Source organism: Physeter macrocephalus, unplaced genomic scaffold, assembly GCF_002837175.3.
Source record: "Physeter macrocephalus isolate SW-GA unplaced genomic scaffold, ASM283717v5 random_43, whole genome shotgun sequence".
In the NCBI taxonomy this organism is placed as follows: domain Eukaryota; kingdom Metazoa; phylum Chordata; class Mammalia; order Artiodactyla; family Physeteridae; genus Physeter; species Physeter macrocephalus.
In genome coordinates this window covers 83,898-155,097 of record NW_021145329.1, presented here as the reverse complement: position 1 = coordinate 155,097, position 71,200 = coordinate 83,898, and the positions used below count along the sequence as shown (strand labels likewise).

Here is a 71,200-nt window from a genome sequence, read left to right as displayed (position 1 = left end):
TCATTGTGTCCCATGACCTTCAAAGGTGGCAAAGTGAATGACCATCTGCTAATTTCTGTTTCATAAAAATGAAAAACTTGGCCTAAACCCTCTCTAAGGTGTTTCCCTTTCTAAGAATCAGTGATTTTCTTGCGTCAGGTTTTCGTAAACGCTGAATTCAACTCTACAGAGTATGGACAACTAGTGCTTTATGTAGGGGGAAATCAAGGAAAGGATGAAATATTTGAAAGTGTATTTAATGTTAGTTTTAACAGCAATAAAGAGAGAAGAGAGAAGTCATTTATAAGAAGGATACTTGATTTAAACCAAGAAAATGTCTCATGAAAAACACCGTGCAAAAACACAAGTGCTTTTTTCCATCAAGGCACCAGTGTTGGCTGAAGGAAACGTGCGTCTCAATGCTTCCCTTGTCCTATACGTTAACCGTGAGATTCCCAGCAGGAATCATTTATATAAGCAAAGCCTTCAGACATTTAATAACAGTGTTGTACATTTACACGCACATTTCCTTTTAAGATATTAAGATTCAGATAGGCAAGATAAAAAATTCTCCAATTTGGTAAGTGCCCCGCCGCCATTTCCAAAATTAACTCCAATAACAGTGTGTTATCCTCGGAAAGCTCAGTGATGCTGCCAGTTGAGAATTCAGAGGCACACAACCACACACCCCAAATTACATCCTTATAGGAAGCTGTTCTTGAGACATCACGTCTCTAAAATCAGGAGAGTCGTAGTAAAACCGGAGAGATATAATGAATAAATATTGCCAGCCTCAAGCTTACAGTTTTATACTTGAGGAGGAGTCTATTAAGGGTCCAAACCTAAGAACCACGCAGCCAGTGAAATTTTCACTTCCGAGGGTAACCTGGGGGCACCAAGCTTGCTCTCATTTGGGAAAGGGGATGGGGACGGTAAAGACTCCCTGCAAGGACTTTATTTTCTTTTATCTCAACTCCCCCGAGCTACTTCGTAAACCTGTAAATAAGATTCCCAGGAGGACTGGATAACTTCTGGCTCCGAGCGAGGCCGGTAGCTTTACTTGCATCTCCCCCAAAGCTGGCAGGGCCTATCTAAGAAAGAAAAAAGACAACTCCAAGGAAAAAAAGATTGTGTCGGAGCCTCTGGAAACACTTAAGTTAGGCAAGAAATGCCAGGTCAGCTCCTGCCCTGTGGAAATCCCTTTCACAGCTGAAGAAACAGTGCGCATGCTCTGGGAAGCCGCGTGTCTCAAAAGGTCCGTAAAAAGTCTGGGGGGCTGGGCGGGGCAGGAGGCAGGAGGACCTCTCCTCACGTTGACTAAGTAAGCAGCCAGCGACATGTTCAGAGAATAGGCGGGCTTTTCTAGAAACGGGCGATCCTCAAAAACGGGAGAGAAGGGTTTTGCCCCCTGGGCTGGTTTGATCTGTCTGTGCTTAGCCATGCGCTCTGCACGGTACCCCGGGCAGCGTCTGCAGTTGGTTGAAAGGGAGCTGGAGTCAAAGGGAAATAAGAGTTCAGTCCTAAAAATCCCATCACCTGAGTCCAGCAGGGTCCCTCATACAGAAGATTTGTGGACCTGCTTTGGATACAACCACACGTAAACATCAGCTATCAGCAAGAAGCTGGCAGCCCAAGAGGCTGGTCTGCTTTCCGCCCTGCCAATAGAATGTTAAACAAAGGAGTCAGAGTCCTGGGCCGGGGGGTGGGGGGGGGGGGGCGCTGACAACTCCCCAGATTTTCCATAGCTGTCACACAGATCCGGCGGCGCTGGGAGGAGGGGGGGGGGCGGGGGGGGCGGGGGGGGGGGGGGGGGGGGGGGGGGGGGGCGCTGACAACTCCCTCGATTTTCCATAGCTGTCACACAGATCCAGCCCCCAGCCGTCAGTGGCTCCATTTAGGATATGGGACTTTTTTGCCACACTCAGTCCTGCTCTTTTTCGAAGTGACCCCAGCCCCATCGCCTGTGAAAGGTAATAAAAGATACTCTGCGAATATTTCAAGGCTGTTCCCTTGCAAGGGCTCTGGCCCTTGCCAGCTGAGAGAGGAGCCCTGCCACTCCAATTGGTTCATAGAATTGCTACAGCTCTTCAGTCCAAACAGCCTTCCTGTCAGGCCTTTCCATGAGCTGCCAACCCTTGAAAAATATACTGATTTGAGTCTTGTCACCTCTTGGATTATTTTGTGATGAAAGTGCTAAAAACACAGAAGAGTCAATTTATTGAAAAGGCAGACAGAGAGCAGGCAAAGAAAAAAGGGGTAGATAATCCCCTATCGTGGCTGCCTGAGCATTCGGTGTCCGCACCATCCTGCCAAGCGATGACGTGGTACAAGGCAGACATTACTAATAGACTCAGCCGAGCAGGCCAGATAGCTGAGGCAATCACGACGGCAATAATTCGTTTTTCATCGGGGGGAAACTTCCAGGATGCAGCCGGTTGAGCCTGGGGTCAGCTCTGGGGGTGGAGTGCGGTTTTAGAACCAGCCACCCCAAAGGCAGGGGGTCTGGGCATTCGTGCTTTTCTGGAACCAGCCTCAAATCAGTGAGGCTTGTCTGACAAGGGTTGGGGGAGGGGAGGCAAAAGCAGGGTCTTAAACAGAGAAGGCTTTCATTTTATATCTCCCGGTCCACATATGGATTTGTTTTCCTACTTGGTTTTCATAGCCAGATTAACCCTTTTTGTTCACACGTGGTGCAAACCATGGGGCTCTCCAATCATTTCCTCCCCCGGAGGGGAACAAAACCAAATAAGTGATTACAACTATTAGAAATGTTCCGTAAACGGTCGTATATGGCGGTCAGGAACTTAAGGGGGGAGGTGGGAGGGGACCTAGTCTAGGAAAATCAAGGAAGCAAGAAGAGGAACTGGATGGTGGTTTCTAGAACTTTCCTGGAACATGCTCATCGAGGAGCCTGAGCAGATGATTGGGACCCACTTCAGGGACAGCTGGTGTGGGAGATACAGGAGCCAGCAGGCCGCTCACCCCACAAAGGGTCTGGGCCCACCATGCTTCCTGTTCACCTTTCACGTGCTCTAGAGCATCCGTGAATTCAATGCTCCTTCCCGGCCACCCTGATTTTAACTTAATTTTACCTGTTAAACATGATGTATTAAGAGAAAGGGGACAGTTCCTGGGGACATATCCAGAGAAAACTCTAATTCAAAAAATCAGTGCAGCCCAATGTTTATAGCAGCACTATATACGATAGCCGAGACACAGAAGCAACCTAGGTGTCCACTGACAGAAGAATGGATAAAGATGATGTGGTACATATATACAATGGAATACTACTCAGCCATAAAAAAGAATGAAATAATGCCATTTGCAGCAACATGAATGGACCTAGAGATTATCATATGAAGTGAAGCAAGTCCGAAAGAGAAAGACAAATCATATGCTATCACTTATATGTGGAATCTAAAAAAGAATGATGCAAACGAACTTATTTGCAAAACAAAAATAGAGTCACAGATATAGAAAACAAACTTGGCCTTACCAAAGGGGAAGGGGGTGGGGGGAATAAATTAGGAGTTTGGGATTAGCAGGTACAAACTACTGTATATAAAGTAGATAAACAACAAGGTCCTACTGTATAGCACAGGGAACTATATTCAACTTAAAAAAAAAAAAAAAAAAAAGGACAGCAAAGGAGAACATGGTATATTTCGCCCCAAACCCAAATTCTCCTAGAGCTGAACCTGTACAAACTATCTTGATGGACAAAACCAAAACAAAACCCAGACGAAACACCATTTCTCACAGGAGTGAAAAGTACTCTTGTTGGGCATTTGTTAACAACTTTCTTTGAGACACCAGACACTCCTAACATCCTGAGCTAAATCCATCAGACTAACTCTCCCAACCACAGCCAGTCCATGGGATAAATTTCAACACGCACATGTAATAGGAAAAATAATTGAGTCTTTACCCTAAAATACTAGCAACTCAGCCACTTCTGCAATCAGTTCGTCGCCCACCCAGTGTTTTCCTTTTCTGTCACTTTAAATAGGATTGGTCTTTAAAACCAGAAAGAAAAAAGAAAAAGTCTTCCACGCACAGAATTCTAAGCACTAGATCAGTAGGGCTCATCTCAACTTGTTTAGTCTATGCATTTTTATCGTCATTGCACAATTTAGGAAAAGAGAGTCTCTCCTAATTGGAGAGATTTCTTCACATCCGTGCTTGTCCAGACAGAGGAAGAGAAATTCCCAAGGAGCAAACGTGGGGGAGAAACAGTGGATTTGGACACACACACACACACACACACACTCACACACACACTCTGCCCCCAGATATGACCTCTAATGTAGACGAGGATGTTGCTCCTGCTTCTGGGACTTGCTGTGGTTTTAGGGGGCACTTTATCCAAAGCTGTCTCCGTGGTGACTTACACGTCATTACAGAGAGTGTGGGTCAGACGGCGCAGGATGGAAATTTGGAGAAGGGGAGCGACTGCCAGCATTCGGTTCTGCACACTCTTGTCTGTTGCTACCATGTTCTGAGCCAGTCCTCTTAAGGCGGAGGGAATAAAAGACAGAACCCGCCAGCGTCTGGGCTACACATCCCAGTCTTTCCTCTCCTATTTGGAGAAACAGGGTTCTCTTGGCCAAGACCTGAAGCCATAGCCAGGTTGGGCTCCTCCGTCTGGCACGACCCCTCAGGCCCTGCTTGGCCCCGGTTGAGCAGGGGAGGACCACCCCTGACCTCAGGCCTGGTAGAGGGTCTCAGGATCCGTGAGAGCCCCCGAGGGGCTTCGGGCAGCCAGTGAAATTTAAGGGAAGAGGAAGGGTGTGGTTTCCTTTCTGCCTGGCTGTTAAGAAAGTTACTGCATTTGGCAAGGAAGCCTGTGAGGCAGGCCTGTGCCAGGGCAGACGGGACCAAAATGAAAGGACAATAATAAAATTCAGGCGGCCTGTAAAAATTCACATTGGAGGGGGTGGTGGTCTGCGAGTGGAGTATGGGAGGGGGAGACATCAAGCCAAGGAGCTGAGAGCCTTCAAGCCCACGTTGGACAGCTGAGGGCCCAGTGGTGAGGCCTGGATGTTCCCAAACTAGTCTTCACATTAAAATCCCCTGGGGAGGTTCCCAAAATGCCTACAGCCCGTGGTCCATCCCCAGAGATCGGAGCTACACTGCTCTGGGATTCAGCCTAGGCTTTGGAAGTGCGAAAAGATCCCCAGGTGATTCTAACGGGGGGACGAGTCTGGGAGCCCCTGAGGGAGTCCCTGGCTACTCACAGTGTGGCCCCCAGACCAGCAGCATCGGCCTCCTCTGGGAGGTCGGGAGTACTATGGAATATCAGGCTCCCCCCAGAGCTGCTAGACTAGAATCTGCACACTAGCCAGATCCCAGGTGATCTGTATGCTAATCAGAGCATCTGATTAACTTGAGAAGCGCTGCTTCACACACACACACACACACACACACACACACACACACACACACACAGAGACTAGGTCAAATCGTCCTACTCAAGTACAATCTCATGGCACATGCCTTTTCTCCTTCCTGGCATGGATGGCATTTGTAATTGTATATTTCTGTGAGTTATTACAGAAGTCAGTGTATGGGCCCCAAAATATCTAGAAAAGGTTTCTTAACATTGCCTATAGTGCGTGGGTTACATTAAAATGTAAACTTCAGGGCTTCCCTGGTGGCGCAGTGGTTGAGAGTCCGCCTGCCGACGCGGGGGACGCGGGCTCGTGCCCCGGTCCGGGAGGATCCCACGTGCCGCGGAGCGGCTGGGCCCGTGAGCCGTGGCCGCTGGGCCTGCGTGTCCGGAGCCTGTGCTCCGCAACGGGAGAGGCCACGGCGGTGAGAGGCCCGCGTACCGCAAAAAAAAAAAAAAAAAAAAAATAACAATAATAATAATAATGTAAACTTCAGTCAGGGTTTCAGTGAGTGCCAGCTCCCTGGCCTGGTCCTATGCATTGGTGACCAGTAGTCATTTCAGGCTTCCAGGGCAGGGCAGATAAACTAGGTGGTGCCAGGGCCTGGCTTTCTCTCCCATAGGCACTGCCCTTGGTTCTGACTCTTTTTCTCCTCTGGCTGCCACCTCTCCCACTGAAGCCTGTCTGTTGCCTTGAACATCTACACTTTATTTAGCAGAACAGGGTTAAATGGTAGAAATCCTGGAACCAAGGTGATCATGACCTTGTCCTACTGCCCTTGCCTCTAACCCTTCCAGGACCTCCCATCCCTCCAGAAACGCTGCCCACCCCCTTGGACCCAAGTGGCCCGAGGCCCCGAGTCAAGGCTAGCTAGGCTCGTGGGAGGCTGTCTGGGGTCTGGAGACGCCCAGGGTGGTAAGAAGTCAGAGGATCTAGATTCCAAAGACATGAGTGTGAATCATGTCCTGAGCATCTATCCTGTCAGTTCTGTGAGCTTGTTTTTTCTCCTGCGCCAAATGCAGGATATTGACATCCTAGGGTTGCTGTGAAAACCAAGTGAGATAAGGGATGTGAATACACTTTGTAAACTCTGAAGTGCTGTACCTGTGGTGGAAAGTGCCACAGAACAGTAGATGAGAGCATAGCACAGAAGTAACACCTGCCTGGTTTCACTTCCTGGCTCCAGCCCTTACTGGCTATTGGATCTCGAAGTGGAGGCATAACCCCTCTGGGCCTGTTTCCTCACCTGAAAATGAGGTTACTAAAAGTGCCTCTCTGGTGGGTTCATCAAGAAGCTTAAATTAAATATTATGAAAATGCTTGGTGTACGCCCCGCACATAAGATGTACTCAATCAATGTTAGCTACAATCATAACCATTAGGGAAGACAAAACAGTTTTGCTTAAAGTTATAATACAGATAAGGACAGACTAAGGAGACCGCCCTTCCCCAGAGGGGCTCCGGTCCAGACCATTCTGAAGAGGCAAGGTGCTTCTCCTCTCTCAGACTCACGGGCCTACGTCACCCCCTGACTGGGAATAATGACTATACCTCACAGGGCTGTCATCACTGTTAAGGAAGAGAATGCTTTTGTAAAGTGAACTCACTTGGTGGACTGCCGAGCTGTTTTTATTTTGGCGTTGCTGAGGGTAGTCAGGTCGTTTCGGGGTCATTTTTCTGTGTATGATCTCAGTTCTCTTCTGGACCTTCTCATAACTTCACCCCTCCCCCACCCATCTCCATCGTCTCTACACCTTCTCTCCTGGGACCCCGGGGGAAAAGGGACGTTTTTAAGTAACAAAGCACACTGACCAGTAACACAGGTATGCTTATAGAGTTTACCTGCAAAAGACAAGTCAGAATACTTGGCTTGGAAGAGAATTTAGTGTCAGTTCAGAACACCCCAGCTCAGAAAGCAAACCCATGGATAGTCAGGAGGGCATGTGATGGTGTGAAGATATAGTTTTCAAAAGGTAAAAGCATGATTCTTGTGCAACTATAAAATGAACCTTAGCAAAGATTATATTCAACCCATTATATAATGAAGGAACCAGTAAGCGATTTAGAGTAGTTCAAAAAGCATTTGAAGAGTTAGGGGTTCCTAGGCAATTTCATGTTAGGACAAGATTGATAGGTTAGGTATATAACTAGTTAATGTCCAGACAAGATTGATAGGTATAAAACTAGTTAATGTCCTACAGGACAATCAACCGTAACCCTTGGGGTTATCTATTTCAAAAGGACAAAAACTATTTGTATTGGTATCTCTACTGGACAAAAATCTACACGTTAACATGGAACTTCACCGAGTCTAAGAATAGCAAGAAGTAAATGTCTCTAGATAATCCTTGCAGGGATGGGGTGGGGTGGAGAAAATGTCATATCGCCACCATCTGACACTGAAGGATGTGCCACCCACCTTTCTGCTTTCCATCCAAGTTTTGGACTATTTTTTTTTTTTAAACAATGGTTAATACTTACCTCACTTCACAAACAACCTTTCCACGTTACATGATGCTTACAACAGCCCTATTGAGGCAAAAAGGGCAGAGAAAACTCATTTCCAGAGGAGAAAACTGAGCTACAAGAGGATAGAGAGAGAGAAGCTGGGCTTGGAGGAGAATCTCGTTTCCTAATTCCGAGTCTCACGCTCGTCCTGAAACTCCATCTCACCCTTGGCCTTCTCTGCTCCCCTTCATTTCAGCCCCCCATTGCTCTCGGCGGCATTGTTCCCCTTTCAGACTTCCCCTGGGGTTCACTGAAGGTAAATGCTCCAGGAGGGAGGAGACCCTGCCGCTCCCCACCCTTTGTATCCCAGGGGCTTCTGGTCTCATCCAAGTCCTTTTAAGTCCCCGACACCATTCAGTTCCACAGCATCAGATGAACCACATCCTACTACCCCGAGCCAAAGAAAATTGTCCGAACGCTTTATCGTCCCCTCGGGAAAAAGGACAGAAGGGATGCTGTATTCCAAGAACCCATGTTTTTTAAGTGGTGGCTCCTTGCAAGCGCTCGTCTTCTCAGCTACTGTGAGCCACTTTGCCATCTTTCATCTGAGACGGCATCCACATCAGAGAAACCCACTGTTTACAAACCGGAATATCTCATTTGAAACACCTGTTCTGGTTGATGTTTTCCCCTCGTCGATAAACAGGATGGTCATTTTCTGTGTCGGGGAGAGCTGGGTCTGTCTGCCTCCTTGGTGAATGGTACGTAGTGGACAAATGGCTGTTTACTGTGTTAAACTGTCAGCCAGGAAACCGGCAGCAAGTGTGGCCTGATGGCCCAAATCGGTTTCTTCCTCGCAAGGCCATTTATTTTTCTCACCCGCGGACTTCTGTTGCCATGGAAACTGTCCCATTAGCAGGACAGAGACTCAGCCCGACCCTGCTTCCTGCATCCAGTGAGAGAGGCAACATTTATAATCATGAAACAAAGTAGACGATAAGAAAGTATATGGGGTGTGCAGTTAGAAATGTAGTTCCTCTGAAGTTGCCTAGAACTCTGAAGCTGGGAAAAAAATTTCTTTGAGAACATCTGATTCAGAGTATGTTTATATGAAGTATACTGACAACAGCAAACACTCAGTGCATAATAAGTGCATGCTAAGCCCTTTCCGTGCTGCAGCCCTTTGAACCCTCTCAGTGACTCCAGGGGGCAGGGTGGTTCTCATCGTCCCCATGACACAGATGAAGGAACAAGACTCCACGATGCACTCACTGGTCCAAGTCCAACAGAAGGAAGGGACAAAACTGGGGTGAAAATCCACACCTCTGACCCCGAAGCCCGGACCTCTTAACTTGAAACAGCTGCCTTCTCTCTGTCTCTCTTGCCTCTGCCATAAGCTAGCTCTTGAAAGGCGCTGGACGCCCCGTCCATCCGGCGTCCACCATTTTTATTTGAGCATATAATCCTTCCCACCTCCGCCATAAGCTACTTTGTAAGAGCCCACAGAACGAGGATTCCACGCAACAGGATATGGGCCACCCCGATCCAGGCCAGTTTTCTCATTTCCCAGAGGACCACCTCGGGCTGGGCAGGGAAAGGAGTCGCCTCTAGCTGCACAGCTCATAAATGTCAGAGCTGACACCACAGGGCCAGCCCCCCGAGCCACGGGCCCGAGCTCGGCTGTACTGGGCTGCCTTGCATCTAAACCAAACCCTGGGCCAGCAGTTCAGCTCTCCCGGCCAAGCATCAGGGCTAATCCCCTTGTAGGATGGCTGTGAAATCGACAGTCGTTAGAAGAACGGTGCTCCGGTGGGCGGGGTGATTGGCCGCTTAGGAAATTCTCCCGCGTAGCTCTTCTGTTTCAGGCTTTGCTGCCTCTGGGTAAACCTAAAACCATCCAGTGATGAAGCCCGATTCATAAATCATACACCTCCCCGCAAAACTTCAAATCACTTAAACATGAAGTGTTACGGGATCGCTGTATTTCAGCTAGTACTTCGCTGTATTTCAACGTGTCAACGTGTCAGGAGCAAGACGCAAGGTTTTCTATGCCAACGGCTTTAGGGAGCAAAGTTCCGCCCACGAATGAAAGTTCCCCAGCTCAGGCAACGGGATGGTGGTGAGCGTCGTGTTGGCTTTCCATTTTAACGTGAATCTAGCACTGAATAGGCACAAATATAAACATGCATCCCTTCAAATCCGTGCCACATGGCTCTTACTCCCAAGGCTGTGAAGGTGTATTAGACACGTCTGAGGACGTGGTATAAACAACAGTCACCAAGCAGGAGGTGTGGAGCTGGGTGTTATCGCGGGAAGACTTGGGCAGGAGAAGAGAAATATTGTGAAGGATCACTGTTTCTTCCTATGTCCTTGTTTGAATTCTGACACAAGCAATGAGGACAGCCTCACGACTTGTCTTCTCCCCACTTAACAAGCAGAGAGAGTAGAGGTGTCCTGCCCCACAGAGCATGCTCAGGTTGTGACACCCTACCCATCCAGCCCTTTTGTACCCTCCTGCCCTTGCATACCTCCTCCTTCTGCTAGGACCTCCTTCTCCTGCTTTTCTGCCTGCTCACCTTGCACGGCCCCAGTCCTGAGTCACCGCCTCTGAGAAGCCTCTCTGGAATTCCCATTCCGGTTCACACCTTCCTCTGCGCTCCTAAAGTGTGTGCAAGATAAATAGCAGCTACCATTTGTAGCGGCTAAGGTGGCTGGGCACATTACATGCATTATCTCTGTACCCATTTGACAGGTAAGGAAACTGAGGCTCAGTTTGTCCAAGGTCACAGGGCTGTTAAGTCACGAAGCTGGGTTTGGAATCCAGGTCCCTCAGGCTCCAAAGTCCATGTCTTTCTACTACACAACAGGCAGCTGTCCTTGCCTCAAACTAATCCCTTCCCAGGAAAGGGGACAAGTATGTGTTTCTCCATCTCCCCCTAGACTGTGCATTCCTCTAGGGCACCGCGAGTCTTACCACGTATCCCTGTGCCTGGCACATAGCAGATGCTAAATAAATGGTTAAATGAATCAATAGTTTGTTGAATGAGAAGCTTATCCCTTTATCCCACAAGTTGATGGAACACTGCTTCTGATAAAATCCTGGTACATGTGGCCCCCATCCCAAGTCAGCCCCCACCCCCAGGGGAGAGTCAGGTCAATTTCTCAGCTGGCAGATCCATATACTAACCCACTGCTTCTCCAAGTTTCACGGCATATGAATCTCCTGGGAACTGTGTTAAAGAGCAGATTCTAATTCAAAAGGGCTGAGACCCTCATGGGTGGGGCGTTTCCTGCAGGCTTCTGGTGATGCTGCTGGTTTCAAAAGACCCCATTTGAGAGCCAGCTGGGTCGAAATACATCAGCCAGCAACAGCCAATGCTCTTTGGTTACCTTTGGCTGGTAATGAACAATAAAACCTGTCTCATGCGTTGCTCTCCTTCCAAAAGACGACCAGATTTCAAATGCCCCTGATTTTCCATGATTTAGCAAAATATTTAAGTTATGCTTTGAGCTATAAACATCTGGCAGCATGAACCTTTGTTTGTGCCTGTAGCTTTGGTTTAATCACACCCTCTCAATAAATCACAAATAAATGAGAGACAGGAGGCACTCACTGGAAGATTCCATTCCAGTGACAAGCGGATCAGGGGAGCGGGTGAGGGTGGGGGAAGGCGCGGATGAGCCCCAGGGCATTTCTACCGGGAAAGTTCCACCCTTCCACACTTGCCTACCCCATGGCCACTTTCCCGACTGGTCTCCTCCATTCCTGGTAAACAGTCAAGTGATGGCTTATTCATCTCGAGACCTTTGAACCGCGCACACAATCGCTTTGCTGGCATGCCAAGTCTTTAGAGGTCAAGCATCCCCGGTCCAAGACGTTTGGAAGGAAAACACCCTCTTTTCTGTCTCCTTTTCCAGATGTCCCTGGGCCAGCAGCAGTCAGCAAGAGGTGTGCCTTGTCTGAGATGCAAGGGGATGTGTTCGGGCTTCGAGCCACATTCATGGAGGTAACGGAGTTTGTCAGGAGAGGCTCTGCCTGCCTTCATTTCTTGGCTGTCCTTTCTGGGAACCCTGGTCATTCTCTGCTGGGACTGCTTAGGATGCATGTGTTGCTGGTGGAATGGCTCCGGGGTGAATGCCTTCTTGCTTGGCTTAATTCAGAAATGACAGAAAAGCCCTTGAGGGGCCAAGATGAAGAAGGAGTTCAGGGCTTTATAAATCATTTCCAGGTGGAGGCTGCCAAGCTCAGCCCGGTGAGGATGCTCTGGGAAGCGGTGGACAGTTGTTAGCTGGTGCCTGGTCCACGCTGGGTAGACCTGTCTGTCCTGGGGTTTGGTGTATGGGCTTCAGCTCCCCCTCCTGCGCCATCATCCCCCTGGGGTTCTGACCAAAGAGTGCCCCTGGGACAGAAATAAAAGCCACTGTGTCCACAGTACTTAAAAACCAGGACCTGGTATTCACATCCAGGCAGGAGGGCTGTGAGATCCAGCTGGACTTGGACTCGCAGCGCCGTTCTTTTTTTTTTTCATTGAGGACTCTGAAAACGAGAGGTAGGGCTGCCACTCTGCACCGTCCCCGGGCACTTTTCACATCAGCCTCTGTGTGGATCGGATGCCCTGGAGGCGTGCAGGGCACAGCCTGGGGGACCGTCCCTGCAGCCCTGGGAGAGAGAGGCTAAGCCCTGTAGGGCACGAGAGCTAAAAAGGAGCTTTTGTCTCCACTGCCAGAGGGCTGCCTTGGGCACCCAGCGAAAGAACAAAATTGGGGAGATGTTTGTCTCAGAGAAGTTGATTTCCACTGTGAGAGAGCGGTTACAAAAAATACTTATTGAGCTGAGCTAAATCTTTTCTACTTAAATGCTAAAATAACCCTAAGCAGGAGGTATTAGTATGTCCACTTTACAGATCAGGAAACTGAGGGTGGGTAATGGGGGAACGGCTACCAGAGGGCAGAATTCGGACTCAGGTCTGTAAGAAGCCCCATCCCATGCTGTCAGCCATTCTGCATGCAGTGCAGTACTGTGGTCCGAGCACAAGATTGTTCCTTGACGCTATTCCCAGGCAGTCCCCACTTCGGGGGAGTTCATATGGTCTTGTGGACGCCAGGGACCGTCAAGGTCATCCAATCCTAACACCCGCCCCCTGCACAAATTCCTCCCACAGCTAGGATGTCCTTCCAGGACGAAGAGCTCCCCACGCATCGATGTTGGCCACTTGAGCTCTTTCTGGCCTTGAAAAGAGTCCGCCTCCCTATCATTTCACCCCGTTGGTCCTGAATCTGCCACCAGGGTGTCACAGAACAAGGCTGGCCCCTCATCAGCTCTCTGAAGACAAGCGAGAATGCCTCCCTCAAGGGTTCTTGGAGCCGAGGGATAACGTTCCCTAAATGCACACATGGCGTCAGTGCAGTCATGTTTCCATTCTCTCAAGGACCACGGTCCCGCGCTGTTACCTGGCATCTGAAAATGGGTGTTTGATATATTTTGTCTGGTTTCCTAGTTGTTTATGGCAGGAGGGCAATTCTGGACACTGTTCCTCTCGCCTAGGAACAGAAGCCTCTCAGCATTGTTTTCACCCTATTTCCTCATCATCCTACAAGCTCTTTGAACGTCAAGTGAACCTGTCCTTGAGAAACACAGACTGCAGCTTTTAGGTCCTGCCTATCCAGTGTCACCTTGGAACAACCTTCATAGGGACCTAAATTTGAGGCTTCGTGGAGCAGGGAGGTCACAGAACCTTAGCAGGGAAACCGTGTCAAACCGTTTTTATGCTTCAGTTCTCATGTTCTCAATCGCTTGGAAGATGCTTAAAGGATCAGAGTGGCAGCCAGTCTGGTTTCATGGGAAAGTTTCCTAACTAATCATCACAGGACAGAATTCATGTGCTGACTCTGCTTGAATAAGGCACTTGCCTTCTCTAAGCCTCAGATTTCCCATCTGAAAAATGGGAAGCTTGGAGCTGGTGGGCCCTAGGATCCCCTTCCAGCTTTACAATTCCATAGCTGCAGGCAAATTGTCTGGAATCCAGTTACGGATGCACGTGGTTAGTAGACTCAGAAGGGTCTTCATATTCGCAGCACAGAACAAGCAGAATTACTTAGAGAGGAGGGTACAGAGAGAAGACAAGAGCAGACTTTCAGAACAAACATATCACGGAAGTGTAAGGGGAGGCCCCCCCAGCAGCCTTCAGCAGCCCGCTTTCCAAACAGCCGTGCCGGACTCCCTGCCCGCAGGGGCCAACCTCACAGGATGCTGAGCAGCCATACAGGGCAGACGGAAGCGGGGCCTCCAGAAGGCCAAGCTTCTCAGAGAGAGCCCAGCGCAAGGCTTCTTCCTCGCCTGCAGAGATTTATCATCATTCTAATAGCTTTATTTTTTAAAGGCACACCAACTGCAGTGAGTAGAGGGAAAAAACCTGATCTGAGAGGGAAGCAGGGGACATACTATGAAAAATGGAAGGGAGACCACTGGCTCTGCAAATTACAAAATTTTACATCCTTCCGGGGTCTCTCTGGACAGAGTCCCCCAATCTCCTCAGCGCGGCACCCCTTTGATGTTAATTCTGCTCTTCTCACCAGGGTCAGGATCTTCACAGGTGGCTGAGCAGTAATACAACAGCTGGGCTTCCTGTGCTTTTGGAGTGACAACCTACAGAAAGTCAGCCTGAGGTGCCTAAGTTCCTGAAAGGGACATACTCGTGCCTCTCGCGCTTTGGGGTGCATGAGAATCCCCTCTGGAACAGGGTCGCTAGTGCCCGGGCCCAGATCCCACTCCAGACGCGTGAATCTAACTGGCGGGGGCCAAGCGGGGCATCCCCAAGTGAACACAGCCCCCCGGGTGATTTGGGTGTGCAGCAAAGCTGGAAAACTCAACAACTAGATCAGGGGTCAGCAAACTTTCTTTAAAGAGCCGGACAGTAATCGTTTTCGGCTTCACAAGCCACATGGCCTCTGTCACAACTATTCAACTTGGCCCTTGTAGCAGGAAATTATCCACAGACAATACGTAAATGAATGAATGTGACTGTGTTCTATTAAATCTTTAGGGACACTGAAATTCAAATTTCTCATCATTTTCATGTGTCCCCAAAGAGTAACCTTCTTCTGAATTTTCTTCAACCATGTAAAAGCTATCCTTAGTTCACAGGCCATACAAAAAGAGGTGATGGACTGGATTCTGCCAGCGGGCTGTAGTTTGCCAACCCCTGATATAGACCAACCCTCTCATTTTACAGATAAGAAACTTGCCAGGGGTCTGTGCTGGGCTAGTGTTCAGGCTGGGATTAGATCCCAAGGCCATGCCACTTCCATAATTCCAGGTTGCCTATGGCAGATTGCAGAAATGGCCGTTGTGACACCACTGAGGATCTTTCCAGATGTGTCTGTGTCCCCTGCAATCTGGGTGCCTGGAAAGAGCGGGGTGGGACCAACGGGGTGTCCTCCTCATCTGTAAAGTCTCCGAAACGTGTCCGGTGACACGAAGAGCACGAAGAAGGGAAAATAATGTGGACACAATCTCAGAGAACATCTATTTGTCAGCATTTTCCATTTCAAAGCGTTCTGCCTTCCCAACGCCTCGCACAGCATCCTGAGCGTCTACGTGAACCAACAGAGCGAAGGGCGGCTTCCTCCCCCACTTCCACGTACGGAAGGTTTGGGGACGTCAGAGGACCCGGTGGGACACTGGGCTTTCCTTCACTTCTTTCCTCGTCCTCCTCTCTCCGCTTCCTGCCCTGCTGCTGCCCCCCCCTCACCCCGCCCCATAAACCAAAAGTGCCCTCACCTGTCTTCTTAAAGAATCAGTTTCCTCCATGGCTGGCTCATAAAGAATATCATTGGGTCATGAATAAAATGCCCCAGTTCCATAAAACAAGCAACCTCTCCTCATGAGAATGAAAAGAAAAGCCTTCTTGCATTTGCCCTTTAGGGTCCTATTCATCTTTAGAGACAATTTCTCTAGAACGATCATTGAGATCTGCGATTTTAACATGTCTCAAATGGCAGCCCACTGAATGTCAGCTTGGACTGGAAGCTTCTCCTCAAATAACGCTGGAAATGCTGCCTTCTCTTCCCCTTAATGTCACACTGCACGCCCCTGCGTTAAAAACAAGAAGCAGCCTTGCACTGAAGAAATGTGTTTAACCTTCAGTAGCCTGCTGACCTCCATCACCGCTGAGCCCTTTCCCTGGGCCACATCCTGACCTCCTGGGGGAACTGGTCCAGGCAGCAGAACCCCCCCAAGAGCATATGCGACTCCCACGTGGCCCAACCTGATTCTACCTTATGTTATGGTTTCCACCCTATTTTCTCTCCCTCTCCCACCCCAACTGCAGTCTCCTTGAAGGTTGTGATGGGGCCTCCCTCTCTTCATATTAGACTAGGATTTCTCAGCCTCAGCACTACTGACATTTGGGACTGGATAATTCTTTGCTGTGGAGGGAGTTGTCCTGTGTATTGTAGGATGTTTACCAGCATCCTTGGCCTCTATGCTACAGACGTCCTAGCACCCCATTGGGACTATCAACAGGGTCTCCATACTAGCCTTTAAAAAGAACAAAATAATGCCATCTGCAGCAACGTGGATGGACCTAGAGATTGTCATACTGAGTGAAGTAAGTCAGACACAGAAAGGCAAATATTATATGATATCGCTTATATGTGGAATCTAAAAAAAAGGGTACAAATGAACTTACTTACAAAACAGAAGTAGAGTCATGGATGCAGAAAACAATCTTATGGTTACCAGGGTATGGGGGGTGGGGAGGGATAAACTGGGAGATTGGGATTGAGATATACACACTACTATATATAAAATACATAACTAATAAGAACCTGCTGTATAGCACAGGGAACTCTACTCAGTACTCTGTAATGGCCTATATGGACAAAGAACCTAAAAAAAAAAAAAAAAAAGAGTAGAATATGTATAACTGCTTCACTTTGCTGTACAGCAGAAACTAACACAACATTGTAAATCAACTATGCTCCAATAAAAATTTTTTTTTTAAAGTGTCTCCAGACGTTGTCAAATGCCCCCTGGGGACAGTTCTGACCTTGGCTGGGAACCACTGATGGAGACCATCAGGGCATGCGTCTGGTAGCCCCACAGTCAAAATTTGTGCTAAATGATTAAATGCATCAGTCTCCTGAGTTTAGAAGACAAAAGAAGGGTTCCTCCAGGCAGGCCTGGCTGTGCAGCGCTCAGGCAACTGCCCTGACATGTCTCTGGCTTAGGCCTGTCCCATCCCGCGGTAGGTCTTGATGTAGCTCACTTGACCTAACAAGCTCTAAATCGCGTGTGTCCCAGCATCTGAGACACAGCACGCCTAAGCGGACACGGCCAGGAAGGGAGGGGAGCGGTTTTCCTCTCACACTGGGGAAACCTCTGGATATCTAAACCTTAACAGCAGGACACAAAGCAGCCAACTGCTTTTGTTTTTAATTGTCAGAGGGAAGTGTCAGGCTTCAAGTCACTGTGAAGCTTCCCCAGGACGCTTTTTCTTTTCCCAGCCCCAGGACAAAGCCTTGGCAAGGGACATCAATCCCTCCAGCCCGAGGGGTTTCCTAAACTCAGTCCCTTCCCCCCAGGTCCTGCCCACCAGTTTCTTGAAGAAAATTTCCAGCTGTATTTTAACTGCAGCAGAGTGCTAAAGAGTTTACAAGCTGCTGAAGCTCTGAGGCTCATGAATCTTGGGAGACAATTTCAATAATTCTTTAGAGCGGGATCAGTAGACTTTTTTTTATAAAGGGCCAGATAGTAGATATTTTAGGCTCGCTGGGCCGTGTGATCTCTGGTGCAATTACTTATCTGCTGTTGCTGCCCAAAGACCATACGTAAAAGAATGGGCATGGCTGTGTTCCAATAAAACTTTATTTACAGAAGCAAGTTGCGGGCCGGGTTTAGCCCACAGGCTGTGAAGACTCCTGCTGTAGAACGTCTCCAGCGATGGACCAGCCTTGGCCACCCCAATGATCAAGAGGAAAAATGTGCTGCTCTTTTTACCCACGAAAGTCATACCCACATTCCCCACAGACAGACATACTGATAGGAAGACGTGAGTTTCTGATCTCAAAGGCCTTTTGGGCTCCGGTTACCATTTGTCTGCTGCTAACCTTTTCAAGTTACTAAAGTTAAACTTTGAGCTTGCTTTCCAAAGTGTAGGTGCTGCCAGCGGGAGATTCTGCCTCTCTTTTCTGGAGGTTGATCTCACTTGTCCCCATCCCACCCCCCAGGAAAATGTGCAAGTCATGCAAATGCAGTCAAGAGGACCACTGCCTGAGCTCGGACCTGGAAGACGATCGGAAAATTGGCCGCTTGCTGATGGACTCCAAGTATTCCACCCTCACGGCCCGAGTGAAAGGTGGGGACGGCATCCGGATTTACAAGAGGAACCGAATGATCATGACCAACCCCATTGCCACCGGGAAAGATCCCACCTTTGACACCATCACCTATGAGTGGGCTCCCCCTGGAGTCACCCAGAAACTGGTAAGAGAGCTTCCTGCAACCAAGTGGTTGTTTCCCTACCCTTGTAAATAGGAGCCGTGCCATAGGTTCCTGGATGTCAAAGACAAGGTAAGAAGAGGGCAAGTTTGCAAAAATGGTAGGAAAATGGCTATGGTTTCGAACCTGCTCCTGCCTCACTCTGTGATCTTGAAGTGAAAACTGTCTGGGCCTCAGTTTTCCTCGTCCATGAAATGGGTAGAGGTGTTCACGTGAATTCTAAGGGGCCCTTCCAGCTCTAGTACAGGGTTGCTCATGGTTCCCTTTAGGTTCCCCACTTCTGCACAGAGGATGGTTTATTGTTCAGTACTCTCAGAGTGCCCATGTTCATCCATAAGTTCTTCATTTTCCCTCAAAGTGGCCTGGGATGTGCCCTCTGCAAGTCTGGGGGAGGGCACCGGAACACTTCTCTCTTCTCCCTAACTCCCGGGCTTAGAAGAGAGAAGTAAATCGGCTTTACGCAACCCTAGGGAAGAGGCGCCCAGAGAAGGACAAGGCCCAGAGAGAGCAGGTAACTTGCACAAGGTCACCCCGTGGCTGCCCACTAAAGGGACCCAAGAAGAGTCCCCATGCACAGGCCTCACCCCAGACCACTAAATCGGAAGCTCCAGATTGCAGGATCAGAATTATCAGACACGGCTATTTAAACGAAGCCCCAGGTAATACCCCATGTGGGCCCCCTTCAAGACCCAGAGCAGCAGACCAGTGCCCCTCAAATTTCCACAAGCGTACAAACCATCTGGAGAGCTCGCAGAAGCACGTCGGGCAGGCTCAGGGCCGTTCTGAGAATCTGCAGTCCCGCCAAGCTCCCAGGTCATGCGGATGCCGCCGGCTCCCAGCGCACACCTGGAGTAGCACAAGGGCCCAGATGATTTCTACAGGTTAGTGAGACTAAAAACACCCTACAGCGTTAGAGATGCAAGCCTGACGTTGAATTCCATCTCTCCTGGGAGAAAAGGAGAGCCTTTCGAGACCCGTGTGTCCCTGTCCCTGCAGGCTGCCCCCACAGCTCCTGCTACGCCCCCTCACTGAGTACCTTGCGTGGCAATGACCTTCCACCTCCCTGCCCTGGACCACTCCACGGCAGGCCTGGGCTCTCTAGGCTCTTGCCCTCCTCGGGGACTTTGCACATGCTGTTCCCTCTCCTTGAAACATCCTTTCCCGGCTCTTTGCAGGGCTGGCCCCATGTGCCAGTCATATCTCAGACAGGCCGTCCCTCACTACCCAATCTGTGGAAGATGTCACCCATCCCCCTGCTACATTTCTCCTCTCTCCCAGTTCTCCACGGTTTCTTGAGAAGCTCTTATTCCGAGCTGTCGTTGTCTCACGCCTGTCTGCGCTCCGTCATCCCCTCTCCCCTACGCCGGAGTGAAGCGAGGCCCGCGAGGGCACGCACCTGCCTGTCCCGCGTACCGTCTCGTCCCTCGCCTTACACCGCACAGGGCACGCAGCAGGCTTGAGGCGTACTGGTGCCACGTCGCCACCCAGCCAGGCACACTCCACGGGTGGTCTGTGGACGGGCACTGCTCCCCCAAATCCTTGTGACTGGTCCACAGTCGGAAGCACAGAAATTGAGAATAAATGTTGGGAAAGTTTTGTGGCACTTGACATCCAAGTGCGTGATGGCTGAGCAGAGCTCCTGCGTGGTCAGCCTCACGTGGAAATCTCACGTGGCCTGAGCTACATTCTCATCACATGCACTGAGCCCGCAAATCATCCTGCAATCCGTGAAAAAAACACCAAACAAACCTTGATCCTTCACCATAGAAGGCTCGAGCAGCACAGTGCTAAGCTGGAGCTTAAGAGGGGGGAAAAAAATCCCTTCTAGATAAAGTGAAGCGAGGCAAAGTTTTTTTGTTGTTTTTTTTAAAGCTTTGCTGTTTGAGAAGCATATTTGAAAAGAACACTTCAGCCCGCATGAGCTCAGCCACCCTGTGAGGTGAGAGTTAGTTTACATGTGAGGAAACACAGAATGCTGGACTGGACTTTGACAGCTCCAGTGGGTAGGCAGGGGCAGGTCGGGGGCCACGAAGGGCGCCACGGCATAGCAGCAGTGCCGGGTGGTTCCGAACGCGGCTCCGCCCTCCAGCACCCGGGCCTGGGTGAGCCATCAGTGGGTCTCCAAGATGTCAGTGGAAACTAAAGCAAGCAGCTCATCAAAGAGCCAGCTCTGGGCGTCAGGAACTGACTGGTGAAAACCCCAAACGCTTCAGCCCCAGACTAATCAGAGGAAGGCATCGTCGGGCCGTGATTAATGCCGGCTCATAAAACCACATGGGATAAAGGCCCCTCTGTCTGCCCTGCATCTGGCCTGCCTGAGCAAATCGCATTTCTGAGATTGGACGACTTTCTTCCCATTCACCCTTCCGACTTTTTTTTTTTTTTATTACCAAGTGATCGGGACTGATTATATTTTGGAAATGGGACTGAATCTTGCTCTCTGTCACCCTTCCCAACCAGAATAAAAGCCAGAGAAATGCTTAAGCCTTCAAAGACTAAAGTCACAATAAACCTAATTGCTAGTATGTATTGAGTACTTACTATGAGCCAGGCACTACGCTAAGAGCTACACATGCACCATCTGATTTTCCAACACTGTTAGGGCTGTACTATGATTACCCTCATCTACAGAAGAAGAAACTGAGGCTCAGAGAGGTGAATGGGTCTTTGAAAGCTAGCCGGGAATTTGGGGGGAGGCAAGACGGAGAAGATGAAGGGAACCAGCATCCATGGAGTATTTGTATATGAAGGATATCAACACCTCACCACTCCCTGTGCGCTGGGTGCATTACTGCCCCACTCATACCCCATCCTCTGCTCCCTTACCCGTGGCAGTCAGAGCACTATCTCCCACTGAGCCCTCATTGGGCCTCAGAATCCTACTCAACACAGCACTCCAGGCTGCCATGATTGACCAGGATTAACGTGTAACGTGAAGCCCATCTGCTCTCTTTTTCTGACAGCTGGAAAAGAATCAGAAAGCGCAGAATCAGGACTGGGTTTTCTAGTTCCAGAGTCTGTGTGTGTCCCCGCTGCCCAACCCTGGGAAAAGAGCATCTTTCTCCTCCACTTTTCTCTCTGCTCTTTTGATTTCTCTCCTGAAAAAGCCTGGTTCCAGGAACCTCTTCACCCAGTATGGCCGTGCCAGACAGCAAAGCACCAAATGATTCAGAACGTTTCTCACGAAAAACTTAAAACCTAAACCAGCCTTTCCAACTGATCCTAGAAAAGGCATCTTGCTAAAGGTTTTGGGAACATGACCTTAGTCAGCTTCATGGAGGAATACCTGAGAGATTCTCTTACAGGCTCTGAGCAGCACCGGCAGCTGACTGTGACCCAGCCTCCCTCCCCATCTTCCCCTTCCCGAGTCCATGCCAACGGAGAGCGATTGTCTGAGGGCTGCCTTGAGGTGGGTTCTGAGACCCTCATCAGGGTTGACTAGCAATGTCTGCCATCAGTGTGTGGCTAGGGAGGGTGGGAGGGGTCTCAGGCCAGCCAGGCCAGGCCAGCCATCACGAAACACGTGCCCGTGGCAGCCGGATGCTGGGGCCTTGCCAATGCAAAGGCAGAGAGCCGGTACCCAGCTGGGGCTTTGAGGACACTGTGAGTGCAGGCGCAACCTCGACCACAGGGCTGACTTATAAAGTCGAGCAGGGAGGGGTGCAGGCCCTAGAAGACCAGAGCCACACACAGATCCAAGGACTACAGCATCCTGGCACCAGGCAATGCTTCCACAGCCCCCTCACCCTGAAATGATGACAAAAGGAAACTCCCCCAGAGATTGGGGGACATTTTTTTTTCTCTTTGCAAATCACCCAACTTGTAGACCGTCCGTATAGAAGAAGTTGAGACCCAAGCTGCTGCGTTCAAAGCTGTCTCTGCCGCATACCAGCTGTGTGACCTTCGGGAGGTTACTTAACTTCTCTGTGCCTCAGTTTCACAAGGGATAATATTAGTATCTTCCTCCTAGGGGTGTTGTGAGAATTAAATGGGTCACATAGGTCAGGCACTTAGAAGAAGTCCTGGCACGCAGTAAGCAGCACGTAGCTGTTAGCTGTCCCTACCATTCCTCATACCACTCCACTGGGGGAAGAAAGCAGCCTTCCTAGAAGAGGCTGCTTTCCCCTCAGCCGAATCCTCTGTGCGACTGGGGCTGCTTCAGCACTCGGAGTAAGTGAGATATTGGCCAGGACTGGATGCCCATTCTGGCAGCATGAGCAAAGCTCTTGTTTTCACTTCTGCAAAATCCTGCCTGAGATTCTAGGAGCCGGGCAGGCCCCAGGCAAGAGATAGGAAGGGCTGGCGGGGGTATTTCCCCTGCCCCGCCCCTGCTGCATCTCCCCAGGGCCCTGTGCCCTACCGTACCCTCATCCGTCTCCCCAGGGCCCTGTGCCCCACCCCAGCCTGCTGGCTGTTGGGCTGCTGCTTCCTGTCCTCTGTTGGTCACATCCCTTCCCCCACCCACTGCCCTCGGATGTCCTACTTCAGACTCTCCCCAGGAGGACCTATACAAGCACTCACTTCCAGGCCCCTGCGGGCTCCTAAATCAGAGCGGGCCTGGGAAGCTTTCCCACAAGGTCGCCAAGTGAGTCCTATACACCCCAAAGTTTGAGACCAGGGTGTTCAGATCTACCCGTCTGGCCTGTTCTCCTTGGAGGCCACCTGCAGTTTCACACTGACCAAGAGAAAAGCCACGGTCTTTCCAAGACACAGCAGGAATCAGTCCCTGCCAGACGTGTCGTCAGCTGGGGACTCCCCGGGGCTTCTGGTTCTTCTGAGTGCTGGGTGAAGGGCCTGGGACTCTTTGGCCAGCCAGCCTACCTTGGCCCCTTTTCGGGGCTGCGGACTCGGCTGAGTGACACTGCTCTCCTCTTACTTGTGAGGAGGATCAAGTGAGGTCGCCACTGACTTCTCACAATGGCCCAGACTCTAACGATCATGCTTTCTACCCTGAACTTTGCAGATGAGGAAACGGAGGCGCAGAGAGGCTGGGTGCTTCCCTGATCTTACACAGAGAGCGGCAGCGCCAGGGCTGGAGCTAGAAACCCAAATTTCCCGGCACCCCAGGATTCTGTGCACCACCCAGGCCATTTCCCGTGTCTAGAAAATGCCCTGAGAGTATGAGGGGCTGTGCAGAGGAACAGGGACGAAGAGGGTGTGCGTGAGCCCACAGGGCCGGGAGGTCTCAGCCGGGTCCCCCGGGATCTAGGGCTGAGCCGCCGAGGGTGGGGCGCTCACAGCCACCCCTCAACTGCGTTCCCACACCTGCCTCTTGCTGTTCTAAAAGGGCTGTTATAGGGGCTTCCCTGGTGGCGCAGTGGTTGGGAGTCCGCCTGCCGATGCAGGGGACGCGGGTTCGCGCCCCGGTCCGGGAGGATCCCACGTGCCGCGGAGCGGCTGGGCCCGTGAGCCGTGGCCGCCGAGCCTGCGCGTCCGGAGCCTGTGCTCCGCAACGGGAGGGGCCGCAGCAGTGAGAGGCCCGCGTACCGCAAAAAAAAAAAAAAAAAAAAGGCTCTTATCCGGAATTCATTTATTATGAAATTCAGCAAACCAGGCTCTGGACTAGCACAGCCCACCCCCAGGTCCTCACCCCCTGCTGCCTACAATGAGGCCGCAGCTGCGACTGCCCGTTATAAATCGCATTCTCCATGTTGGTTAACACAACTCCAGTGAGTCCAGCCCCAAGGACGAGACGTGGGGCGGGCAGATTCTAAGAGGGTAAGTACACCATGGGGGCATGGGAATCAGGCCGTCTGGTGGGCGAGTCAGCTACGGGTCAGGGTCAGGGTCGGGCACGGTGGTGGAGAACAGCAGTCGAGGACAGACAACTGGCCTTTCACACTTTCTCATGCTGCGTGGCCTTGACCTTTATCTTGCCCTCATCTCCCCGTGGGACCCACCCAAGTGTAAGATTTCTGCTCATTTAAAAAAAGCAAGCAAGCAAACCAACAAAAGGCCATTGGACAGTTATCCATGGACATATTAATATTCAGATGGTCTACCATCTATGCCAGCCCCGTTGGTGTGGAAATGTTATTGACCTGAGACCTTGTCGATTCTACTATTAGAAGGTGCCTTTGCATATTTTTTAATTAACAAACTAGGAGATACCTTCTGCCTATAGTGATTTAATTATACTTTGCCAAGAAAAGCAATTTTAAACTAGATCGACTTTTTTTTTTTTTTTTAATGAGAAGCATTGCCATGAGGTAAATGAGGTAAAAATATTCAGTTCTGAAGGAAACAAAATCCTTGTTGCAAAGCCAACAAATCTAAAAGGAACGTCTACTGAAATTACCCGATTGTCATCAAGAATGTGCATCTGTGAATGTGACTCGGGAGAGTGGAAGCTTATTTAGGCCTCTTTCCAGTGTTCCCCAAACCCACCCCATTTCTTCCTTGAGAATAATCCTTGGGTTCTGCAGAGACCTGAAGAAGCCCGGGTCTTGCCAGGGCTCAGATCTCTGCCTGGTGCTTGGGAATCACGGTGCTGGGTCTCCTCTTCCCCAGGGCCTGCAGTACATGGAGCTCATCCCCAAGGAGAAGCAGCCAGTGACGGGCACCGAGGGCGCCTACTACCGCCGGCGTCGGCTCTCGCGTCAGCTCCCCATTTACGACCAGGACCCCTCTCGCTGCCGCGGACTCTTGGAGAACGAGCTGAAAGCGATGGAGGAGTTTGTGAAGCAGTATAAGAGCGAGGCCCTGGGTGTGGGCGAAGTGGCCCTCCCCGGGCAGGGCGGCTTGCCCAAGGAGGAGGGGAAGCAGCAAGAGAAGCCCGAGGGCGCAGAGACGGCCGCCCCAACTACCAACGGCAGCATCAGCGGCCCGTCCAAGGAACACGTAAGTCTCTCCCATCCATCCATCCATCGGGTCTGGCTGAAACCGCCCAGGCCAGGGCTGCAGGGTCAGGGCCTCAGCTCCAGGCTCTGCTCCCTCATTCCTGCCTTCATTCGTGGTCACGGTCCGGGAGAGGTCACAGACAAGCAAACGGTCGCAGTGCAGAGAAAGGGCATCTATCCTTGCTTGGGGGTGAGGGCGGGCTTGGGGGAGGAGGTGAGGCCCACGCTGGCCTTGGAAGAATAATTGAGTGCCCCAGGCCTTCAGGCTCTTCGGGGAAGACCTGTGTTGCCTTAAAGAGGTGATCATGTGCAAAAAAAGGTGAAAGTCTCAGCACAGCACAGTCAGAGGACTGAATGAAGTCCCAGGTGGCCGAAAGTGTGGTACCAGGGTGCAGGGGGGCCCAAGGCTGGCGAGGTCAGCAGGGGCACGCTTCCTGAAGAGTCATGCCCTCCGTCCATCCGTCACTCAAGCATTGATTGGCCCGTACTGTCCGCCGAGCCCCAGGAAGGCAAACAAGCAGAGGACACTGTCCCCGTATTGGGATGCTATAGATTTAGGACTTTACTCCAAGGGCCGTAGGGAGAGGTGGCAGGCTTGAGGTTGGGGCCACGTGGGGCTGTTTGCTAACTTTCATGGGCCCCCAACCCCTATCAGCCAAGAGGCTTCGTGCTTCTATGTGGCGTTGGGAGATAAAAGTCCCAATATATAGGGTCCTCAAGCAAATCACCTGCCTTGCTGGGAACAGGCTAGCCGTCACCCGTGTGAGCCAGACACCCCAGGGAAATGCCAGCCCGAACGATGCTGTCAGTACATCCAGAAGGGGCCGGGTCTTTCTTCTCTGTAGTGACTCACACTCGTTATCCGAAACCTGCGTCCTGCATCTCCCACCCCCGCCCCGTGGGCACATTCATTTGGCATTGCCATCCAATCAAGAGAACAAAAAGACAAAAAGACAAAAGAATAGAATTGATTTTCACTAGCACAAATTGATGATGGTCTTGAAAAGACCCATTTCTCAGGAAGAATTCACATGTCAGGAACTTTCGAAAACATTAGATCCTGTTACCATGTTTCATAAACTAGCCTCCTCCCCAGTCCTGCCTTCTATCCACCCTCCAGCAGCCATCGGTCTTTAACACATTAGTACTGCGTAATTCCAAGCTGGAACGCAACATCTCTAAGTCTGTGACATTTCCCAGTTGCCATCCCCAAGAGAGGAATGCTGATCTGAGAACGTTATTTTATCCTGGACTCAGCCCACGGGTTTGGACAGCGTGGAAGTGGGGCAGAGGCGGCCTGAGATCCCAGGGCCTTGGCAACAGTCAGCTTTAGGAAATGGCTCTGACGCTGTGTAAGCATTTAAACAAGACCAGGCAGTAAACAGGGAATCCGAAGGAAGCCGATACTGGTGGGTTGGGCTGGCTGGGAAGACAGACTTTTCCTTCCTGACCCTAACCCCAATCTTAATTAGATGACGAATTATGTCATTAGTAGACTCACGTCCGTCACCCCCTCTAAATACTGAGGTCCTGTCTTGTCCATCTCTGTATCTGCAGCAGGAGCCATCAATATAATATAGAGAGTAGGTGCTTGATAAATATGTGATCCATGAATGACTGAACAAGGGAATGAATGAATGAATGTTCAAACTAAATTTAGCTTTTGTTTTTGTCTGCGTCCGGTCTCAGTTGCAGCACGCGGGATCCTTCGTTGTGGCGTGCGGGCTTCTCTCTAGTTGTGGCGCGTGGGCTCTGTAGTTGCGGCAAGCAGGCTTTCTAGTTGTGGCTCACAGGCTTACTTACCCCGCAGCATGTGGGATCTTAGTTCCCCAACCAGGGATCAAACCGGCGTCCCCTGCATTGCAAGACGGATTCTCAAACCACTGGACCACCAGGGAAGTCCCATGTTCGAACTAAATTGATCCTCGAGAGATGGGGACCACTTGGGTGGCCGTTTTGCCTGAAAGGACGATGAGATTTCAAGCTCACAGGCCTTAAGCACCTGCTGTGTGCCACGTGCTATGCTCACTACTTCCAGGTCTTGGATTAATTCGAACTGTTACGTGGTAGGTGGATTTCACCAGCCCCATTTTACAGGTGAGCAGTCAGAGATTCAGAGAAGAATGGTGGCTTGTCCGAGGCCCCATCGTTTCTAAGGGGCAGATGCTGGATCATCATACTCTTTCTGCTGCGTGATTCTGAGTTATAAAACCCTGCCTGTTATCTGTATTTAACTCCCTGTTTGTCTCCTTGAAGCTGGGGAGCAAATTCTACTAAGGTAGCTAAGTAGCCCGCCATAGATGGCTTGTCCCCGGCAGCCCTGCCATTGGGCCTGGCTGTGGGCTCGCTGCCTGAACTGCTCTGCTCTACCCCAGGGGGCGGCATATCAAGGGGACATGGGTGCTGGCTGTCCTGTGTGCTGGGCTCCTCTTGTTCTCATAAAAGGGCAGGTCGGGCAGTTACCACAGACAAGCGTCAGGCAGGAAGCCTGACTTTTGCTCCCCTGACGAGGGCCACGAACTTTGCTAGAAGCAGTCAGGGCATTCAACCTGAGAACCCAGGTACGGGGAGGAAGCATAGGACTGACACCCCAAATGAAACAGTGATTTATGAAAGAAAAGGCGGCAAAAAGAAGGACACGTGAAGTGTGTTACACTGGAGCTACGATGGTAACATATCACACTTTATCATCCTAATGGTGACGTTATTACTGTTGTTAGCGGCTACCATTTGGCGGGCTTTCTCTGGACCGGGGACAGCGCTAAGCAGGAGAGTATCTGATGTAAAGCTCCCAACCGCCCAAGGGAGGCTATGGGATTCGAACCAACTCTGTCGGCCCCCAAACCCCTCTCTCCTGTTTCCCAAAGCTTATTCCTAGAAAGCTCATGGCCATGAAGCTATAAACGGGCCATGTAAAGGGGACATCAGACTAAACAAAACGAAATGGGTTTCTTTAGGGCTGGACTTCTCAGAGCCTTTAGGAGGCTACGGCAGTGGTTCTCAAACTAAAGTCACCGGGAAGCTAGGCTAAAATCCAGAGGCCTGGGTCTCACCCCAGACTTGTTGGTGCAGGTGGAGGCTGAGAATCTGAACTTCTAACGAGTCTCCAGGTTGATGCCAACGCTGGGGGCCACACTTTGAGAACCACTGCTAAAGAGGGTTAAAAATGACCTTCCATTTAAGCTCAGCCAAAATGATACTGCCGATCTGGTATACAGGGAGGGTCCAAGAGATGCTAACAGGGGCATTTTCTAGATTTATGCGGCCCCCTGGCTTAGGGTGTCCAGCTTTGAGAACACTGCCCAGGGGCTCTTCACTTACTCGGATCTGAGTAAGGCCCTCCGCCAGGCCTTCCCACGGGCCCCGTGACAGGACGGGCAACCTGAAATCAGCCGTGGCACGTCTGGGAATGAAGCCCAAAGCTGCGGCCGCCCATGCCGACCTCAGGGCAGGTCCCTGAAAGTGTCATCCCGACCCTGAGCTCAGGGGAGGCAGTGGCGTGGCAAGTGCCCGGAGAGTCATCCCTCTTCATGAGGAAACGCCACGGCACAAAAATCCCAGATACTAACCAACCGCTGTCACTCCCAAAGCAGGCCCTTTAAATCAGTGAGGCCAAGTGAAAAAACCCCCAATATTTAGCCTTCTCTCTCCCCGACTTGCCCCTCTGCGTGTGCGTGGAGCGGCGAGGGTGGTTACTGCACGGCAGGCTCGTTCATCTCTTTGAATCCTCCGAACGACCGGCAAGACAGCTTGGGGTTGTTACACCCATTTCACAGACGTGGAGCCTGAGGCACAGAGAGGTTAACCGGTTTGCCGGTGAGGTTCCAGCCCGGGTCCTTCCGCGTCACCAGCCCTGTGGGGTCCCAGCAGGGTGGGGACAAAGCAAGGGCACGTGCAGTTATGTCTGCTGGGGTGCCAGTGTGCAGAGTTACTCCAAGCCCAGCCTGGTGAAGAACTTGAGGGCCTCTTGTCTGCGCGCCAAGAACGAGGGAAGGACGTGCCTGCCCCTCCCCAGTCCCACCCACCATGGGTTCTCGGGGGTCTTGGGGGCTTCGAAGCGTTCCGTGGCCGTGGAGCTGCCCACCCCAGCAGCCCAGACTGTTCCACAGCAGCACGGCGGGGCCCCATATCTGCTTTCCAGGGCCCCGCTCCCGACCTCTCCCACCTGGATGGGTCCCACGGACACCGGACCTCAATGCTCGGACGGTGAACAGCTCTACCAGAGCATTTCCCTGCGTTTAGGAAGTTTACTGGATATTTTCTCCAAAATTAAATACACCGATTTCCTGGGCATGGTCATGCTGCCCAGGAATTTCCGCCCTTCCCTACACCCCGAACTTGTAACCGAAGAAAGACGAAAGAAAGCCAGGACATAGCATTTACTGTCATCTCCGCCCTTTCGTACTTTTCATCCCCCCCCACCCCCGGGAGACCCCAGCTCCTGCCTCATGGGCCAAGGCATGGCCCCAGAGAAAGTGATTAAAAGGAGAACAGACTGAAAGAAGTGAAGACATTGCTGGAAGTCGTAAAGATGTGTCAATTTGGTCCCAAATTACAGTGTAACCCCCCTGCCCCCTTTCCCCACAAGAACGCACAAAGGAGGGACCGGAGGCGTGGGTCCCCTCCCTCCCACGAGGTGGGCCTCTCAGATGGGAACTTAACAGCCGCTGGCGGCTCAGCCCGACTCCAGCCCCCCGACGAGGGACATACTTGTGGGCAAGGGACTTCCAAAGCTTGGTCCGAGCAGATGTTTGGCTTGTGGGCTGGCAGGCTGGTTTTCCTGCCAGCCCCTCTCTGCGAATTTGAAACCACCGTGCACCCCCAGGCCTGCGAGCCCTGCCTGGGCTGGAGGACAGAGGATCAAAGGCAGCCCCCCCCCAAATCACCATGGTTACCAGGTTCCTCGGCATCTGCCTGCCACCTTGTTAACAGGAGAGATATTTTAATGACATTAAAGGAGATTTTATTTTCCACAGAAAATTCCTTTTATCCTGCTTTTCATACTATAAACACTTTGCCGTGTTGCCACATAAGGCTTCACAACTATCTTTCCCGCCCCGCAAAGTGGGCTGCGTAATAGGCCATTGACTAAAACAGGGGTTGGCAATCTTTTCCTCTAAAGGGCAGATTGTGACTATTTCAGGCGTTATGAGCCACGAGGTCTCAGTCATAACCACTGGCCTCTGTCCTTGTGGCACTGACGCAGCCAAAGACAATATCTCCAGAGATGACCAGGGCTGTGTCCCAATAAAACTTTATTTGCAAAACCAGGCAGCAGGCTGGATCTGGCCCCAGGGATGTACTCTGCTGACCCTGGAACTAGGAGAACCATAAAAAATGGTTTTCACTGTTTATGAATGACCTGGGCTTTGTTCAATTGTATTATGCTACTGGAGGTTACTTGGTGACGCTGATGATTCTGATGACAGCGTCATCTGCCATTCGTGGACGACCTACATCGTGCCAGGCAGCACGCCAGAGGCTTCACGCGGTTGTTTTATTCAATCCCAAGAACTACCCGGCAAGATATACCATCCCCCTCTCTAGTCGTCTAGCTGGTGAGCCGTGAAGCCAGAACTGGAACTCAGGCCTGCCTCACCTCAAACCCCGTACAGACTCCAAAGGACAGAAGCTCCTGCTTCCAGAGCCCCCGTGTGGCCCAGACACCTTGCGAGGCCCCTGCAACAGAGACGACCACACGTAAGCCTTGTCCCTACCCAGCAGCATCCCGTCGTAGGGATACGCTCGTCAAACCCGGATTCGAGAACACCCCAGGCTGACGTTCTCCCTTCCAAGGGTCGCATTTGGGAAGACTCCCTGGCCCCATCCTCCCCCTTCACCAGATAACCAGTGAGGGAGATGCGGTTAGAAACGCCTGACATGCTGCCTCGCTTGGGAGAGAGCCCCCTCCTCAAGGACCTGCCCCTAGAAGACGTGGGAGACAAAGCACTGGTGGGCCCACAGCACTGACCCCGCGTGCAAAGCACTTGCCACGATCAGGGCCCACCTTGGGTCACAGATGCGGAAGCTGAGGCTCGGAGGTCCCCCCGGGTGAAGCTACGGCGGGACCTCGCGCACAGGCCGGGACCCTAACCGCAGCGCCTGCGCCCACCCACCTATTCTGCACCATAAGGAACCCCGGGAAGGTGCCCGTGTGGGGCAAGAGAACGCCAGAGGCTAAAGATGCCAGCCGTGACACTGGGCCAGAAAAGAGGAAAAAAAAACCAAAAAACTGCCGATAGACGAGGCTGCAAAGCAAAGATGGTGAATAATCGCCATAAGAGGAAATGGAGAGATGCTGTTTATAAATAAATTGTTGAGTATTTGTGCTGGAAGGAAGCCAGCGCCTGAATTCAAGGCCCTTGAGTCAATATTTACTGTATTGTAATGGTGAGCTTTTCACAAGGCAATCTGGGTTTAGACTGGGGAGACCTTTGGATAAGGACCTTCCAGAAAAGAACCGCATGACTGGAAGAGAACTGCTGGCAACCGCGGCAGACGGATTACGGCTGGTTTACAGGGCTCTCAGGAACTGCAGATCCATCCCTGAAGGCCAGTGCGGCTCCTCCCTGGAGACAGCTCTTTGGCCGTGGAACCCGGGGCCGCTGTCCTGAACCTGCTGCTTCCTGAACCACTTTGTGTCTTGGTTACTTCCATTTCAGAAGCCTGAATAACTCTGCGTGTCCACGTGTGCTTCTCCTGTTACCTGGGGCCGCACAGCAAACCACCCTGAGATGCAGCGGCTTAGAACACCTGTCCCAAGACGTCTGGAACCTGCTGATCTCACAGATCAGCAATCTGGGCAGGGCTCAGCGGGAGAGCTTGTCTCTGTCCTTGACATCCGGCCTTGATGCTCGGAAGGCGGATACGGCTAGGGCTGGACCAGCAGGGGCCCCGGCCTCTCCCTCTATCTCTGTGTTTTCTCCGTGTGGCTGCCCGAGAATGCGGGCCTCAGGACTCCCAAGGAAGAGCCGGTGGAAGCCGTGTTGCCTTTATGACCTACCTCAGGGACCTACAGCATCCCTTCTACCACATTCTGTTCTACAGAAGCGAGTTACTAAGGCGGGACCATGTGCAAAGAAAGGGAATATGGGTATTGGTCGGAGGAGGGTCCAAGAAGTTGCCGGCATCATTTCCACACCTCACGGCAGAGGGGACCCCAGCCCTGCAGGGTCTGAGCTTTGCAGGCAGCTGAATCTAGAATGCTCCTCAGCTTTCTCAATGCAAGTGTTTACAAAGGCCCAAAGTACAGAATATACAAACTCTTTCATTTAGACGCTTGTGATGAAGAATCTCTCACCATTTGAACAGGGCAAGACAGAACTTCAGTGGCACCAGGAGAAACGTCACATGCGTTCTACCTATGAAAGGTCTGTGCTACAGCTCCTTCCCCCGGGGGCGCCACAGTCTGCAAACTAGGTTACGTGGCAAAGGCTAGACAGATTCCCATGAGAAGGCTCTAGTTTTAGACAGTTGGGAGTCTGAATGAGAACCCACTGACACTCTAATGATCAATGGTCTTCTCCGTGCCTTTTAGCCTAGTTCCAAAGGACTTCTACTCGACCAAAAGTGGCTCCTCCAGAGGGGAAGTTGCCTGGGAATCACCACATTGGGCTTTCTTCAAAATAGTCTAGAATTTAAGCATCCCAGGAATTCAAATTGGCTTTTGCTGTACTGGAACCTAATTGGTCATGTCATTCTTGCTGAGTTTTTCTATAAGGTCATGTTCAAACACTCTATGACAGTGGGTCTCGAAGTGCGGTCCCCTGACCGTACCAGCATCCCCTGGGAGTTTGAAAATTCCCCTGCCCCGTCCCAGACCTACTAATCAGACACTCGGGGTGGGGAGGTGCAGCACTCTGTTTGAGCAGCCCTCTAGGGATGCTGGGGCAGACTCGAGGCTGAGAACGCTGTCTTGGAGGGGGTGGGATGGGAGAGGGAGAAGAGCAGCCCCAGCAAGGCGGGCACTGATCGTAGCTGAGTCTGGGGTAGTGACAGAAGATGAAACTCACATGACTTGAGATTCTCTGGCCTTGCACAGAGGGAAAGACCAGAGATGGAAAGCACAGAGCTCACGGGTGGGAGGAATGACCTCCTGCCAATCTACGTGCTCATGGTGCTACTGAAAGGAACCCAGGCCTCCGAACCAGAAGCAGATCCTGCCTTCGACGTCTTTGTCATCTTGGGAAATGGATTTAGCTCCTCAACTTTCTATAAGGAGGGCTTCGTAGGGATAACAGGAGATTTTCGCTAATTATTACCGAACCCTTGTAAAGTTCATTAATTCTATTATCTCATTTAATCCGTGCAACAGACCTGTGATGTTCCGAGTATTATTTGACAGGTGAAAAAACTAAGGTGCAGAGAGGATGGGTAACTTGCCCAAGGTCACACAGCTAGCCCCCCTCTCAACCATCCGCTGCAATTTAGAAACTGTAAACCTCCCTTCCAAGGATGGTAGGAGAATAAGTTTGTGCAGAGAAAGGCAGGACCAGGATCACAGGACCCAGGCAGGCTGGGCAGTCTCACTCTTGGTTGTCAGGCTGCCCCTCGTGGCTGAGGGGCCACCAGCTGACAGAGCCAAGACACTGTCAGATCTCTTGTCCTTTGAGACCACAGGGAAGGGGGCATGGAAAAGAGCTCAGAGGCCAGAAGAAGAAATCGGTTCCTGATGCATGTTGACAGGACTCACTGCTCTGACAGCATGTTTTCATAAAATGTCAATGACACCCTTTGCCTAAAAAAGGACTGGCTACTGGTGGCAACAGGGTGCACAGCCAGGGATGCTGGGGGACAACGAGGGAAGAGACACTCCCCAGAGAGGCTCCTGACAAAGCCCATTCAGACAGTGCTCCCAGAGTTATCTCCCCACAGTGCAGACCACACCCCAGCACTCCAGACCCAGCGATGGCTTCCCATTACCTCCAAAGTGAAGTCCCAACCCACAGTTCAGAGACACCCATGATCACCCCCAAACTGCTTCCTGACCTCACATCCCTTTATGTCCTTCTATGGGTCGCGGGCGCCTGCTGGTACCCACCAGACACATCCAGGTGCATTTATATCCCTCCCTTTCCCCACGTCTGGGGCACATCTGGAAACTTGGAGTCAGGCACCCCACTGATGTACCCTGGTGGCACTCGACCAGGCGTGGTGGATGGACAGTAAGCCCCTTCTGTGTGGGAGGAAAGGGGCCGGAAATTTCATCCTGTGACATTTAGAAAGACCAACAGACAGAAAATTCACTTGCTTCTCAAACAGCCCTCACCAGACAGTTTACACTTCTGGAGATGCGACAGTCAATGAACGCGGATCCATCACCTATTTTGGCTTTGTTCTGTTTGCTTGTTTTTAATTTTTTGCCACACCGTGAGGCTTGCGGTATCCTAGTTCCCCCACCAGGGATCGAACCCGTGCCCCCTGGTATGGAAGCGTGGAGTCCTAACCACTGGACCACCAGGGAATTCGCCATCACCTATTTTTGGTTCAGACCCTCTGATGAGTTCCAGGTGAGCTGGGGCTCAGTCACATGCAGAAGGACAGGGTTTCACTGTGGTGAAGGACTCACACCCGTCAGTCCTGTGGGCATAACTGAAACCAAAACTCCAGCACGTTCTAAGGAACATCCTCATCAGGCAGCCAGGAGCAGTTAACCAAACACGCTCCTCACCGGAACACGAGTTCAACCACGACTGCGCTTAGGGACCACGCTCAGTACGTGGACATATTTTGTCATGTGGTTTTCTTTCCCCAATTTCCGCCATTTTAATTTTTATTTCCTCTTCATATACAAGAGTATATTAAGTATGCAGTTAAAGTATGTAAAGAATTCTAAGTGTTTAGGCTCTGCATATATGCCTGTTCATCTTTACCTAGCAAAACAATAAATATCTCTATTTGGGCTGACACATAATTTGTGCTTAGTAAGACAGAGTGTCCATCTCAAGCCAGGCATCAGCAAACATTTTCCGTAGAGAGCCAGGTAATCTATCTCTCAGGTGTTGTGGACCAAGAGCTGGAGCTGACGATATCACGTAGGTACTTTAGGTAACAAGAGAGAAAATAAATATCCACAATTTTTTTTTGAAATTCAAAATACAGTAGTATAATTAAGACAGGTTTTTGTAATACAGGCCATATTAGCTAGCTCAGGCTGCCATAACAGAATATCACAGGCCAGGTGGCTTAAACAACAGAAATGTATTTTTTTTCCCAGTTCTGGAGACTAGGAGTCCAAGATCGAGGTGCTGACAGGGTTGGGTTCTGGTGAGACCCCTCTTTCTAGCTTGCAGAGGGCCACCTTCTCACTGCATCCTCACATGGCCTCCCCTCTGTGTACAGCCAGAAAGAGAAAGAGACGGCCATCCATCTCTGGTCTCTCTTCTTATAAGGACACCAGTCCTATTTGATGAGGGCCCCGCCCTAATGACCTCATTTAAACTCAGTTAACTCCTTAAAGGCCCCATCTCCACACACAGTCACATTGGGGGTCAGGGCTTCAACATGTTGACTGGGGGAGGGGCACCATCCAGTCCAAAACCCCGGTCTACTATGAGAAAAATGGAATTCGTTTTTGGGAGAAAACATTTCACTAAATTAAGAGTTCAAACGTAAAACCCATTCGACCCAGACGGTTCCTACAAGAACAGGCAGAGGCCGGGTTTGGCCGTAGTTTGCTGACTCTGATGGAAAGGCCGCACGGTGGGGCACAAAGAGCCCTGGCTTTGGGGTCAGGCTCGGCCTGTGTTCAAACCCCAGCTGTGCCTCTTGTCAGCTGTTGCCACTCAGCAATCACTGAATCTCTGTGAACCTGGGTTTGGCCATGTGGGGGGGGGGGGGGGGGGGGGGAACACAGGTCTGCTTAAAAGGGAGATAAGTCTAGAAGGGAAAGTAGCTCTCTCGGGTTTCCGTAAGGGTGTCAGTCAGGAGGGAAAACACCTGAGTTGGACACACAACTGCCCCAGCATCATCCTCATCATCAGAGTTCTGAGGAGCAGGTGAGAACTCCAAAATGACTGGAAAGATTTTACAGGTCGAGGATGTCGTCTGGATGGGACGTGATGAGAACGGCCGTTCAGCTCTGTGGTCTTCCTCTCAGGGCAGTCATGGTAATAACATCAGGCAAATCCCAACTGAGGGACAGTCTACCAAATACCTGACTGGTACCCGCCCCCCCAAGGTTATTAAAAACAAGGAAAGTCTGAGAAACGGTCACAGCCCAGAGGAGCCTAAGGAGACATGATCGCTAAACTGTAATGTGGGATCCTGGATCCAATCCTACAAGAGGAGAAGGACACAAGGTAGAATCTAAGCACATCTGGATAGAGTTTGGACTTTAGTTAATAATAACGTATCAATACTGGTTAATTGATTGTGACACCATATTAATGTAAGGTGCTAAGAACAGAGGAAAGTGGGTGCGGGGTATACAAGAATTCTCTGTACTATCTCCACAATTTTTCTGTAAGTCGAAACTGTTCTAACAGTTTAAGTTTATTCAAAATTAATTCTACATAGGTAAAAGATCCATTCAACGTGCAAGGTGGACCAGTGGGTTTTAATGTAAACGGGATGAAAGGTTGGTTGATATGGTTTCAGACTGCACATTAACTAACTTTTGAGAAACTAACATTGTCTAATTTTGATTTAATAGCAAAGAAAAATATTCCACAGTTATCTAGAAAGGCTATTTAAAATGCCTGCCTCCCTTTTTCAATTTCTAATCAGTGTAAGGTCAGATTTTTTTCATCTATTTCAAAGAAAACCACATAGTGCAAAAGATGAAAAGCTAAAACAGTTATAAGAATCGAGAAATCCTCTACTGAGCCAGTCATTAGAGATTTGCAAAAATGTAAACAATGCCACACTCTGACTCAATTTTTCTGTTTTGGAAAATATAGTTATTTTTAATTACAAATATTTATGTTAACATGCTGTTGGTTTACTATTTTTTAATGAATTAAGAGTTATTTAATTTTTTTCCTCAGTTCTAATTTCTTGTATGGTAAATATCAATAGCTCTTACCCACATGAACAAAAACTCTTTAGGGTTCTCAAAACTTTTTAAGAGTCCAAAGGGTCTTGAGAACAAAAAGTGTGAGAATGACTGTGCTAAACAAATATCGGGTGGGCCAAAAAGTTCATTCAGGTTTTTCCACAAGATCTTACAGAAAAAGCCAAATGAGCTTTATGGCCAAACCGATACTTTATTAGAGTCCTGACAACTACCTACTAGGTAGGCAGTATTATTATTATCCCACTTTGCAGGTGAGAAAACTGAGGAACAGAGAGGTATAGTAACTTGCTCAAGGTCACCCAGGAAGTAAAGAGACTGGAGTTGAAACTCGAATCCAGGTCACGATGCACTCCTGACTACTTTGTGTCCTGGGGGTCCTCCCCCACCCTTCCAGGTCTGTGAGCTCTGCAAGGGGGTGGCCCCCGCCGACAGCCCCGTGGTCTACTCGGACAGGGCAGGCTACAGCAAGCAGTGGCATCCTGCCTGCTTCGTGTGCACCAAGTGCTCCGAGCCGCTGGTGGACCTCATCTACTTCTGGAAGGACGGGGCGCCCTGGTGTGGCCGTCATTACTGCGAGAGCCTGCGGCCCCGGTGCTCCGGCTGCGACGAGGTGAGGACCAGTGGGGTGGACGCCCCCAGACTGCAGGAGGGGACCCAGAGGCCCAGGGGGTGTGGCTTCGTGACGATGTGATCCACAGATAGGAAGACTGGGGCTCAGATCCCCCTTCACACTCTCAGCCTCTGTCTTCCCATCTGCAAAGTGGGGCAGAAATTAGTTCCCACCCCCGGGCCCGTTGGGATGGGTCAGACACAGAGGACCTGTCAAGTCTCATCCTTGGCACCAGGCTTGGCGCTGAGTAAGGGCTCAGAAGAACATTATGGGGTGCCGCCAGGAGGTAGACGGCCCACATTCAAACCTGGCTCTGCCTCTGTGAGGCATGTGGGTCCCTAACTCCTGTGCCTCAGTTTTAAAACTTACCAAATGGGAGGGTAACGGTGCCCATCCCATGGAAGTGCTGGGAGGATAAATGAGATCACGCCTGAAAATGCTTGGCACGGGGCCCGAGTAACTAAGAAGCGGAAGCTGCTGTGAGTCTTAGGATAATGTAACACAAGACGATACAACAAAATCATGTAGCATTAACGTAACACAATCCGACAGTCAGAGATGCTGTGAAAGGGGTTCAGCTCTCCAACAAGGATATAGACTAGAGAAACTCTAAGGTGTATGAATAGTGACAATAATGGCTATGCCAATAATAACTACTGCCTGCATGCCCCTGGTGACGAGAAACTCACTACCTTCATCTTTGGCACATACGAGGGTTAGAAACGTCTTCCTCACGTTAAGCCAATGTCTGCCTCCTCCCACCTCTCACGTGTTGGTCACCCTCTGAAGTTAAGACCCTGTAATCCTCCTACCTCATAACCGTGTGAACAAGAATGTTACAGAAGGAAAAGGGCTGTCAGCAGGCCTGGTCCCACCCACCTCATTTCTGTGAGGACAACAGTATGCTCGCGGTAACAACACCCCATCCTAACGTGCTACAGACGTTGCACGTGACGTACCATTTACATCTCACAACAGTCTTTCGGGGAGGGAGAGAGAATCATTATCTCCATTTGACATTTGAGACGAGTGCAGCTCAGAGAGGTCAGTGATAATCACAAAGCACTGACTTTGTCTCTGTTACCATTCTGAGTACTCCATCTGTAGCAACACATGCAGCACTCATAAAACCCCAAGGGATGGGTAGTATTTATATCCCCATCCTACAGATGTGGAAACTGAGGCACAGGGAGGTTGAGTAATTTGCCCAAAGTCATGCAGCTGGTATTTAAGTGAAAACACATACCTGGTCCCTGTCTGACCCCAAAATCAGAAAGCACGTTTAAGCAGTATGCTGTTCTGCTCTCTGGTTCCTCACCAGATTGTACAGATGTTCCAAAGTGTTACTTTATTCCAGCCCCAAGTGACTCTGGGTGTTCTTGCTCTTGAGGACTGGCCATTGGTCGCTCAGCTACTGTTAGGCCATCGTCACCGGGGTAGGTAATTCCGCCTCAGAGCACAAGTGGGCTTTGGATTTGGCCCAGACAGCATCATCGATGCCAGATACGTAAAACCTGTCAATAGCGCAGGATTTTTTTTTTTTTTTTGATCCCAGAAGCTAAGATGCAACCATGACCTTCGCCAAATACTGTACTTGCTGTCTTAGAGTTACGTCAGATTTCTCCACTGAAAGGCACTGGAAGGTCAAAACGAGAATGGGGGACGAGGGACCACCACCTTACGGCCTGTCTCCCGTGCCCCGTCTACTAGGGACAGAACCTGAGCTGTACGACTCTCTGCTCCCCTCCCCAGATAATATTCTCAGAGGATTACCAGCGCGTGGAGGACCTGGCCTGGCACCGAAAGCACTTTGTCTGCGAGGTTTGTGAGCAGCAGCTGGGTGGCCGGGCGTACATCATCACCAAGGGTCAGCCTCTGTGCCCAACGTGCAGCAAGTCCAAACGCTCCTGAAGGGCTGTCCACCCACGGCTGGAGTCCACAGGATCCCACCGAGAAGTAGAGCCAGGTGTGCCAAGGTCATCCTAAGGGTCTGGCGAGACAGCCAACAGCAACAAGAACAGTGATCTTTTTTCAGTGGATATATATACATATATACACACACACACACACACACACACACATATTCTAGATCAGGTGGGGAGGGATGCTTGAGGGTCAATAGTTTCAAAGCCGGAGACGTTCTGAGAAGTCTTAGGATGCGGTTGTTTTGTTTTTGCTGCTGTTGCTGTTTCCCAGCTACCAACGAAACACATCCTGCCCGGGCTCTCTAGGGGGAGTTTCCCAGAATGCAACCCTTGAGTGATCAAATCACATAGCTGGAGGATGTGCGTGCTTTCTCGTGAACCTGGGGGCTCCTCCAGGAGCAGCCTGGGATCCCAACCCTCGTTTGTTGCCTCCCTTTCAAATGGAATTTGCATTTTAAATAGACCAATGTTGGCATGATAAATATATCAATAAAAGTTTTACGAAGTCCGCACGTGCCCTGGTCTCATTATTTGCACCTGGCAGTCATCTCACGGCATCTGTTTTGCCCCAAGATCCTGAGTGCTGGTGCTAGCGGAAGGCACTGGAAATGCAGGGGTGCCTCTTCATCAATTGTGTCTCATCAGACTCCTTTGGGGACTGAAGGTCCTCGGGGCAGAACTCCCATCCCCCCAGTTCTGGGCACCCCGAGGGCACCGATGGAAACCAGCGTGTCGTGTTTCATGGGACACCTAAAAGCAGCCTCTTGAAAACTGGGGAGCCGCAACCCAGGTGTTCTCCAAGCCCCCGCAGGGGATGAGTGAGCCCCTCTGGGTGTAAGACCAGGCAGGGGACTCAGAGCAGCCGAACAGGGCCACCTAAGCTCAACCAATGGGTGCCACAGGGGACACGGTGACCAGTGCAGGCCAACCTGAAGAAATATGGATTTTATGAGAAATCTCTCCCTTTTTTAAACGTTGCCAACGGAACACTGAATGAGCCGAACGGAACAGCTCTTTGGGTGAGACTGTCTCTCTTTTATGGCCTCTCTGTGCATTTACAGTCTCCAAATTCGTTTCCTCCCCATAATTTCAGAGAAAGACCTTTCTTTTTCTACTGCGGATATAAAGGTGAAAAAGACCTGAGGCTTAGAAGCTCACAGTCTGATCACCAGGGCCTCTCTTTCCTTTTTGTTTTTTTTTTTAGTCACACCACGAGTTCCCCGACCAGGGATCAAACTCAAACCCGCGCCCTCTGCATTGGAAGCGCGGAGTCCTAACCACTGGACTGCCAGGGAAGTCCTGGCCTCTCTTTCTTAAACTGCCCATCTATTGACCAGTTTCTTTAATCTGACCACCCAAATTTTGCTCGCATTACCTCGTCTACAATACCTCCATTCATGTGCTTTGCAAGTTGGGCGAAAGCTACTGCCCTATCCTTCGCAGGTGGTTTTCTGCTTCCAGCTCATCTCTCCGGCCCCCGTGTTTCTCTGCCATGTCCACCTTCTCAAAAAGGAGCTTTCGGACCCATCCTTCCAGGATCCCTGTTGCCCCCTCTACTTAACAGCCAAGTCCTCACCCTGACATGCGAGTCCTTCCAACACTTGGCTTAACCGTCCTTCTGGTCTTAAAACCCTTTCTTTCTCTAGATTTCGATTTCCCTGTTTCACTTAAACACTCAGAACCTCCTTTTGATCAAGACCCTCTCCCCTGCCACCACCGCCCTGGTCTGTGCCGGGTCCTTGAAGATCAAGTCCTTCTACAGAAATTCTATCTGTCCTAGAAGGAGCTTCTGAAACATAACCTGCTTCTCAGCAGCCCTCCCTGAAGCGCCAATGGAATATGCACTTGTTCATTCCCTCATTCATTCATTCATTCCACAAATATTCACTGAGCACTAGAGAATTCCAATTCACATGCTGAGTACAGGGGGTACAGTGCTCACAGAAAGAACAGTGCCCCTGGACGTTACAGTCCGTGCAGGAGATGGGCCTCGGGCAAATATTCCCACAAGTTGATGTAAAATTACTGCTTCTATGGATGGTATAAAGGTGGGGGTGGGGGTGGGGAATCGGATCTCTACAAAGCAAATGAAAGAGATTGGACCTAATCAGGGATGTCCGGAAAGGTGCTCCCGGGAGAGTGACACTTGAACTGAGATCTAAAGGGCAGTAGACGCCTAGTAGCCAAAGAGGGAAAGGAAGATGGTTAAAGATGGCTGCATGGATGGCATGTACAAAGGCCCTGTGGCTGAAGTAGCACCAGTTGATTCAATATCTACTTACTGCTGTTGGAGATACAGTGGTGATCATGAATGGGACTGAAAGAAGATGGTGTGGCAGGTCCACATGGGGAGGATGGATGCTGAGGCACAAGAGGGTCACCAGCTTTGTGGGCAACAGAAAAGACCGGTTTCTGTCCAATGAGCAACCGGGAGCCTTCCGAGAGTTTTCAGCAGGGGTTGGTAATGGCGGGGACAGGGAGATTACGGGATACATGATCTCTCCTCTGCTGAAACCCCAGCGTGATGCCTGATCGATTTTGTCCTGGTGCCTCTGTCCACACCACTGTGGACAGGAGTAATGTCCCCCACAGACCCCCGTGGATGCCATCCAGAACGTGCTCCTGCCTTCCTGGTGTCTACTAATGACACCAACCTTGCACTTGGAACACCGAATCCTCTCTGACACCCCCCTTCCCCTCTGATGGTCACTCAGCACTGTCCTCTCTCCCATCACCTCTTCCTTCCATCCCCAACGTTGTATTTCACCTTGAACATTTTCTGCCTGGACTGACAACGATCTCCTGGGGTTCCCCACACGGTGCCCTATTACTGCCTCTTCCATGCGGCTGCCGTAACTGAGCAGGAGGCTGCACCCAAATTGGAAAGACATATGCTGTACAATGTGAGAGCGTTAATCCTTGCATGGTTTATCCCCCATGTCAGCAGGAAGCACAGCTGCCATTCTCATCACTCCCATTCTCCAGCCTCACCCTCCCTACAAGGGTATTATAGATGCCCTTACCCTTCATCTGTGCTCTCAAAATATCCCAGGCTTACGGCGATAATTGCACTGATTCTATTGTGCTATAAATATTAGCTGGAGAAAGGCTCCCCCATGCACTTCTTGAGAAAATACTCTCCTCATCTTTAGTCTCCAATCCTTAGAATAATGCCTAGCAACAAAATCAAAGAATAAACAGCCGAGGGCCCTTCGATGATTCACTGTTGCGAACGGCACTGGGTTCCAAAAGGGCCTAAATCAACTAGGAAGACTTCAGAATGAGGCAGACACCGTTGGCTGCCTATGGGCGGCCATTCTCCGCCCCATTTCCTTCTTCTTTGTGGGGAGAGCCCACTTCCCGTGATACAAACTCACTTTCCCAGCTTCTTCTGCAGCTGGAGGAACAGCATGTGACTCAAGTCTGGCCAATGGGGCTTCACCTTTGGGGAGCTGCTGAGAAATATTCTCTTCATGGATGAAAAGAGCTGCTCTGGAGGGAACAGCCCTACTTTCTGTTTCTTTTGATATTATTTCAAACTTAGAAAAAAAGCCACAAGACGAGAACAAAGAACTTGTCTTCTTGAACCATTTGAGGGTGTTGTTGACACTATGCCCCACCACCCCATCAAGGTTTCGGTGTGTAATTCCTACAAACAAGGGCATTCTCCCACCTAACCAGGAAACAACCATCAGAATTAGGGATTAACATTCTACCAGTCGAATCCTCAGATCCCCGTCACCGGTTGTCCCAATAAGGTCTTTTATAACAATTTCACCAGCTGTCCCAATAATGTCTTTTATAAAAAAAAAAAGAAAAAAAGATCCAGTCCAGGATCATGCACTGCGTTTAGTTGACCCGTCTCTTTAGTTTTCTTCAGTTGGGAAGTGTTCCTAGTTCTCTCCTTGACAGTTATGATCTCAACATCTTAAAAGATTAAAAGCCACATAATGGGTAGAATGTCCATCAAATTAGCTTTGTTTGATATCCTCTTACAATTAGATTCATGTTATGCTTTTTCGGCAGGAAGGCCATGGAAGTGATGCTGTTTTCTTTTCATTGCATCCTACCAGATAAGACAAGATTTTTATTTGTTCCATTACTGTTGCTATTAATTTTCAACACTTGATCATACTAAATTTTTCCACTGTCAAGTCACTCCTTTTCCCTTTGTGTTTAATGAGCATTTTGTGGGAAGGTACTTTGAGACTATGTTAATATCCTGTTCCTCATCAAAATTCCACCCATAGGTTGTCAGTATCCACTGAGGTTTCTTGACTGAATTATTACTATGACAGTTGCCAAATGCTGATTTTTTTTCTAATTCAATCATTCCTTCCATGTTTACTAGTTAGCATTCTACTATAAGGAAAAGCTCTGTTTTCTCCCTATTTATGTATTTATTCATATTTTATATCAGTTTGGAGTCATGGATTTCTATTTTATTAAATTGTTTATAATCTATTATTATCATTATTTATTTTGATGTTCAAACTGTCCCAAATTTGGCCAACGAGAGCTTTTACAAGCTGGCTGTTACGTCCTTTTAACAGGTCCCCATCATCCTTTGAACATAATTTTACATTCTGGCACCAAGAGGAGCTCTCAGCTCATCTTGGACTTCTCCTGCCCCAGTTTTGGATTCAGCCATTTCTCAAGGAGTCTCGTCTTCTTAAGCTGGGTGCTGTCAGGTTGGAACATCTTAGAACCTTGAAGACACAAGTGAACCACGCTAATAAGCTGAGAGTGATGGAGCTGAGACTTAAACAGAGTCTAGATCCTTGGTTATATCATCAAGCCAGTGAACTTAGTTCTGGCTTTCTTGTTACATGAGACAATTTCCTTCTGCTTTATGCTGGATTATACATTTATTACTTGTGTAATACATCTCTTCACCATATAGTTTCTCTTTAGTGAGGTTTTATTCATTGTAGCCAGAAACAATGGGACTAATACCCAAGATGTTTCACATTTGAGCTTGAGTGAATTAAACATTTCTGAAGCCATTACACCCCCTGGTTCATTTGGGTGTTTAAACAAGTCTGTCTGGGGAAGACACAGGCGATAGTGACATGAGTGCTTGACTCACTGGGTTATCAGACTTTGGCTCCAAAAGTTTGGCTTCAAATATGAGACAGTTCCATGGAAGCTGAGAGGGTGCCATGGCATGTGTGCAGACCACCCATGCCTTTGACGAGCTGAGCCTGGAGATGATGCTGTTGAAGGAAGAAGTGTGTTTGCCCCTTCTTCTCAACCATGATCTGTGTTCATTCAGACGCTACTAGTTTGAAGCAAAATGATCTCCTGGACCGATTCCCTCGGTTCTATGATAATAGAATCTGCATGCATCAGCATATAGTGTTTCTTTGGTCTGAGTTTGGGACAACTTTGGTGCTTTGTTTTTTTTTTAAGATATTTTTGATGTGAACCATTTTTAAAGTCGTTATTGAATTTGTTACAATGTTGCTTCTGTTTTATGTTTTGGTTTTTCGGCCATGAGGCATGTGAGTTCTTAGCTCCCCGAACCCACACCCCCTGCATTGGAAGGTGAAGTCTCAACCACTGGACCACCAGGGAAGTCCCACAACTTTGGTTCTTAAACAGCAGAAAGGATTTGGACTTGCAGACAGAAGAAATATTATCCAGGCCTCTCTTGTTGCAAAGGAAGGAAGCCCACGCAAACCGTTTAAACAACAACAATGAAAAGAAATACCTGGAGGGAATCCACATTCTAGAATCTACATTCTCGTTGAGAATCTGCTTCCTTTCTCCATCTCTCGCCTCTGTTTTCCTCCATGTCAGCTTCGTCCTCAGGCAGACCAGCCCAGATAGCAGCCCCCAGAACCCAGTAAAGGTCACATTCACCCTCGGAGCCAGTGAGCCCAATGAAAGGGGAGTGTCTCTTGCTGGGGCTTTCCGGGAATGACTTTGATTGGCCCAACATGGGTCATGTGCCTATCCCTCGACCAATGATTGTGCCCAGACAGCCGAGGTACCCTGATTGGCAGTGCCTTGATCACGTGCCAACCAGCCAACCCCTAAGGGGAGGAAAAGGGATTTGAAAAGACCGCCGCCCCTCGGGGCTTCCCTTCTGGTGCAGTGGTTAAGAATCCACCTGCCATTGCAGAGCACAGGGGCTCGAGCCCTGGTCCGGGAGGATCCCACATGCCACGGAGCAGCAGCTAAGCCCGTGCACCACAACTACTGAGCCTGCAATCTAGAGCCCACGAGCCACAACTACTGAGCCCATGTGCCACAACTACTGAAGCCCGCGCACCTAGAGCCCGTGCTCCGCAACAGGAGAAGCCACCGCAAGGAAAAGCCCGCGCGCCGCCACTAGAGAAAAGCCCTCGCGCAGCAATCAAGACCCAACACAGCCAAAAATTAATTAATTAATTCAAAAAAGAAAAGAAGAGGCAGCCACCCCCAAATCACGTAAATCAGGCCCCTTGTAGAAAAAGAGAGTCCCTGTTAGAACTGCAGGTGGCAAAGGAAATCCTTCTGGGCAAAGAGAGGCAGGATGGATAAAACTACAGGAGCAAAGCACAGAGAAGGAGCAATTCGAGAAGTTGGAAGAGAGCCAAGCCGAGGAATCTAAGGATAAGACCATCCCGGGACTGGGGAATGCAGGCTCCCGCGGGGAGCGCCGCAAAGAGTAAGGGTAGAAGCCAAGTCACAACACTCATCTTGAACTAATTATCACGCTACTAAAACTCTCATTTGTCTTGATTTTTTTTAAATTACTGGCAAGAAAAGACGACAAATGTTTTTAAAGGTCTGCATAAAATGGTATTCCCTAAAGGATTTTATTGGGACCTTTTTTTTTTTAATTATGTGAAAGATGATGCAGACTTACTAAACGGTCTTTCTGGGAAAAGTTTAATAAATGTGAAGGATGTACTTCCATGAGTTCAACTATGGAAAGTTTTAAAATAGAAGAGTGACACAAGCAGCTAATGATCCCAATATGCTAGATTATGCAGGCTGCTGGCACAGGTTCTGGGGTTTAATCAAATATATAAATTATGAAATATGGTTGCAAGGAATTGCAAGCCTTTGCCCTACAAGGGAATGGTCTGTGCATCGTTTGACAGGAGAGCTCTGTGGCGTTCATCTTCAGCTGATAAGGGGACAGAGGGCAGGAGCCAACGGGTGGGTGGGCATCTTTGGCCAATGCAAAGAGACCATCTGTGCCAAAGCTGGACAGAAGAATATGCGCCAGCCAGAGCCCCCGGCCAAGGAGGAAGGTGTTTGTTCAATATGTGGCCTGTGTGGTCCCCTCTGCAGGGGAGGTGTCTGTGACATCTGGGGCCACAGCTTGTAAACACTGAGCTTTCAGCGCTTCTTCCCACCCAAAAAGCCACCCTTCAGCCGCCTCCACTTCACGCCTCAGCAGGAACACTCCCTCTTCCAGGAAGCCCTTGCTGATTCCTCCAGACGTTCAGAGTCTCAACCAACTGTGTGCCCGATGTGGCCCCTTGACCAGACTGTACTTACGTCAGACTCCACGTTTGTCTTCTGAACAACAGGCAACTCATTCACTGGTTCGTTCTTTGATTCACTCATTCACCATGCTTTTACCCAGGGCCTATTATGCCCCGGGCACTGTGCTAGGCCTGCGAAATACAATAGTGAACAAAGGAGACATGGTTTCTGCACTAATGGCATCAACACCTGTCAGAGGAGAGCAACCAATGACAGACCATCATCTACTCAGACACGCCTGCGGCCCAGCAGAATCCCAGCTTCCGTTCCTTCCCAAAGTCTCCCCAGCCTCCTCGCAAATAGGTCAGTAGGAGGCCTGGGCTTTCTCCCTTGCTCACCAAATAGATCCTACATGTCTGGTAGTGCAAGCACAGCCACTGACGGCACGGGCTTGGGAGCTAGGTACCTCAAGTCTAAACCCAACTCCATTGTGTCACTTAGATAAGTCATTTCACTTTGTTCCCAAGTTTCTCCTTTATAAAATGGGGATAGTAATATCATTTCCTTTACAGGGCTGTTCTGAGGATTAAGTGGGCATATGCATGTTACAAGACCTAGAACAGCCCCTGGCACACAGTAAGTGCTCAGTAAGCACTGGCTTCCATCATCGCTGTAGCTTGTATTACCCAAGAGCGGACCCTGGAAGAAGATGGCTTAACTGGAATCTCCTCTACTCTTGGAAACAGTGGTTTTCTTTTTCTGCTGTTGTTTTTAATTTTGTATTTTTATTTTAAGTTCATCAGCAAACTTCCTTTTCTTATTTCTAATCTCTGAGACCTTCTGGCGAATGCCCAAACGTGACCAACCTACCCGCTGAGGGAGACATTTCAGCATCCCGCTCTACATACACGCACACAGAGTTGTGAATGTAAAGGGCTGTCCTCTGTGAGTCTGTGGAGGCTAACCATCTTGCTTCCTTGGTTCCAAGGTACGCATGAAATGAAAACACGGCACTCCTAGAATGGGGACTCATCTCGGAGTGACCATGCACTTTACCGTGGTTGAGTTTCGCCCTCCAGCCCCCTACACAGCTGTCACTTAACAAAAAAAAAAAAAAAAAGTTGTCACTGAAGTGAATGGTACGTGCAGTGAGCTAAAATCCACGGATGAGGTGACAGCACATCAACTGGAAACAACTCACAACTTTGGCTTCTGTCACAGCGCGACAGAGTATGACAAGCCGGAGTTCTAGGTCAGGGCAACCAGCGCTTTTCCATCTAGGAGAAACCGCATGGCTGGCTTTGGCAACCGGACGGGATTCACGTGGAACCAGAGATTGAAAATTGTCGTCGACTTTCAGGAGTCGCACGTCTCCCCGCCACCACCCACCACAAAGCCCTACTCCCGCCAAAGTGCTTTTCCCACCATATATGACTGGTGTCACTTCCCTAAAAGAAAGCAGCTCAGTACAGGCTGAACTAGCACGAGTTCCAAATGAGTGTGTGGGCCTGAGGGAATGGGCCACGACTGCACCTACATATTCACATTTTTTTTAAAGAAAGCATTTTGTAAAATCAAAAGATTGCTAAAATAAGGACCTGGGAGAAAATGCCAAATGTTCTAGATGAAACACCCACATCCTAAAATGAAAACCCCTCACGTTGGAAGGACAAACAGCAGTTTACGTGGCTCCAGACACGCGTCCACTGAACTGGTGTGACGTCAGAAAATACCTGGCAGCCCGCCATGGCCTTGGAGGCCGGCTTTTCTTCCAACTCTTATCGCTTCTTCCATATTCAGAGTGTCAAGTGCCTTCTGATGGGTACACGTGTCTGTTTCGGTTCGGTGGCTGAGACGCTGTCCATCTGCCAGGGAGGGGGAGATCTTCCGGATTTTGCCCAAATTGTGACTGCCTTCTAACGCCTGGCGAGGGAATCCTGCAGGAGAATGCACACGTGGCCCTAAAAATCGGCCATCGGCTTCATACGGAGAGTGACTTGTGGATCAAGCTCACGCGGCTGTCGGGGCACTGCTCGCTCTAGGAAACTTCTTTCTGTCCCAAAGGCAAACCCAGTTCCAAAGGTTTTATGACGCCATGTGGCATCCTCCACGCTAGGAAACTTTCCAAGAGGAAAGGAATAGTATCTAGAAAGAGAGCAAAGGTGAACCTTATCTGCTCCATTTATAATGAAGAACTGGAGATATTTTCTCTAATCCTTTAAAATTAGATGGCTTTTATTCAAAAGGCTAAGTCATCTGCGGGCAACCGCGCAGTGACCTGAATGATTATTCCAGGGACCGTATTAGAAATGCATGCAGCGCTGGGCTTCCTGTCGGCGGGGAAGAAGAGGGGCTGTCATCCCCCCTCCCAGGTAACTTTGTAATAGGGAAGAACAAATCTGACTCCCTCTTAGATCAGTTTCTTTTATTTTAACCTTTGTGCTCTATTGCTTTTGCTTCAGTTAAGAATGTTGCCTATGGCCTGAAATATATAGGATAACCCATTCTCAAGGCTCTGACCTTTAAGGTTATAACACTTTCCCATTCATATAGAGGTAAAAAGTTGCAGAACAGAGGATAACATTTGTCTTATTGGAAATTTACAGGAACATCACGCCCTGACCTCTGACCTAGGTAGACAGCTGCACGAACAAAGGATTGCAACACCAAGAAGTCTGCAAGAACCAACCGCGCCCCTCCCTTACCTTGCCTTTACGAGTGCTTTGCCGAAACCCTTCAGGGATTTGGGCTTTTCTGGGCACGAGCCACCCCCTGCCCCTTGCGTGGCCCTGCAATAAACCTTTCTCTGCTCCAAACTCCGACATTTCAGTTTGTTTGCTCTCGACATGTGTCAGGCACACGTAACATCTGGAGGCCAGACATCTGGGTTCTCCTTCCCTTCTGCAAACACTCTAGGCTGCAGTGTTGCAGGAAAAGGTTTAGGAAGAGGAAACACAACTCACACTATTACCCCAGCCCCAAATGACCCATCGGAGGAGTCAATCCCAGCTGCTACATACAGAGAGGAACTTTCTGAGGTTCCTAATGACGAGGACACCACTCTGCACCCATCTCTCTGCTGGCCTGGTATCTGGGCCCTGCTGGCAGACTAGGGTAGGGCAGAGAAGAATTCTTTTCCCCTCTACCCATCATAGGTTCATTGGCTGGGGCCCACCAATCAAACTGATGAAAGAAAGATTAACAGGAGGACAACATCTTTTCATTTCAGACCTGTGCCCAGGAGTTCACAAAGAAAACTGTGGCTCAAGAAGGCAGCCAGACGAATGAGGCTTATGAAGCATCTTAGACAAAACAAAGGGGTTTGGGCTTTGGGGGATGGGGGCAGAGCAGTTACAAGAAGGTAACCGGGACAAGTCCAATAAACTAGAGCTGTTTAGGAGGGTTTGTTAGGCAGGTTTAAGGCCACGCTTTCTCCATTAATAACAGTTATTAAGAGTCCTCCTCTTCGGGCTTCTCTGGTGGCGCAGTGGTTAAGAATCCGCCTGCCAATGCAGGGGACACGGGTTCGAGCCCCGGTCCGGGAAGATCCCACATGCCGTGCAGCAACTAAGCCCGTGCGCCACAACTACTGAGCCTGCGCTCTAGAGCCCGCGAGCCACAACCACAGAGCCCACGTGCCACAACTACTGAAGGCCCACGTGCCTAGAGCCCGTGCTCCGCAACAAGAGAAGCCACTGCAATGAGAAGCCCGCGCACCGCAACGAAGAGCAGCCCCCGCTCGCTGCAGCTAGAGAAAACCCGTGCGCAGCAATGAAGACCCAACTCAGCCAAAAATAAAATAAATAAATTTAAAAAAAAAAAAAAAAAAAAAAAAGAAGACTCCTCCTCTTCAAATTATGAGACAGGGAGCTATCTTTACAAATAGAAATTTCCTTTGTGAGTCTAAATGTCCTTCTGTGCCCTGTTTTCACAGCTTCTCTTGCATCTCTGCTTCTCCATGGCCTTCAGCTCATTTGGGGGTGGCGCATTCCCACAAGCATCATTAACCTAGACTTGTTCTAGCCAGGGTCCTCTTTCTTGGGGGTTCTTAGATAGGGGACAACAGGGAACTGGCCCAGAAGGCAGAAAGCCTGAGCTCAGCCCTGGGCTTTCCTGCTCCCTGGCAAGTCACGGGAGCTCTCTCACCTCAGTATCACCTGCACGATGGGGCTGGGCATCCATCATGCCCCCGCCTCAGCATTGCTGTGGGCCAAATGGGAGATCGGATAGGAAGGATTAGTGTAAATCGTAAAGAGCCCTATTCATGCACAGCCTGCTTATCTGATATTCTCAGAAGAAATACTGGCTTTCTCCTGATCCGGTTTGAGATGAACATTCTTTCAGCAGCCCCTAATGGGCGAACTCAGGCGTGTGCAAACATTTTTCGAACTCTTCATGTCAATGATATTTATGCAGCTTCCTTGTATATGAAATAAATTAAAGCAGGGCTGTAAGCATGACCAGGAGGCAGGCAGCCAGAGATCCACCCAATCCACTTATGCATCAAACTGATGGCAACAGCTGGGGCCTCCCCTCAGACCCCAGGGCTCCCAGGAACCAGGGGGGAAAGCTCCAGACCAGATCGTGCCCTAAGGCTCATCCTTGAGAGGCAAGAGCAGTAGCCAGACCCATCTCCTTCTGGAAGTTCCTTAAGGAAGGACGTTGGGAGGTAAGAGAAGGCAAAACAGACCATTTATTTGACCACATGGTTCAAATCAGAGGGCCGGAAAGGGGTGTCACTGGGGGAGAGGACTCTGAAACGTGCAATGGCCTGAAACGAGGCTGGCAATTTGGGCCCAGGTTGTAAAGGTCACGCTCATGACTCCCCTTCAAGTCCTGTCAAGCTCAGCCTTTCATCACACGCTGCAAGTGAAAACTACCACCCAAGCTCTGTCCAGACAACCCACGTGGTGATAGAGGACAGGGGAACTGAGGGAACTTTCCACATGTTCCATTTCCTTAACCAGCCAACCAGGTGGAGAAGCATTTGGGCCTTGGAGCAGCCGGTTCCCAGGCCAGTTTCAGGGTCTTGCAGGTAGAGGACTGGGGCCCCATCCCACCCAAGATGCTGATGTCAGGAGGGGAGCTAGCCTTGAAAAGGACCTGGAGCTACCCTGGGGGTCGCCCCTTCTGTCTGACCGACCTCGCACTCGATCAGGAGACAAGGGATCCTAAATGTGAAACACGATCACAGCTCCTGGCCTCACATAACCAGCAAGGGCTAGCTCAGTCCTGTTTTTCCCAGAAACTGACAAACCCTGTGGCTCTTGCAAGAGCAAGCTCAAAAGAACTGTGTTTATTTCCTTGACTGTGGCACTGAAGATTTCCAGATAACCGGCGTGGAGCCAAAGAAGATTACACCGGGGAAAATGTAAGGACAGTTCAACTAGGCAGGCCTTACTGTACTGTAACGCAGCCTAGAAACAGTGTTTCTGGGGACCCTCACACATGTTCTACATACACCGCAGTAGGGGTGACTCATCTCCTTTTTGCAAATGATAAAACTCTGGCTCAGACAGGTTATGGAACAAGCCGAGGGTCACTTGGTGGAGAGCTGGCAAACCAGGAGAGGTGATAACTTGTGTGGTAGGGGTTTTATACATGAGGAAACTGAAGCCCCAAGAGAACTGTGACTTGCTCAGGACCACACGACTGGGACGTAGCAGAGCTGGGACTGGACGCCCGTTTTCCTGGTTCCTGGTCCTGAGATTTTTCACCTCCTCTGTAAAAGCAGTGCTAATAACCGGTGAAGCAAGCAGCAATTATTAAGGATGTTTTTGGCACTATTTTTGCTGTCTTCCTTGTAATTTTTTGACCAAAGATCAGAGAATTTAATTGAGGTTGGCAAACAAAGGAGGAATGGATCCTAAACACACACTCATTTTTCTTGTTTTATTGTAATTCTGCCTGCAGTTCAATTTGGCCCTCTGCTCTCAAGTTAAAAGTAAACAAAATCCCACCACCCCAATTAGTTTCCTCCACATTGGCCCGGTCCCCAGGGGCTCATAGAAACCCTGTGTTAGCCAGCTTGACTGCAGTTCAATGAACCGAGAGGCAAAAATGACCTCCATTCTCACAGAATCCGCATTAAAATATTGGCCGGCCCGGCAAACACTTCTGAGCCTCATACTCCAACGAGGACGTGTTAACAGGAGGCAAGGAAAACGGCTCACGAGCCCGGCTGAGCCGCCCAGATCAAGGCACGAGCCCAGGGTCCTGGACTCTGTTCCCAGTTCACTCCAAGGGCAGTGGAGAGGGAAGCTCGGGGCCCAGAACCTTCCATCATGGGCTCTTCCCTGGCACTCAGGGAAAAGCCCAGCTTTGCCAGGCCTCAAGAAGGCTCTGCAAGGGGCCACTTCATAAGAAGCTTTGCTGGTTTCCCGGCGGGGGAGCGATGGTGAAGAGAAAGTGGAGCACTTCGGGAACCCCACGGCCCAGTGAGAAAGACGAGCTCATGAAGCCAGCATGGGGTGCGGGGATGTCTCTGTCCCAGGTTTGTACGGGTCTGCTCCCTGGTGCTCTGTTCTCTGCTCAGTCCGGAGGACCTGTCCTGGGCCACCCTCATCGTCCGGCGGAGCGCCTGGCACTCGTCGCCTCTCACCTGGCGACTTCAGTTGCCTCCCAACTGGTCTGTACCCTTGTCCCCCCATGACCCATTCTCCACAGCTGGTGATTGACACGCCTAAGTCCCTCCCTACTCACAGCCCTGTGGTGTCTCCCATAGAATCAAGTCCAGTCCCCGTGTCATGGCCTGGAGGATCTGGTGCCCACCAACCTCCCCAATCTCATCTCCCACCACTCCCGCCCTTACTCACTATGCTCCAGCCACACAGGCCTCTCCATGGCACTGAGATGTAACAGCCCCAGGACCTTTGCACTTGCTGTGTAAGGGGATGCTCCTTCTTCCCCAGATCGTCACACGCGTCTTGCCATTGGGTATCGACTCAGATGCCAGCTCTTCAGAGAGGCCGTCCCCAGTCATTCTTTTTTTTTTTTTTCCTTAATTTATTTTGGCTGCTCCGTGTCTTAGTTGTGGCACACAGGATCTTCGTTGCAGCACGCGGGATCTTTTAGTTGCAACATGCAGACTTCTTAGTTGCGGTATGCAGACTCTTAGTTGCGGCATGTGAACTCTTAGTTGCAGCATGCATGCAGGGTCTAGTTCCCTGACCAGGGATCGAACCCAGGCCCCGGGAGCACAGAGTCTTACCCACTGGACCACCAGGGAAGTCCCGTCCCTGGTCATTCTGCATCATATCCCTCCATGGGACGGAAAAAGTCCTCTACACCAACTAAAGGAAAACCTGTTTGTCCAACTCAGTATGCTGGCTATTGACAAAACCCTTCTGTGACCAGTAGGGACCCTCCTGTAGTCCAGAGCCCTCCCAAATTATTCAAACTACCCAGCAGCTGAGCTTACTCACCCTGCCTCCCGGGCCTTCCCATGAAAACCACAGTAAAGGCCCCTGCCCACACTTTCTCCTCTCTCCTTTCGCCTCCTCATGAATGTGGTGCTTCCCTGCCTAGCCCCCCATGGCATGGTGTGACCCCTCCTGTTGGGAATGAGTAACAAACTCTATTTTCTTTTTTTTTTAAGATTTATTATCTGTTTACTTATTTATTTATTTATTTTATTTATTTTTGGCTGCGTCGGGTCTTAGCCGTGGCACATGGGATCTTCGTTGAGGCATGTGGGATCTTTCATCGCAGCGCGCGGGCTTCTCTCTAGTTGTGGCGCGCGAGTTCCAGGGCGCGTGGGCTCTGTAGTTTGTGGCGCGCAGGCTCTACAGTTGAGGTGTGCAAGCTCAGTAGTTGTGGCGTGCGGGCTTAGTTGCCCCGCGGGGTGTGGGATCTTAGTTCCCCGACCAGGGATTGAACCCGCGTCCCCTGCATTGGAAGGCGCATTCTTTGTCACTGGACCACCAGGGAAGTCCCCCAACTCTCTTTTCAATGGCCGTCCTCTCCTGATCTGTTGGCCTCATCCTACGTAAATAGTAATGAAACCTACATTTTCATGCAGTCTCCTACCCCCAAACACAGAGCCTGGCACTCAGCAAACACGCCACAAAGATCACACGAGGGCAGAAGCCATGCCCACCCAGCCCACCGCTCTACCTCCAGAGCCTAGCGCACTGCCCACCCCACAGCGGGGGCATAAGAAATACCAATTGAAAAAATGAATAACAAAGGTGGACTAAGTGCCAGGAACATTGACATCTGGGAGGACAGCACAGTGGATGGGAGCACGGATCTCGAAGCCTGGGTTGAATCCTGTTCTGCCACGTTCTAACTGTGTAGACTTGGACAAGTTACTTAACTTCTCTGTGCGTCCTCAGAGGGAAAAGGGATAGGTAATAACGCCCTCAGAGAGTCACTGTGACTGTTAAGTGAATTCGTTTAGGCAGGGGGTACAGAGCTGCGTGTAGCACGTGGGCACCACCACATATGTAATTGCATATCCTTGTTTTCTCCACCAACCAGCTCTGAGGACAGATTACTATTCCCATTTTGCAGAGGAAGACACTGAAGCGAAGAAGTGGCACAGCTGTACCTTGACTATTCATCGTGTATTAGAATCCAAGGTTCCTCCGAGTCAGGGTCAAGAGCCGGGCCTCCACCCCCCTCAGGGCCCCCAGCCCCCTCTGGCTCCTCGCCCGCCCCCCTCCTGACCTGCTCTCCTGAGTGCCGTATCTTGGGCTGCACACACAAGCCGTTCGGAGCAATAACCTGGATTCCGGGTGTTCAAGTGAAACTACAATTACGCCTGTGAAATCATGACTATATTATGCTTGGCAGAGAGGCTGTCCAATGGGACTCAGGCCGTAGTCCAGCCCCAACTCCCCAACAGAGTTTAAGCATTTTTTAGCTGCCAACAATGAAAAATTATGAGATTCCACAGAAAACATCTAAATGTCCACATTCTGCTGAAAAACCAGAAGGTCTGGTCTTATCAGAGTTCAGAGACCCGCCTCCCCATTCCCAATGACCCACTCTCACTCAGACTGCCACAACCTCAGATGCCCCTGTTTTCACCCCCTCTAATCCTCCCTTCAGACACCTCCCAAAGAATTTTACTCCATTGCCCTTGTCACAAGAATCTTTTAGAAAATATCAATTTTATCAGGTCATGCCCTTGCTGTGAACTTCTGATTCTCTGTTTCTCTACAACTTCAAATCCAAACTCTTTACTGGGGCATTCTAACCCGCTATGGCCCAGCCTCTGGCTACTTTTCCAGCCTCAATTCTTCTGACTTTCTTCAAAGCCATCTTAAACTATAATCATATCCTAATGTGGAAGACAGACAATAAACAAACAAAGAAACAAATGAACAAGATTACAGAAGAGATATGAAAGAGCTGAACAGGGCAGTGTGATAAATGGTAACTGTGGGTCACCCTGAGGTAGAGCCATCTGGGAAGGCTTCTCAGAGGAGGTGGCCTTTGAGCTGAAACTCGCTGCTGAGTGCTCCCAATGAACCTTAAAGATGGATCTTCATCCATCCTTCATCCTGAAGGATTCCAGTCCTTTGTATCCCCCTGTCTCCACACTCCTTGCAATGCAAATGTGCTGCCCTCCCACCAAGAGATATAGTCTATTTCCCTATTCCTTGAATCTAGACTAGCCTTGGGACCTGCTTTGGCCAATAGAATGCAAAGACCATTCTTTCCCAATCCAAATGCTTAGGCACCTTTGCTGAAAATCAGTTATCATATGTATGTAGGTCTATTTTGGACTCTCTTCTGTTCCACTGATCTATGTGTCTACCCCTTACAAATACTACACCACTGTCTTGATTGTTCTGATATAGTTAAGTCTTCAGACGAAGAAAAGGAAGTTTCCCAGCTTTGTTCTTTTCCAAAATTGTTTTGGTTGATTCTAGGTCATTTGCATTTCCACATAAACTTTAGAATCAGCTCATCAATTCCTACAAAAGTACCTGCTGCGATTTTGATTGGGACTATGCTGCTCAGTTTGGGAAAAATTGTTATCTCAACAACACTGAGTATCCCAATCCATGAATATGGTATACCACTCCATGTATTCAGGTCTTCCTTCATTCTCTTATTGCAGATGTCTTCCATTATAAAAGTCTTGGCTACCTTTGGTTAAATTTATTCCTAAATTGTTGGTGATACTGTAATTTCTAAAAATTTCATTTTCTAATTGTTTACTGCCAATACATAAAAACACAAATGATCTTGTTTAGCCTTAGCTGGAAGCTGCTTACATCTGCCCTGCACATGTATTTTCAGTGTTCAGCCAGAGACATTTTGGAGAATATGGAGAATTTAGGGGTTCTCCCCTCCAGCTCTCTCCTGCCCAGGACTCCACTGTCACTCTCCAGTGGCCACAGTAGCCCCACAGAACCAAGCTCTGATTTCCAGGCCAGAGATATGGCAGGATTTCTACTGGAGTTTTAGCTACTGTTTATTTCACCATGACTGCACCCTACCTTCAAGCTAAAGCCATAAAAACTGGAAACTACTCAATGTTGGGTCCCTTCTTTCAAGTTTTGACCCTCTCCAAAATCTACTTACTTTGTGCACTTTCCAGAGCCTTGAGATCCTGGTTATGTTGTTGTCGTTGTGGTTTTTTTTAAACAGTCAGCTTTCCTCTGGCTGACCTTTCTTCCTTTTTTTTTTTTTAATAAATTTATTTTATTTATTTTATTTTTGGCTGCGTTGGGTCTTCGTTGCTGCATGCGGGCCTTCTCTAGCTGTGGCGAGCGGGGGCCACTCCTCGTTGCAGCCCGCGGGCCTCTCATTGCGGTGGCTTCTCTTGTTGCGGAGCACGGGCTCTAGGCACGTGGGCCTCAGTAGTTGTGTCTCGCGGGCTCTAAAGGGCAGGCTCAGTAGTTGTGGCCCAGGGGCTTAGTTGCTCCGTGGCATGTGGGATCTTCCCGGACCAGGGCTGGAACCCGTGTCCCCTGCGTTGGCAGGTGGATTCTTAACCACTGCGCCACCGGGTAAGCCCATGGTTATATATTTTATTCAGAGTTTATAGTTGTTCTCTGAGGGAGGATCAGCCTGTTAGGAGCCTACTCTGCCATTCCACAAGTGGAAGTCCTTGTTGATTTTAACACCTCTGATGGAACAAAGAATTTTAAAAGAAACATATCTTTTTTAAAAAAAAAAGGAAAATAACAGGTGTTGGCAAGGATGTGGAGAAATTAGAAAACTTGTGCTTTGCTGGCAGGAATGTATAACAGCACAGCCACTGCAGAAAAGAGTTTGGCAGTTTCTCAAAAAGCTAAGCATAGAATTACCATACAATCCAGCTATTCTCCTCCTGGGCATATACCCAAGAGAATCAAAAGCTGAGACTCAAGGAGGCACCTGTACACCAATATTCAAAGTGGCATTATTCACAACAGCCAATGGATGGAAATAACACAGCGTCCATCAACAGATAAATGGATAAACAAAACGTGGTCTAGGGCTTCCCTGGTGGCGCAGTGGTTGAGAGTCCGCCTGCCGATGCAGGGGACACGGGTTCGTGCCCCGGTCCGGGAGGATCCCACGTGCCGCGGGGCGGCTGGGCCCGTGAGCCATGGCCGCTGAGCCTGCGCGTCCGGAGCCTGTGCTCCGCAGCGGGAGAGGCCACAGCAGTGAGAGGCCCGCGTACCGCAAAAATAAATAAATAAATAAATAAATAAAAATCTTTAAATAAAATGTACTTAATTAAATTGAGAAAAACTTGTGTGAAGTCAAATTTCTGGAGAGCTGCTCTCTGGAGAGCTAGAAGCTACCTGAAAATTAGGAAATAAAATTTATAAAAAAAAAAAATTAAAAAAAAAGTGGTCTATATACAAATGGAGTATTTTTCGGTCATAAAAAGGACTTTCTGCTACATGCTGTTTGCTAAAGCTGTCATAACAAAGTACCACAGACTGGGTGGCTTAAACAACAGAAATTTATTTTCTTCAGTGCTGGAGGCTAGAAGTCCAAGATCAAGGTGCTGGTAGAGTTCGTTCTCTCTGAGGGCTGTGAGGAAAGGGTCTCCTTGGCTTTTTGGTGGTCCTCTTCTCCTTGTGTCTTTATATGGTCTTCCCTCTGTAAACGTCTGTGTCCAAATTTCTTCTTCTGGTAAGGACACCAGTCATACTGGATCAGGGCCCATCCACATGACCTCATTTCAACTTAAGTACCTCTGTAAAGACCCACTCTCCAAATGTCGTTATATTCTGAGGTATTCAGGATCAGGACTTCAACTTATGAATTCTAGCAGGTGCGGGGAGGAGAGACACCAAATCCTGCTCTAACATGCAACAACATGGATGAACCTTGAAAACGCTAAACTAATAAGCCAGACACAAAAGGACAAATATTATGTGATTTCACTCATATGAGGCACCCAAAATAGTCAAATGCACAGAGACAGAAAGTAGAATAGAGGTTAACGGGGGCTGAGGGGAGGGGGAATGGAGAGTTAGTGTGGAACAGTTACAGAGATTTTGTTTGAGACGATGAAAAAGCTCTGGAAATAGTCATGATAGTTGTACAACACTGTAAATGTACTTAATGTCACTGAATTGTACACTTTAAAATGGTTAAAATGGTGAATTTTGTTATGTATATTGCACCACAATAAAAAAAACTTCTGTAAAAGAAAATCTGTAAGAAGAAATTATTACCTGAAGTTTCTTTCATATCTGAAAATCGATGGAGTAGTAGAGGGTATTTCTATTTTCTTTTTTGTTTCCTGAGAAGAAATTTTAACTTTCTATTGTTTGTTTCCCTGTGTTTTATGTACCTCAACACAGTGACCCCATTATTTTAAGAGACAAGTTGTTAAAGGCAAAATGAGAAAGAGAAAACAGTTTCTGAAACAAGTGTTTTAAAAATGAAATTAAAAGCCAGGTCTTCCGTTTGACTAGCGGGGGCAGCAGAAACCTCATGTGATCTACTTTATTTAATTTAAATAGTTTACTTGAACTTTCCCAGGGTGGTCAGCTGGGTGTCCTTTTGCCCCAGTAAGAAATCATCTTTGGGGCTGTAGACTCAGAAGAATGATTTCTCTCTGTGTCAAATGGCATCGTTACCCACTTAGAACACAAAATGTCGTGGTCCTGGGAGCTGGACATGCAAAGACATACAAAGTGTGGACAGCACTTCCGGGGCAAGGCATTTTCACTTCATATTCAAAACCACCTTGAGAGAATTACAACAATCTCCATTGAAAGGGTAAGAAAACAGGCCTCACTCTTCCTTCAGGAGAATACACGAGCCCTGGAAAGTCTATGTGTATTATAAATTATTTGAGGAAAATTTGTATCCTTTCCTCTGGTGGTTCCAAAATAATTGCCTTTTCTTTCCACTGGACAAATAAGAGGGGAAGGAGGTGATGGAGATAGATATATAATATACCTGTATTATAAACCTTAAATCCTTGCTCTATCACCTTATAAACCGCGTAACTTTAGGCAAGTGACCCCACTTGCTCACACTTAGTTTTTCTCAGCTGTAAAACGGAGATACTAATGGAACTTGACTGAAACATAGGAAGCACTCAATAACTACTAGCTAGTATTATTACTGTAATGGTGGTTATTCTTATGTTCTCAGCAGTATGTCAAGGGCTTTAAGCATATCGTTGTCTATTTTCTCTCTTTCTACAGATAGACATCTATCTATTAATATCCAGCTACCTCATTAAACCCGTCTCAGCAACTCTGCAGAATATATTCTCTCATCCCCCTTATCGGAGGGGAAACTCAGGGTTTGAAACATTAAATAAACTTCCCCGAAGTTTGCACAGTTTATTGGCTGAGAAGTTCAGGGTTTAGAAACAGCTGTGACTTGGAGGACCTGGTTCCGACACTGGTTTGTGATTGTCAGCAAGTCACTCTGCCCTCTCCCCAGCCTCTTTCCTCATCTGGAAGCTGGGAGTAACCGATCCCTGCATCCTCAGCCTCCTTGCTGTGGGTACCAGCTGAGACTGTGGCTGTGCAACCCTTTGTCATGATGAAAGAGAACACAAGCTGCCTGGGAGGTCTGCATCTGTTCTGTTCCTGGCTGCGCCCCCAGTTGCTAGCACTTTGGATGGGACGTAGCAGGTACCCAATTTAAAGAAGCTGGACGAATGGGCAAATTAATTGTTTTGCTCAGAGCGGACGTTTCCTGAATAATTCCCTAAATCCCAGCAATCCTGTGGTTCTCAGGACAAGAGCCTGAGAGGGTGATCACAATATCTGTCCCAGGTCTAGCTGTGATTCCAAAGAGGAGAAACAGATCCCGAGATCCAGGAGAGATCGGGACAACGTTATGCCGGCAGCAGCTGTGCCAGAGGGAGGAACGGTTGGTATCCTTGCAAAGGCCGTGGCGCTTGTACCCCGCCTGCCCACGGAGGCCCCCTCCGCAGGGACGGGAGAGTCCATGGGGTGTCTCATGAACTGAAGTTCACATAGAAAACTAAATGCCAATTTCACTCATGACCTTATTTTAGCAGTTCAGAGCTCAGCCCCTTTCGAAGCCCACGCTCAGGTCATGTAGAAAAGCATTCTAACTCACTCACTGGCTGCCCTGTGGCCATCCTTGCTTTCAACATGGGTTTTTCCTACTCTGCTCAGCAGAGATTAAATTCTCATTGGTTTTCTACTGTATCTTGAGGATGTGTATATCTGACAATGAATCATGCCTGGAAAAACGAGGGAAACCCTCCAGAGGCAGCCATTTATTTGTTTGCAGATAAAGCTGCAAAGGAACCTAATTAAGGCTCTTATTTTTAATTGAGGTTCAATTTTGGAATGCTCCATTACCAAGAGCCCAAAGGAATCTACTTTCAGCGTCCTGAGGACTTGAGCAGCTAGACCAGAGGAGAAAGGAGCTGGCAGACAAAGAAGACGCAGACTGCCTTCCAGGGACAGCGGGAGGGGTCCCGGGGCTGAACAAGGGCCCCCTGCCTGAAGGAGCATGACTCTCCCGGTCACAGAGACGGTCATTCACAATATTATTAGCCCCACACGACACAGCGTGCAGACTCAACCGCAAGTTCTTATGAAATGTTTCAGCCGCACGGTGCTTAGCCCTTCGGGCCTCAGTCTTCTCATCTGGAAATGGGAATCATAATGCTTGCCTAGGTCAGAGCTGTTCTAAGCAATCCAATGACATGCTGAGTGACAAGGCAACTTTATAAGTGGGACCTTGCTTCCCCAAGTTTGGGCATTCTTTAATTGCCTCATGTCTCCCACCCCTCCTCCAAAGAAACAATGAGTTATTTCAGGGCCAGGTCCATGGTTTGTCTAGCAGTGAAACACAGCTCAAAGTGACCAGGCTCTGACAGACATACTTGGGCTTCACTTCTATCCCTGCCATATTCTGGCTGTGTCAACATGGGCCCATTTCTTAATCTGAAAATCTCACTGGATAATGGGGGTCATAACATTTTCCCCCTAGGGTGTCGTGAGGATAAAATGAAATCAGGGATTGACGGTGTGTGACGCTTGGTAAACGTTCCCATGGAAGGTCATTCTCTTCTCCTCTTTCTTCCCCTAATACACTTGTTCTTATGATCTCACAGTCATCAGGACAGGGCCTCTGCACACAGTGTGGGCAAATTAATGTTTGCTCAATAGATGACTGGTGCTCGATCAATACTTGCTCAAGACCAGCTGGCTAATTCACCCGACCTTGTCGTGCAACAAGACTACTTTCCCATAATGCACCCCAGCCCCCAACCTACTCCTCTCTTTGTGGGAAGCCCAGAGGGAACTAAGAGAAGTCATATCCTTTCATCAGTTGATAAAAGCAATAAGCTAGATTTCAAAGATCTGATGTGGAAATCATCACCACCATCATCGTCACTTATGTAGCTCTAACTCCATGGCGGTCACTGTCCTAAGAGCTTTACAAATATTCATCTACCCATCAGAGCGGCCCTATGGATGCAGGTGCCGCTATTAACCCCATTTTACACGTTAAGTAAGACACAGGAGCCTTAAAGAAGGTCTCCTAGCATATGAAAGATGAAATGATTCGAGTCCCAGAACTATGAAGAGAATTCCCAATTATGCAATTTTAAACACACACACATCCGCGTAAATTCACACGCTGCGATGAGTTTAAGCCAAATATAAAGTTAGAGGGCACGGTCCCCAAGACCAACTTCACTTCTGACACCAGCTGCAAACTCGGAGCGGTTCCCGAAACCCTCAGGTTCAATAATTTGCTAGAACCCACAGAACTCATGAAAGCTCTTAGACTCACAGGTACGGTTTATTACAAGGAAAGGATACAGACTGAAATCAGCCAAGAGAAGAAGCGCATAAGGCAGAGTCCATGAGAAATGCCAAACGTGGAGCTTCCACTGCCCCCTTTGCACAGGCTCATGGACAGTTTATTCTCCTGATGTTGACATGGGACAACATGCACAGAGTGTCACCAGCAAGGGAAGCCCACCCAAGCCTCAGAGTAAAGGATGTTCACTGCGGTGCCATTACACAGGCACACCTGATTGATTAATTGATTATCCCATGGTTGGTCTAATCTTCAGGTCAACTGGTAGATTGACCTACCCACCCTAAATCACCTTGCTGGTCTTTCTGGAATGGCCAGCCCCACCCTAAATCACAGTGTTACTAGCTGGCTGATCCAGGCAAACAAAGATCGCCTCCCAGGAGCCGAGGGTAAAGGTCAGACCTCCTCTGGGGCAAGGCGAAACTCTTTACTACATATACACACATATATTTCCTTTTACTTACACAGATAAGTATATAAATGCCTAGAAGAAAGACTGGAAGGAAACTTACAGACTGTGAACAGTCAGAATAGAATGAAGTGTAACCTAAATATTTCACTCTGTTTTCTTTCCAGATCTCTCTATTTTTAAAATCTTTTCTGGTGAGAATATATTTGCATATCACTTGTGAGAATAATTACTTTTAAAACCTCAGAGAGGAAAGAAAAAACAAAGCCCATTGCGGCTGCCAGGTCTGAATTGCCTCCTCATCCTATAAATAGGATGAAATCTGCTGCCTTGACCCAGTGAGGAATGGCTTGGGCTGACCGTGTCATGGAATTCGGAGTTGGGAAATGCTAATAAAATGGTGCACAGCTGGGACCCAGGAGCAAGGGGAAGGAAGGAGGCGAATCCAGGAGAGTAATGACCCTCAGACAAGGGTCCGTTTGACCTCCAGCGGACTGGCAGCCAGGCTGCGCTGAGTCCTGGGAGGAGATAAGTGGGCGTGGTGGCTGGCCTAGAGAACATGGAACTCAGATCTTGGCCTTGAAAACGGGGGAGGGAGGTGAAGGTCAGAGGAGCAGGAGGAAGTCCCCACTTTGACGCTCCTCCACCCCGAACCCTAGACGGGAGCCCAGGAGAAGTCAGTGGCGAAAGCCCAAATCCCTCCTGTGTGGTACTGCATGGCACGGATCTGTCCTCTTGTCCTAGCCATGCAGAAGCTCTTCTAGCTCAGCACCCCGGGGGCGCCCTGATTTCACCCAATCTCATAGCACCACCTGTCGCTGTCATCAGGACAAACTCCCAGACCCCTGCTCCGTGGGGTCCAGCTGTCCCAAACAAAGGCAAGGCCTGCATTTTTCTTTTGAGAGGCAGTTGTACCTTCCCCTCTGAAAAGACTCTAACAAAACCTAAGAGCAAAGAAAGGCCAATTTACAGTTACCTGCATAAAAAACACAAATCAGAAATCACTTTGAAACCGTAATTCAGGCACCCTATGGAATCTATATTATTCACGTTCTCCAACATTTTTTTTTCCTTTTTAGAAGAGTCCGATTTTCTGAAAGAGCTCACAGTGTTATTAGAGGCATAGGAGTGAAGTTATAAATACAATGTCTGCTATATACCAGAAACTGCACTAACTCAATTAATGCGCACAATTAATACTGCCAAGTACTACCCCCATTTTACAGATGTGGAAAACTGAGGCTCAGAGAGGTTAAGAGGCTCAAGGTCACACAGACAGTGAAAGGGAGAGCCGCGATACAAACCCAAGACTGATGTGAGAATCTGTATTCTTTCCAAAAGGCCCTAAGAGTTCCTGGCTCTCCCAGGCTCCCAGCAACCCAGGAGGTCCTGGTTCCAATGTATCACAGTGACCTATAGTTTATCAGGCTTCGTTCCCAAATTCAGCAGCATTCTGAATCCCAAAACGACCTGGGCTGACTTTAAGGTCACCTATTACAGGGACTCATTTTCCAAACCAAAAAATAAGCCCAGAGTCTAACAGATGAATTTTATTCTCCTTCAAGTGTGAAGTCAATCTAGGAAGGTGTCATTTGGAGACCAAAGTGTGATGCTTCCAGGGAGAGTTCAATGGTTTACAAAGACCATGGGACAGAACTTCAGACACTGGGATTACCCAGGAACCCTGCGTTCCCAAAGCATCCTGTGACACCTTGGGCCCGCCTCTCACCGGGGCATGGCTGCTGGTGACTGACATGTGCCTCGCCCAATGGCCTGCAACCTGGAGGACAGAGGCACCCTGGGTGATGGTGAGTAGAAACAAACTGTGCTGGGGGCGCTGGAGATGGGGGCACTGAAAGAAAGGCGAAAAAGGAAAGGAAGTCAGGGAAAGCGGAAAAGGAGGGAAGGAGCAAGAAAAATAGACCAGAGAAATGTGAGACCTACAGTCACTCTAGTTATAAAACCACTGAGTCCGACCCCTGGAAAAGGTTCCACAGGTGAACAGCCCTGTAGGGAGGAGGCTCCCTTTTCCCTGCATCTGTCACCCCCGACCCAGCCCTTCCTGGAGACCTCAGGCCCCAGGGACCCACACAGGCGGCTGCTGTGTCGGGCTCGCCTCCCTCTGGGTTCCAGGGCCACCCGAAGACCTGGTCCTCCAGACAGATGACAAGGGCTACCACGGCGCAGCTGGCTGTGCACAGGACGACCCGTCACTGCTTTAACACAACCACAAGTCACTTTGGTGGGGGTTATGCACAGACACAGACTACCTGGATCCCAGCCCGGCTTCCCCAAGCACCCCTCTGGGTGGGTGAAGAAACGGGAGCTACGTGATGTCCGGCCTCTAAGCTGCTCAGTGACCACCCAGCAAAAGGGCGCTGAACGACGGCTTCACCGGAGCCTGACACGGACGCCAAGTGACCAGTCCCACGGATCGTGCTTCTCAGCCACGGGGCGAGCACAGCCGCGTGCTCATCCACGGTGCGCACAGCACAGAGCTGAGAGGGGCTGCCCACCTCAAGAGAATTAGGACCCAAAAACATCCAGACAGCCTGGTGCAAGGACATGAATGCAACAAGGCGAAACTTTAATGGGACAGATGCTTGGGAGCCCTGTACTTGGGCCCCGAAACGCAGCTGCCCAAATCCCAGAGGGGGTGGAGTACTTGACAGCAGCAGCGTGTGTGAGAAAGGCATGGGGGTTGCGCTGTGTGTCCAGAGCCGGGGTGTCTGCCAAGCAGGGCCGTGACCGTAGCTACGCGAGGGTCGGCACAAAGGAAGTGCCGGGCTTCTCTCTGCTCCGAGCAGCGCCTCCAGGGCCTCACGCTTTCAGAAGGACAGCAAAGAGCTGGTACCCATCCATAGGAAAATGATGAGGACAGTGGGGCGGGCTGAAGTCGTGTCATGTGAGCGATGGTAGCAAGAGCTATGTTTAGCCTGGAGAAGCAGCTCAGAGGGGACAGGAGAGCGGCTTTCCAATATCTGAAGGGCGGTCACAATGAAGAGGGATTTTAGTGGGTTCCCTGTGGCTCCACAGGGTGAAACCAGGGCAATGGAAGTGGCATCAAGGCAGACTGGGCTGTCAGAAGTCAGGTTGGTGCTGTCTAGCAGTTCAAGTTGTCTCCAAAGAGAATGAGCTCCCCGACGTTGGAAGTAATCAAGTACAAGAAGAATGATCACCTCCTGAGGGGTGCTGGGAAGGGTATTGGCCAGCCAAGATGACCTCTGTGGGACCTTTCATCTCCAAGTTGAGCCTTTCCTGGGAGACCTCAGGAGGGAAGACCTCTCTCTTGAGTGGCATGTCTCCAAAGGCCTTTCCCTTAAATTCCCTGGCTAAAGGCAGGAGCCAAGCACTTTCAACAGCTGCCATCCCACTGATTCCTTTTCCTAAATTAGGCTCCCTGGGGCCTCACACCGGCTAGAGACCAGAGACAAGGGCCCTACGTGCTCTAGAAAGTAATTAAGTCCATGATATCATCACTGACTTGTCCCAAGAACACCGAAGCCCCAGGGGCAGGGCGCCAACGGTCTTCAAATTACCATTCTTGTAGCAGATTTTGGCCTTTTGTCCCCAAGAGCCCAGGCCCCTGTAAGGCGACCCGTGCCAAACGGCAACCGAAATAGAGCTGAGTGCCGGGATACAGGCTGTCACCCAGGAAGGGGACGTCCAGTCAAGGACACCGGGGATGTGGCCTCCAACATCCCTGCCTACCTCTTTTCCCTCCACTGTTGTATGCAGTTGTTTTCTCCTCAATCAGCCAAGCAAAGTCAGATATGGGAGACGCCCCACAACCAGGAGTAGGACGAGAAACATCCTGAAGCGGGGCAGGACTGGCGAGTCTTGGGCATCTGACCCGCTCACTCAGCGGATGACTGAGCACTCCCTACGTGCTAGGCATTCTGCTACAGTGACTCGAGTCTAACAGCGGGAAAAGAAAGGGATAACCGGTGAACAGATATCCTCTCTTGCCGCATTTGAGGCAACTAGAGCCCAGAGAGGTTAAGTGACTTGGCGAGGGTCACGGAGCAGTGCCGAGGCCTCAGTCGATTCTTAAACACAACTGTCAGCCCCACTAGGCCCAGAAATACCAAGGAGGCCCTTCTACCAACCAATCCACTGGCTCTCTCATCCCTGGATCCTCTTCTTTTTCAGGGAATCAGAATTTGCTGGGAATCAAAGTTCCTAAGCAGGTAAAGGAGGGGGGTGGGAAGCCCGCAGGGCAGATAACCCCCAGAAAACCTTGGGGGTTCCCAAGACAAATCTACCTCCTTCCCAAATTCCCATCTTGGAATGACTATAAACCTGGGGGACATGAGAAAAAGGATGGAGACACGACACGTGGCGGGAAGAGAGAAAGCAACGTGAAGGACCACGCTCAAATCCTCACTCGAGCAAACCAGCTATACAGAAATATGTTTGTCGATTAGCAATTGCATATGGTTCCGTCTAATATTGTACATTCAGAAGTACCTGTGGATGAAATAACACAATTCTAGGATTTCCTTCCAAATAACCCAGTGGGATTAATAGAAGGAGGGAGGTGGTAAGAGATGAAACGAGACTGGCCCTGTGTTAATAAGTGCTGAGACCAGGTGCCGGGTACAAGGGGCTCATTATACTTACCATTCTCTCCACTCTTGGATATGTTTGCAATTTATTCTAATCAAAGATTTAGAAAGGAGATGTTGCCAATATTTTGAGCATCACTGCTAACGTCACAGCCTAGAAAGAGAATCTGTAAAGGATGCAAATATCGTGCAAAGGTCAATTTTGGTGTCTGTGATTACGTTAGTGCTTATTAGTCTTTCTGGAAGGCATGTGAGCACATTCCGATTGAGCAGGACAGGGACTGAGAGAAGCACACTCGTTAAACACACGGCCAAAGAGTTGTTCATCTTCACTTCTCTTTTCCAGGAGACCAAGGTGCTGGTTTCAGCCTCCTTCATAGGAAGGGAGTACCTCTGGGGAAGCTGCTAGAAGATGTGGCGGGTTTCCTGTCCCTTTCATCGCTCCGTGCTGGTCTCGGAGCAGGGCTATTGTACCCCGGCTCCAGTGAGGTCACCAGCAAGCCTGCTTTGGAGATTCCGGCAACCCCTCCACAGAGCCTGGCCCATCCAAACCCAGTTGCTCAGATGCCTTCTCTAAATAGAAGGCTTGTGTGATGATGCCTCCCTTCTGCCTGCTTGAGGAAGCCAGGCTGGCAGGCCACGCTGATTAATCCTGAGCTTATTTTTACCTGCATCCACCTGTCAATGTCAATTTCCACAGGTCCTGAATCATGCAGCCATGTGGTGTGGTGATAGGACGGCCTGACTTCAGGACAGGACTGTCCCTGGTGTAGGGTGAATTCCACTGGCAGTTCAGGGATGGCTCTGCGTGGTCCACAGACCCAGCATGTAATGACACTGGCTCACACGGCAGGAGATTTACCATTCTCATCGTCAGTTCTCTCCAAATCATGCCGGTTACTGCAGGGAAAAGTCTCACTTTGCTCCCAGAAAGTCTTTAACATCTTTCTAACAATAGTTAATTTCCCTTTTAACAAAGAGAGAGCAAACCTCAGGTTTGGGGTCCTTGCAGACAACAAGATCTAGCTAAGATGGAATAACTTTGAATTTCATCATGTCTAATTCTGCAGCTGCTTTCCGTGTATGGAAATGATGCTGGCTTCCCATGCACAGCCGTAAGAGAAGGCAAAGAACTGTTCAGCAGATATAATTCAGGTGTTCTTCAAAGTGTGAAGCCACAGACAGAATGAACGTGGAGCTAATGAAGTTTGCACGGGCCCCTCCAGCAGCTGCCCCACCTCCACCCAACACAAGGGACAGTGCGCAGAGATCAGAGAGGACAGGGAAGGCATCTTAGCTGACTGCAGTTAAGATATCCCAGAGCAAACTTTTCAAATTCTACAAAAGCATGGAACCATCTGAATATATTCTATTTGGGTTTTATTTTCTCGGTCACCAGGCCTGGAACCCCGGGAGTCACCCCTGACTTTTCCTTCAAACCCCACCTGCCAAGCCCATTCCTGTTATCACCATCATTACCACCGTTATCATTATCTTCACTAGCATCACCGGGTGGCATTTACTGAACGCTTCCTAAGAGCCAGGCACTTATCTCAGTAAATCCTCCCAACACTCCACAAGCAGAGATAATCGCATCCAGCCTGACTTAGACATAATGAAACAGACTTGGAAAGGTTAGGCGACTCGCCCATGTTTACCCACCAAGTAAGTGGTAGACTCAGGATTTGAACCCAGGTTTGCCATCAGAGACCAAGCTCTTAACCGTTACAAATTCCTGCCTTTAAGGCAGCCAATCGCGGACCTAGCTTAGGCCTTAAGCATTTCTTTTCTGGTCATCAAAACTATCTAACCGATCTACCTGCCTCCTATCTCCCACCCCTAACCCCATAGGAACCAAGCCATCCACTGTTAGGCACCAGCCTGACCTGTATAACACTCAAATCTGCCCCAGAGACTCCCCTGCCTAAAATCTTCCAAAGCTGTTTCACCACTAGCTGGTATAAACCCCTTGCACCTCTTGGGGCTCCTTGATAGAAAGTGATACAAAGATTCTGGGTAATCTAAGAAAGGAAGAAAGGCAAGGGCAGGGAATGTATTACAAAGACACGAGGTAGCTCACTTAAGTTAAGCATGGGGCCAAAGATAAAATAAGCACTCATCTCAAGTTTGTTGGATGGATAAATGAAGGAGAGAATACGAGAACGAATAGGACAGGCTGCCTGGTGAACATCATTTGGTTTTAATCCGATTTGGAATTGCTTCAAAAGCCCCTAGTGGATGAGGCTCTGAACCACACAGAAACCCCTCTCCACTACTCCCATCTGTTTCTGAGTTGTAAGGACTCCCAGAAAACATTCACAGGTAAAATAAGTAAAGTGCCAGCCTGGAACCTGGAGATTTACACGTTAGTCCTGGCTCCACCGCTCACTGGGTGGGCATTCTTGGGCTAGACACGTCCCTTCTCTCAGCCTCAGTTTCCACGTCTGTAAGATGGCCACATCCAGCAACTCCAAGTTGCCGGCGCTCAGAGGGAAAAGTAATGGAGTGTAATTGCGTAAACCCTGGATAAATCCAAACACAAGCTCTGAGAATCAACTTTCTCACTTGTATTTTTGAGTTACTATTAAAATGAACTCTACCCAGCCAAGAGAAATGATGGGGCCACGGCTGGCACTCACAGGAAGAGGGCTTTGTTCAGGGGAAAGGTAGCCCTGGGTTTCCATAGCTGCTACTAAGAATCCACTAAGTGCATTTACAGCACCAGGGCAGCAGGAGGAAGTTGAAAATTAAAGGTGAAAGAGCTGGGATCTAGCTACTATCCAGCAAGCGGATTATACAATAGAACATATAGTTTGTTTTCTTTTTTTTTTTTTAGAACATATATTTTGGACGC

At 49.5% G+C, this 71,200-nt stretch overlaps 1 protein-coding gene across 3 annotated transcripts; it reads left to right on the top strand.

The window, feature by feature from the left end:
• The first annotated feature begins 11,714 nt into the window (after positions 1-11,714).
• Positions 11,715-49,946, top strand: LMCD1 (LIM and cysteine rich domains 1). 3 transcript variants are annotated; one of them, XM_028483535.2, is made up of 5 exons: positions 11,715-11,824; positions 18,048-18,303; positions 24,829-25,158; positions 37,568-37,783; positions 49,740-49,946. In XM_028483535.2, the coding sequence occupies exons 1-5, from the start codon at positions 11,736-11,738 to the stop codon at positions 49,929-49,931; spliced, it is 1,083 nt and encodes a 360-aa protein (XP_028339336.1). In that variant the 5' UTR covers positions 11,715-11,735; the 3' UTR covers positions 49,932-49,946. The 3 variants fall into 3 exon arrangements, with proteins under 3 accessions (XP_028339336.1, XP_028339338.1, XP_028339337.1); XM_028483537.2 differs by lacking the exon at positions 49,740-49,946 and adding an exon at positions 39,339-39,628 and having other exon boundaries at positions 11,716-11,824; XM_028483536.2 differs by lacking the exon at positions 49,740-49,946 and adding an exon at positions 39,536-40,220 and having other exon boundaries at positions 11,717-11,824.
• The last annotated feature ends 21,254 nt before the right edge of the window (positions 49,947-71,200 follow it).

What these genes read in the sequence shown, in the direction of transcription:
- LMCD1 (XM_028483535.2), top strand. Translation starts at nt 11,736, where the DNA reads ATGTCCCTGGGCCAGCAGCAGTCAGCAAGAGGTGTGCCTTGTCTGAGA. An exon ending in TTCGAGCCACATTCATGGAG is followed by an intron (nt 11,825 to 18,047) that starts GTAACGGAGTTT and finishes CCCACCCCCCAG; the next exon opens with GAAAATGTGCAAGTCATGCA. An exon ending in CTGGAGTCACCCAGAAACTG is followed by an intron (nt 18,304 to 24,828) that starts GTAAGAGAGCTT and finishes CCTCTTCCCCAG; the next exon opens with GGCCTGCAGTACATGGAGCT.